Here is a 72,089-nt window from a genome sequence, read left to right on the forward strand (position 1 = left end):
AGGAGAACTTATGTATCAGATGATTCCTGTCTCTTGGATGAACTAGATGGCTCAATGTCTATGTCATACATGTAGGGATAAGAGCAAACATTTTTGTTACAGTATTTCTACTGACCTCACCTTGAAATGGCATTACTGAGAGGGCACTGTCTAAAGAAATCACTCACGTGGAATTCTCACATCCCCAGAAGGGAGTTTGACTCAGAACCAGACTAAGAACAAGATACTCTCAAGCACTGAAAAGATTATTAAAGATTATTGTGCCCCACTCCCATTTGTAACTTAAAAGCAAAACACCTCTAAAGCACAAAATAGGAACTAAGATAAATATCTAACTTTATGATGACTACTAAATGCTTGTTTTGAAATATTTCCCAAAATTTTAAGAATTGCCATTTTATTCTCCTGCCTTCTTGTTGATGCACTAAATGCATCTTAATCTTTTTGTTGGATGGTGCAGCCCAAACCGTTCATGACCCACCAGGAAAAAAAAATCTTTAATTAATCAAAATGGCAATTTCTAGATGTCATTTTATAATATCTTGCTGCTGCTGCTGCTGCTAAGTCACTTCAGTCATGTCCGACTCTTTGCGATCCCATGGACTGCAGCCTACCACGCTCCTCCATCCTTGGGATTTTCCAGGCAAGAGTACTGGAGTGGGTTGCTATTGCCTTCTCCTTATAATACCTTAGGGTTTTACTAATACAATAAAAGGGGCTCTGGCATTCTAAATGCTAATATAATTATTTAAATTAAATATGGATCCAAAATTTATAATACCTAGGACCTAAAACAAAATCCCAATATGGATCTCAGGCTTTAAAATAGTCTATCCATTAAACAAAAATGCTTTTATTTATAATTACTCATGTTTTTATTTTTAAAATCAAAGATATTAACTTCTAATCTGAGCCCCTGAGCAGCCTGAGATAATAAAGAGTTGACATTGTCTGAATAACTGTTTTATGTTGATGTATCGGCAAATACTTTATAAGTTTTTAATCTTATATGTAATACATAATTAAATCCCTAAAATACTACAGGCATTACTATTATACTGATTATAAGGGAAATAAACTTAGGTTTAGAGTGGTGACTTAATTTGATGTAGGTCACACAGCAGAGCAAAAATTTGAATCCAAAGAGTTGATGTCTTAACCATGATACTCTGCCAGTTACCAGTTTTGCCATATTGGTTAGCTATCCCTATAATCAGGTTCAAGGGTTGTCTATGCAGCCCTTGCTTTGCTATTTCTTTTCTTTTTGTTTTCTCTCTCTCTCTCTCTTTTTTTTTTTTTTTGAGAGTAAATTTATGATTTCCAATAGTCTGATGGTTTGAACCAGATCTGTACATCAGAATAACTCAAAAAAAAGAATTTTCAGGTATGTTTTTGACAGGCCCAACTGTAGAGCTTCTGATTTTGTGCACTAAGGCAAGTAGATGCCTGGGGGTAGGTAAAAGCTCCCTATGTAACTCTAACTTGAACTCCTGAGGAAGAACACTGCATCAGGTCTTATTAGACACTGAAAAAAGGGCAGAAATTGCATCATTATCTCCAAGGACTTGTACAAATACAGGAACTCCAAGTGGTGTTAGAAAACTGGTCAACAAAGTATATAACAACTTCAGAAAGATTGTGAATCTAGTCTAGATGGAAAGAAAACTTTACAGCAGAAATGTGGTACCTTGCTTGACACATCACAGCAAACCCCATGAAAGATTTAAAGATGAATCAACCACCTATGATACTTTGCAGCCCCTTTTCCTGAGTTATCACATGCCTTTGCATTCATGAGAAGAAAATTAGGGTGGAGTGGAGCAAAAGAATAAAACTCTAGATGAAAAAAAAAAACAAACCCTCCACTGGAAATACATTGTGGTTAGAGCTAAATAGTCCCAGTCATTTAAAAATGGAGCAACTGCTTCCAGGAAAGAGCAATGGGAAATAACCCCATATATTTTATTCATCTTTAATGCTTTCTGTTCTCCAAACAAGCTCTCAATTCTGCAAAAGGGTTTAGCCGGCTTTAAAAGACATGGTGAGAAGTCATTTCAAAGGATCAGTGTGTTTGACATGCTCAGACTAATTTTGCAGTCTCTCTGCATTATTTCATATGAATTATTTAAAATAATCTACAACCCACCAACACAATGACTTGTGCCTTCTTTCATTCTCTATTTAATGTTCTTGTTGTTGTTAAAGTCAGAAGAAAACTCTTTGGCTTTCTGTTCTATTTATACTTGTGAGAAAGGCCAAGGAATTTTTTTTTAATTGGAGGATAATTTCTTTATAAAGAAAGCTTTAAAAAAAATGTTGATATCTGTTTGTACACAGAGTTGATTTTTTTAAATGTCCTAATTTGGTGTCCTAATTTTGCTTCCTTGTTGTGAGTTTCCATGTGTAAACAACAGACACTAAGTACATCATTAGGACATACTAAATTTTTTCCATAGCCCTGGGGCCATCTTACACTCTGTTTTTTTCATTAGAGCCCCACACATGGTATTTTTAGTTAATTTTCAATTCTTAGGATGTGGTCTTTTTCCATTGAATACAGATTTTTCCCTGATTTGCTTTTAAATTATATAACAGTTGCTAAATAGGCTTAAAAAAAAAAAAACACCACCACTATCTCTCTTGATGTTGAATTAGTATTTAATTTAGCGACCTAGTAGAAATATCAACAGTCACCCATTCAAGTGACAAAATTAAAAATTTTTTTTTCATCAAGTCATGGCTTGGAAAGAATAACTGATTTTACTACTCAGTTGCAGGACTTGACATTGATTTTCCGTTTCTATGACAATGATCCCACAATCAACAAATATCAATTGAATGCCTATAATTCAGAAAGCAAAAGGCTGTGCCAGGGCCTGAGTTGGAGATCCATTAATAACTCTCCACTTATCTTTTTTCCTGTTTTGAAGACAGTGTTGGAAGCTTACTTGGCATCCACACCATTCCCTGCTTCCTCCCTCACACACACACTTCCTCCCAGCAGACAGAATCTGCCATCCAACATGGAGACTGAAAACACCAGGTACGTATTCTCCCAGCCTCCCTTGCGTTTGCAGCGCCAGTCGTGCCCACTGCAAACTGAAGGGAAGTCTGCTGAGACTGGGTAAGAAACAAAGGAAACAGGGCAAGAAAAACACGGCTCTTCTCTCTGATTAAACGGATTTTGAGAAAAGTTGCCCCCTTTCAGTCTTTTTTAAGATACTGTTGTTTTAAAAAATGCTGAGGGATTAAGCAGCCATCTTGCAATCATGAGGGAAAAAGCTAAAGACCAGAAACCAATATCCTGAGAAAAAGACCAAGCACAAAAGAAAGAAAGAGATTGCATTCTCAATGCCACTTTGAGCCATTGCATTAAACCTGGAATTTCCCTGCTCCTGCAATTTGTATTATGTGGAATAATAATTGCATTTCTTATCAAATCTATCTTCATTACATTTCTTACCCAAATCCATCTTTGAGTAATCTGTATTTTGCAACTGAAGCCATCCCAACTAGTATGAAAGAAAAAGTGAAAGAGAAAGTCCCTCAGTCATGTCTGACTCTTTATGACCCATGGACTCCAGCCTGCCAGGCTCCTCTGTCCATGGAATTTCCAGGCCAGAATACTGGAGTTCGTAGGCATTCCCTTTCGATCCCAGGTCTCCTGCATTGCAGGCAGATTCTTTATGGTCTAGGCCACCAGGGAAGCCCCAATTCCTCCCAACTAATATACCTGCTTCAAACTTTAACTGACACATTAATGCTCTATTAAACTTCCCTCAGTAGCATCTCTGACCCACTCCACAGCACCTCCTATCTCCCATCACCATCCATGTGGAACAAAATGACCCTTACTTTCAATTCCCATGTTACCCTGGCATACAAATGCTCATTTTCTTACTTAGGTTTTCAAAGCTCCCTCATTCACTAGCTCTCAAATCCAATGCAACAGGTCTGGCTGATGTAACCACTTGCTCCATCTGTTGGTGGCAGGCAGAATTAAATGTCTTTACTAAGAGAATCTCTGCTCACTCTTGGGAAGGACAATGATAGTAGCTGATAGCTCAGAAGCAGAGGGAATTATTTGTTCCCTTATATTGAAGCCATCAATCGTCTCCTCCTCAAGATGGTAAGCATCTTAAATGAATGGATTATTTCTTTCTCTTCTTTCATCTTAATTCCTCCAGTACTCTGCAGCAAGTTTAGCAGTTTAGCACATCATATCTCCTCAATAACTGTTTGTCAAAATGGGCTGAAAATTATGGAATTTAAATGTTAAAAGCTCAATGACACCTTAGAGATTATTTAATATAACCTCCGAACTTCAGATAGTGTATATAAAAAGACCCTAAACTTAAAGGAGACTCAATAAATGATGGTATTTTTTAAATCATTTTACTCAGTAACTCTTCAACTGAATTCTAGTTGATATCCTATTTGTTTCTTTTAACTGTTGGACCCTTGCCTTGATTTGCCAGCTCTGGGCTTCCCCAGCCCTGACCCCAGCTACCCCGATGACCTCCCATTGCACTCTGTGCTCACCTTTAGCACCTTCTGTTTCAACTTGTCACTTATCTGTCTTCCTTACTAGGTTATAAATTCCTTGAACATGTGAACCCTGATTTATTTGTATCTATCCAGAATACAATGCTTAGAACCTAAAAGTTTCTTACAATATTTGTTGAGCAAATTAAGAACAAATATATTTATGTTGGGAAAAGGGCCTTCCAAGAAAAGTTTTTATAAAAGCCTTTGTGATATATACATTAGGCATTCATCTATTCACTAAACAAAACTTTTGTGAGTTTTGTCTATAAGCAATAGATTCAGAGATTTGTCTATGAGCAATAGATTCAGAGATTACCACTCCTTGGAATACATGGGTACATCCCATGGAAAAAGTAGGTCTTTACTCATCTTGGCTTTTCCCAGCCAGCTAGTTAATCTCTACTATAGGTAGTTACTCATCCAGTTTGACTTGGACTTGCTACTCCAACAGTCCCTTCCATGGAAAGTTGTTAACTTTATGAGGTTCTAAAGAGACTGCAAATGTCTCTCAACACTTTTACACACACCACAGCTCTGCGGAAGGGCTGGCTTTTAGGTAATGCAAAACAACAGAGGGCTGACTGATTTGTCTGCCTCCTCCCTACAAGTGTGGCTTGGAGAGCATGAGTTCAGCTCTAGGCCCACAAGCTGACATGCCAACTGGCAAAGTCATTTCTTTGGAAATGGTTTAGTGCTTTTTTAAAAAATTACCTGTGAACTGAGCAGGGCATTAAAAAATGTCCAAAACGAAACTCCCCATTGAAACGTTGAGGTCTCTCTAAGCAAGAATAACCTACTCCCGACTTTGTGGGTCAAGAAACCATTAGAAAGAAATCATCTCAACTGCCCAAAGATGGTCTCGAGTCCAACCACCAAGGTGCCAAAGCCAACACCATATTGACGCAGATGGGTAGCCAGCCAGAAAAGGTAGCACTCCGATGTTAAGCTCCCTCTGCTTCTCTAGCCTGGGAGTGAAGGGACGGGAAGAAGGGAGGAGAGGAAGGCAGGCCGAAAAATCAACAAGGTGCAACATGTCTCGTAGCCATGTCAGCCGTGGCAGGGTCCTGTGATGCTGTTGACTAGTTTTAGCTTTATGGAGACAGACCCAGCTTCTGTATCAGATGAGTCACTTGTAATCTTCCATCTTGGTACCTACCCACAGGCCTCAAATAATCAAACAAGGAACTGTTCTGGTAACAGTTGAAATAACCTTTTAGAGCTTCCCTGGTAGCTCAGTGGGAAAGAATCTGCCTGCCAGTGCAGGAGACACGGGTTCGATCCCTGATCTGGGAAGATTCCACATGTAGCGGAGCAACTAAGCCGGTGCACCACAGCTATTAAGCCTGTGCTCTAGAGCTGGGGACTCACAACTGCTGAGACCCCATGCCGCAACTTCTGAAGGCAGTGCACCCTAGAGCCTGCACTCTGCAACAAGAGAGCCATCAGAGTGAAGCCTGTCACCACAACTAGAGAGTAGCTCCAACTCTCTGCTGAGAGAAAAGCCTGCACAGCGACGGAGACCCAGCACAGACAAAGATAAATAAATAAAACTATTTTTTTAAAGAAGAAAACACCCTTTAATCTACAGATGCTTACCATCCAACGATGGACAACAGCTTGAATTAAGCAGAAACAGCAAAATATAATGGAGCACAGAAGTTTTGAATCTACAGTTCAAGCTCCTGCTTTAATTTTGAGCCTATTTCTTGCTAACTCTGTCACCTTGGATTGGTCACTGGTCCTCTCTGAGTGCTACTTTCTTATTTTTTCTAATTTTCTAATAGAAATGTTAACTATATTTTAACTTACCTACTTGTCAGTTATTGGTCAAAGGTTAAATGATTAAATGATCTCATGATGCTCTCTTGATTTAAAAAAAACTGTACAAGGTATTGCCTGGTGATCCAGTGGTTAGGACTCTGCCATGACCTTACTGCCAAGGCCTGGGATCAATCCCTACTTGGGGAACTAAGATCGAGCAAGCTGCTGTGTGGCCAAAAATAAACAAACACACAAATAAATAAGTAAGAATTTTTAAAAAGAACTGTAAAATTTTGGATTGTGTCTTATGGGTTATATGATAAAATAAGAGATATGTTTAAAGTGAGTGTGACAATATAGGTACGTGTGTGTGCATGCTCAGCTGTGTCCAACTCTTTGTGACACCATGGACTGTAGCCCACCAGGCTCCTCTGTCCATAGTATTCTCCAGGCAAGAATACTGGAGTGGGTTGCCATTCCCCTCTACAGGGGATCTTCCTGACCCAGGGATGGAACCTGGGTCTCCCACATTGCAGGCAGATTCTTTTATTGTCTGAGCCACCAGGGAAACCACCACCACCACCACCATCACACATCCACTCCTACCCACATCTGGGCCTCCAGTAGCCTTGTTTTTTCTGCCTGGAACCAATTTCCTTCTCATCTCTGTCTCTGAAAGGCCTGCTTATTTCTCAAAACCCTTCACTTTTAGGAAGACTTGCCAGGAGCCAGACCTTCATCAATCCCATTTCAATGTATCCTTCCTATGTACTTAAAATAGAGCCACAACCTAAGAGTTAAGAGTTATGTTTTATTCCGGCTGCATCTTAAGTAGCCTTGAGAGAACTGCTCCAAGGAGGCAAGGGGAGGAGCCAGCTCATACAGAAATTTTGTAACAAAGGGCAGGTAGCCTGAACATCAAGAGATTATTGTTAATGAAAAGAAGCCAGATACCCCAAGTAAAGGAATTTAGCACATTTTTATTTATGGGAAGATGCAAGGGTCTGGGCTCGCTGAAATCATTCCTTTCATATGCATCTCGGTTATCTGGGACCAGTTTCCTGCGTTTTCACACCCTGAGTTCCTTGGGCTCCCAGGAGGGAGTGGCTGCCAGACCTGCAGATAGGCTTCTCCTTCTGTGCGCCCTGGAGGGCTGGAATGGCTGGAGACCCTGACATCCTGGTTTATTAATACGGCAGGAAATACTCCATTTCTCAGCCTAAACTCCTAAGGACTTCACACCATGCTGCTGGGCTTAGTCGCTCAGTCATGTCACTCTTTGTGACCCCATGGACTGCAGCCTGCCAGGCTTCTTTGTCTGTGGGGATTCTCCAGGCAAGAATACTGGAGTGGGTTGCCAGGCCCTCCTCCAGGGGATCTTCCCAACCCAGAGATCGAACCCAGGTCTCCCGCATTGCAGGCAGATTTTTTTTTTAATTTTTTTTATTTATTTGAATTGGATGTTAATTACTTTACAAAATTGTAGTGATTTCTGCCATACTGTCTTTATGCCTTCTGACCTCCTGTGCCACTTCTTTTTTGTAATTTTTTAAAAGCATGTGTAATAGTATAGGCCAAGCTCTGATTAAAGAGACGAGGCGATAAACTCCCAGAAGGCAAGGAAGACACCTGGACATCCACGTTCAGCTGGCTTCCCTCCACCCCTCCCCAATTTGACTGCCATGGATGCTGGGAGGTTTTCTGCTTTAAATATCCAGTTTATACTTTTAAATAGGTGGTAACTGTAGCGTGAACAGTCTTTGAAACTATAAAATCTCTCCATTGAATGGCCTAGACATCCATGTCCACATAGCACCTGTTACAATCATTTTAAAGTAATATATCAGTGAATTTGATGACAGAGGTACTGATGTTTGTGGAAAGCCTACTGCTTGCCAGGCATTGTTCTTACGTATATATCCCTATTTACTACTCAAAACACTCCTAAAAAATAATACTGTTACAGCTTCTCCACTGTATAGATGAAAGAAGTTGAGACCCAGAGAAATGGAAGTGTTAGGGAAAGCACACTGATTGAAACCGCCCACTCTGGCCAGGCACCATAGTAGCTATTTGCATGAGTTGTTTTATGACAGGAGATCCTGATAAGGAATACGGAACTAATAAGCCACCACCAACCAGAAGAGTTCGGGAAAGGTCTAAAGGAGACACCGTGTGTCCGTCCACTTCCCAGAATCCCTCTCGCTAGCATCCATCTTGGCTGAGAGATGCGTGTGCCACCAGGAAAGACTCTGAATTAGAATGATTGGCCAAAGACCACCCGGAAACTAATCCCATCACCATAAAACCTGAGACTGTGAGCCACGTGGCAGAGCAGTTCTCCTGGGTTCCCTTACCCTACTGCTCTCCACCCAGGTGCCCTTTCCCAATAAAATCTCTTGCTTTTTCAGCACATGTATCTCCTCAGACAATTCATTTCCGAGTGTTAGACAAGAGCCCAGTTTCGGGCCCTGGAAGGGGTCCGCCTTCCTGCAACAGAACCATAGCTACACTCTGTTCTATTGCTTTTCATCTAAGATGATTACTTTGGCTACGAAACTGATCTTTATTCTTTGCAGTTCAGGAGACACAGCAGACTCGAGTTTCATCCCTAAGTCAGGAAGATCCCCTGGAGGAGGAAATAGCAACCCACTCCATTATTCTTGCCTGAAAAATCCCATGGACAGAGGAAAAATCCCATGGGCTACAGTCCATGGGGTCACAAAGAGCAGGACATGACTGAACAACTGAGCCCACACACGTGCACACACACACACACACACACACACACACGCACTCACACACCCCTAGACCTTATCTTACTTGAGTTTAAAGGAAAAGCCACAAAAACCCCCTCTTCTACACTTCCCACTGTGCCTGCCCCTTGGGACTTCTGCTTTTGTGTTCCTTTCATCTCCCCAGCATCTAACAACCACTGAAGCAGCAGCAGGGCTTCCTTCAGATGTAAACTGTGGTAAGTACCAGGTTGTTTGGAGCCCAGGGAGCTACTGAATCAGTCACTGTTCCCTGCTCCTGCTAACAAATACCTCTTTGAGCTCCTCCAATGACTCAATCACACAGCCCACACCTGCCAAGCAGAATCAGCTACCCTGAGATGTGAGCTGAGCTGCGAGTACACAGTGTCAGAGGTGAAGCCCATTTATAGACTCGGTCAGGACAGTGATGCACTAGTGAGAAGAAAACAAGCTTCATTTATGTAATATTGAAAATTCAGGATGGGTAACCTAGACGAGAACCCAGGAAACATAAATATTGAAACATGACAAACGGTGAAACAACAATATTATTACTAACCAAGCTACAAACATCTCTTTAAAACGGAGCTGCAAAATGTTTCATCATATTCCAAATCGGTTTCCCTCCTGGAGTCACAGACTATGAACCTTCTGAAACTGAATGCAAAATTCATGTGTTTATACATATTTTTTTTGCCTGGAAGACCCACAGCTCTCATGAATTTGAAAGCCCCAGCCATGAGCCTACTCCTGCCAAGAAGGCTTTCTCCTGTTGCACAGTGAGTGGAGTTGGATCCACTCAGTCATGATCTCTGTTATTGTTGTTTAGTCGCTAGTTCATGTCTGACTCTTTGCAATCTGATAGACTGCAGCACATCAGGCTTCCCTGTCCTTCACCATCACCCTGAGTTATGTCCGTTGAGTCTGTGATGCCATCCAACCATCTCATCCTCTGTCGTCCCCTTCTCCTCCTGCCTTCAACCTTTCCCAGCCTCAGGGTCTTTTCCAATGAGTCATTTCTTCGCATCAGTTGGCCAAAATATTGGAGTTTCAGCTTCAGCATCAGTTCTCCCAATGAATATTCAGGGTTGATTTCCTTTAGCATTGACTGATTTGACCTTTCTCTCCAAGGGACTCTCAAGAGTCTTCTCCAGCATCACAATTCAAAAGCATCAGTTCTTTGGTGCTCAACTTTCTTTGTGGTCCAACTCTCATATCCATACATGACTACTGGAAAAACCACAGCTTTGACTACACAGACCTATGTGGGCAAAGTGATGTCTCTGTGTCTAGGGCCAACCTTTGGTTCCACGGTTAATGCGAGTACCTGTGCCTCACACATAGTTAAGCCAAACAAACTGAAATGTCAGAGTTTGGTACAGAAAAAGGTTTACTGAAGGGCAATGCAAGGAGATAGGTGGCTCAAGCCCTAAAAACCCCTGAGCTCTCTGAAGGGTTTCAGCAAAACACTTTTAAAAGCCAGGTGGCAGGGAAAAAGAGGGGTCTATAGGGGCAGCTGGTGCACAAATCTCTGACTGGCTGATGGTGAGGTAACACTGGTGTCACAGGGGTTAAAGTTATTAGTCCTTAAGCTCCATGAGGGCTGAGGCTACATGTTCATGGTCATCAAGAAGTTAGTATCTTCTATTTAGTTGGGGGTGGGGTGGGATTTCACATCTGCAAAACAACTCATCAAATATTATTATCTGTTACCTAGGTATTTCAGAGAGGAGTTAAAACAGAGGATAAGCGGGGAGGCCTGTCTCTTCCCTGCCCCTCCCGCTGCCCCTTCCCTCCTGGTCTCGCTCAGGCCTCATGGGTCCTTTTGATTTGGAACACCGCAGTTCAAAATCCTTTCTAATGTCCTAATTTACAATAGCAAGTGTGTCTTTGCCTCTACTGGAACTCCTCCCAACAGAAGCAATATGTCTTTTAAGAGAGAGAAAAAAGAAATCGTTAACAGTTAATGTGCTCAGCTGCTTCAGTTGTGTCTGACTCTGCGACTCTATGGATTGTAGCCTACCAGGCTCCTCTGTCCATGGAGTTCTCCAGGCAAGAATACTGGCCTGGGTGGCCATGCCCTTCTCACTAGGATCCAAAAGGTAACCCTGACTGTTCTCAGGTTCTGCTGACTACATAACTCTTATTGACTACCATGTGGTACCTACAGAAATATGAACCTTCAGAGACCATTTCACTTCACATACAGGAGGAGGAGGAGGAACTATAGTGACACAATTTGTACATGGAACGCTTTTTCACTTATACATGTTACCATTCCTCCAGAGTCATATCCTATCCTGTCTCTCCTATTATTGTCTAAGCTAGTCCCAATACACAGCTCTTTCTCTGTCACTGCCTTGTTCTGAATTCCTGTGTGTCTGAAATTTATTGTAGAATATTTTGGCACTGTATGTATATAATGTGTTATATACACATTAGTCATGTTAATCTACCCTCTGCATGTAGGCAGTTGACTTAACCAGGACTCCCACTTAGCAGAAAGTGAATTAGCATTTCAACAGAAGGTCCACATTCCAGGAATTCAGTTCTGTCCATCTTCCAGCAATACCAAAGACTTCTCACTCTACATAATGGTGGTAAAATGGGCTCTCAATGCTGAAATTATGGGTATTTAATCAGGGCTTTGGCTAAAGCATGCATTCTCAGTGGGAGACATATGTTCCGCAAGTGGCAAAATTTATTTGGTGGGGAAGGGTAAAAAAAAAAAAAAAGCCTGAAATATTGCAAGGGATTCATGTTATTCCAAAGCACAACCTCACCTGAAAACATCTTATGCCTTAGTGTTTAATTTCTCTCCTTAAATTAAGTTATATCAACTTAAAAATTTCTCCTTTGGGAATAATAATGAAAAATATGTGGAGAAACATTTGACTAAAATATTTTAACACTCTCTATAGACCTTCATAGGAATACAGAATGTAGCCAATTCTTTGTCCTTTATTTTTAGGATCACTGAGTACCTTAAGCACTGACATTGTCATATGTGACCTTTATTATGCTGAGGTATAGTCCTTCTATGGGGATTCTTAAGTGGCCCAGTGGTAAAGAATCTGCCTGCCAGTGCAGGAAATACAAGAGAGGAGAGTTTGATCCCTGGGTAGGGAAGATCCCCTAGAGAAGGAAATGACATTCCACTCTAGGTTTCTTGCCTGGAAAATCCCATGGACAGAGGAGCCTGGCAGGTTACAGTCTATGGGGTCGCCTAGAGTTGGACATGAATGAAGCAAGAACGCATGCACGTTCCTTCTATACCTAAGATTCCAAGAGTTCTTATTATGAAAGTATATTGAATTTTGTCAAACTTTTTTTCTGCATCTATTGAAATGATCATATAATTTTTATCCCTCTTACTCTGTTTATGCCTTGTATCATATTTATTGACTTGCATATGTTGAGCCATCCTTCCAACCCAGGGATAAATCCCACCTAATCATGTTGGATCCTTATAATGTGCTGTTGAATTTGGTCTGCTAGTATTTTGTTGAGGATTTTTGCATCTGTATTCATCAGGGATATTGGCCAGTAATTTTCTTTTCCTGTAATGTTGTCTGGCTTTGATTTCAGGGTAATGCCAGTCTCATAAAAAGAGTTTCAAAGTGCTCCTTTCGCTTCAAATTTTTGGATGAGTTTGAGAAGGACTAGTATTATTTTTTCTTTAAATATTTGGCAGAATTCACCTGTGAAACCATCTGGCCCTGGGCTGTTATTTGCTGGGAGATTTTTAATTACTGATTTAATCTTCTTCCTGGTAACTGGTCTGTTCAGATTTTCCATTTTCCTAATTTTAGTCTTGATGGGTTGTGTTTCTAAGATTTTTTATTTCTTCAAGTTTGTTCAGTTGTTTGGTATAAATTGTTCATAGTAGCTTTTTATGATCATTTGTATTTCTTCTGTATCAGTTGTTATACTCAAGAGTGAAAGGTTAAGTCTTTCCTCTAAGATCAGAAACAAGACAAGGATGCCCACGCTCATCACTTCTATCCAACTTAGTACCAAAAGTACCACAATTAGTCAACAAACATAAATAAAAGGCATTCAAATTGGAAAGGAAGAAGTATAAAATGATCTTTGCTTGCAGGTGGCATGATATTATATACAGAAAATCCTAAAGACTCCACCAAATAGCTGTTAGAACTAATGAATAAATTCAGTAAAACTGAAGGATACAGAATCAGCACACAAAATCAGGGGCATTTTATATACTAACAATAAACTCTCTGAAACAGAAATTAAGAAGGAAATTGCTTTTACAATAGCATCAAAAACAACAAAATATTTAGAAGTAAAATATTTCAATATCAATGCCCTAAATTTGATCCATGAATTAATCTACCTCTGATGTTAAGAGTATTTGTTTGTCTGATGGAGCCATTGTTGCTACATCTTGTCACTGGCCCCTGCATGGTCTAGCCCTGTCCATCAATCTGGGCACATATGGTTTAAATTTCTCTCTTACTCCCTTGGCTTTAGCCTAGTCACATTTCTCATCTGGGTCACCACACTTGCTCTTTGCTCTACCTGGAAGACTTTGATCCCTCATCCCTGCTCCCAGAATTCACAATGTGCTCATCATCCCATCGTCTGATCAGGAGTTATACATCCTGCTGCTGCTGCTGCTGCTAAGTCGTCTCAGTCATGTACATTCTGAGAAAACTACAATTCAAAGAGACATATGTACTCCAATGATCTCTGCAGCACTATTTACAATAGCCAGGACATGGAAGCACCTCAGACATCCATCAAAAGATGGATGGATAAAGAAGATGTAGTACATATATACAATGGACCATTCTCAGCTATAAAAGGAATGAGTGTGAGTCAATTCCAATGAGATGGGTGAACCTAGAGCTATTATACACAGTGAAGTAAGTCAGAAAGAGAAAAACAACTATCATATATTAATGCATATATATATGGAATCTAGAAAAATGGTGCTGATGAAACTATTTGCAGGGAAGGAATGGTGACACAGACATAGAGAATGGACATGTGGACACAGTGAGGGAGAGGGTAGGACAAATTGAGAAAGTAGCATTGACATATATACTCTAACACGTGTAAGTAAAACCGATAAGTAGTGGGAGGCTGCTGTATAACACAGGGTGCCCAGCCTGGCATCTTGTGATGACCTGGAGGGGGTGGAATGGGAGTGGGCAGGCAGGCTCAAAAAGGAGTGTGTGTATGTGTATATATATATATATATATATATGCTTCCCAGGTAGCACCAGTTGTAAAGAACACGCCTTCCAAGGCAGGTAGACATAAAGAGATGTGGGTTCGATCTTTTGGTCTGGAAGATCCCCTGGAGGAGGGCAAGATCATCCATTCCAGTATTCTTGTTGATGAATCCTATGGACAAAGGAGCCTACAGTCCATGGGGTCGTGAAGAGTCGGACATGACTGAAGTGACTTAGCATGCATATGCATGCTATATATATATATATATATATATATATATATTTATGATTCATGCACCAGCAAATGGTAAAGCAATGATTCCCCAATTAAAAAATAAATAAATAAAAGAAGTTGCTTCTTTAAAGAGCTTTTCCCTAAGAAACTCAGCTAATGTAGCCCCTTTCTAGGCAAGCACCATTATGCTAACTTGTATTATGGACTTCAACCCTCTTATCACTTTCTGAAACTGGCTTATCATATTCAAAGAGTTTATTTCCCAGTTTATTTCATTACTGTCTCTCCCCAACCTGACTGAAAGCTTCAGAAGTGTGGTTAACTATTTCTGTCTATATTGGGGGTACAGCATCTGGTACCCACTAAGTATTAAATACTTTATCACTTGTTTGTTGAATAAATAAATGATAAAGTACTTTATTTGTACTGAAACCTGTTGCATTAATAGTGACCCTTCAGCTGGATATTAAACAACATAATTTCCCTCTTTAGCTTAACAGTCACTTAGAGATATTCCTTTAGGCTAAGGCTTTTCTAGGTAAACTCTCATTTCAGGAAGCAATTTTATCTTGCAGGTTAGTTTCTCTGAAAATTATTACATCAAAATCTTTGTTTATAAAGGTTTGTTTTAGTTAAAGGAGGGGACTTTCCCAGGCAGAAACACCTAACTGACTACTAAGAAAATAGTTCTAAGGATTCTTATCTGTCTTATTTTCATTTGCCAGGTGCAAACAAAATGCACTGGGGTTGGGAGAGGGCAGAATCTTTGAACTAACACTAGAGATGACCAAATTTCTTGAAGGACCTTAGAAGAGGAAACTGTGTAGGTAGGCTATATTCGTCTGATAGGAAGACATCACACGTATTTGTTCAGAAGCCTTCAGGTGAGTGGTTGTTTGGATGTACATCCCTGTGTAATTAGGGAACCCGTTTCGTGGGCCTGAGTAGACACTAGATGGTATCTAAGTTTCAGGAAATCCTGGGTGAAGTAACTGGAAGTATTGGCAGACAGGTATGTCACTTCCTCTAGCTGAAGAAGAACAACAGACACCATGCTTTGGTCTACTGAAATGCCTTTCTCTCTTCCCCCAAATTCCCCACTGAGAGTTACCATGAATTTGGCACCATTCTTGATAATAATTTCAAAGAGAAAATTGTGATGGGTGTCACATGTGCAGAAAGGCTTGACTTATGTTTTTCTCTGTTTAAGAGGGCAGGGTATGCTATGCTATGTAACATAATTCAGCTCATCTATTAAGAACTTTTTCAAAACCTTGTTTATTTTGCTGCACCAGGGCTTAGTTGCAGCATATGAGACCTTTTAGTTTCCGTATGTGAACTTTCAGTGTGGCACGTGGGATCTGGTTCCCTGACCAGGGATCGAACCCAGGGCTCCTGTATTGAGAGCACAGAGACTTAGCCACTGGACCACCAGGGAATTCCCTCTATTAAGAAATTTTATCAAAGAATGTACAAATTTTTCCCCTGCTAGTATCTTGACAACCTCATTCAGTCAGGGAAACCAGAATCTGCAATCAGGTGATGTGTTCAGAAGGAAATACAGACATAAAATGAAACTGCCTGAACTATGGAAGTTATTTTCTTAAATTGAGTAGGAGAAAGAGAATCCCAAAAAGGAGACAAAAAGAAAATTGAGGGTAAGAAAAACTATGACTTTACAGTTCTATATTCATGGCATTTATTGAGCACTCTAGCAAGTACTGCAAAAGTCTAAATTCCCTTGAAAATTAAGCATGAGCTTATATATCCTAAAAGAGGGGAATAGAAATATGCTGCTATGGATTGAATTGTGTTCCCCCTTAAATTCATATCTTGAACTCCTAACCCTCAGGGCAACTCTATTTGAGATAGGGCTTCTAGGAGAGAAACAAGTTTAAACTAGGTCATAAAGGTGGAATCTATAGAACTGCTCACTTCATAAAAATAGGAAAAGAGGCCTCTCTCCCTCCAAACACACACAGAAAAGAGGTCATGCTTCCACACGGCGAGATGCTGATCACCTGAAAGCCAGAAAAAAAGGTCTCTCCATAATCTCAAACTCAATATCAATCTCAATCTCAAACTCACCTCAACCTCAATCTCAAACTTTCAGCCTCCAAAACTGTGAGAAGTAAATGTCTGCTGTTAAAGCCACCCAGTCTATGGTATTTTGATAGGGTAGCCCGAGCTGACTGAGACAAATTCCCCACCTTACACTTCTCTTGGAGGGCTAGCATAAGTTGCTGAGCCCTGAATCATAAATGAGGTAGTTTTCTTTATAGAGCTTGAAACACCAGACTTCCCACTTCAAGTCCTCCCTCCAGTGCTACGTCACATGCGTTACAGAGAGTAGTAGTCACTTATTTTAGGTATTCCTTCTTGCCCCAAACACACACCAAGTGGTGAGATTAATATTAAGAATTTGTTGTTTAGTCGCTCAGTCGTGTCTGACTCTTTTGTGACCCCATGGACTGTAGCCCACCAGGCAGAGTCCCCTGTCCATGGGAGTCTCCAGACAAGAATACTGGAGTGGGTTGCCATACTCTTCTCCAGGGGACCTTCCAGACCGAGGGATCAAACTCACATCTCTTGTGTCTCCTGCAATTGCAGGCAGATTCTTTATCATTAGTGCAACAACAGGATATCTATCCATAAATATGTGTCTTTATATGATCTGAATAACCATATAAACACCATTGATAGTAGAAGCTTCTATAAATGGGCATTGGAGGTCTGAAGCAAAATGAAAATTTACCCTCCATGGTATATGTATTAATACTATTTAAATTTTTACCGTAGGCAGGCATTTTAAAAAGCTTAAATTTAATTAAGTTAATAAAATACTTTTCCATTTATGCTGTGATTTTCTTAATTTAAGAAGGCTTTCTATTGTGCACTATGCTTGGATATGACCCTGAGGTTGGCAGGGTGAAGTTCAGAGAATTTCCACCCCACAGAAGCTATAATGATCATGTCACTCTCACGCTTAAACCCTTCAGTGCTTCCTATCAATGTTTGGAGGAAGAATAGAATCAATTACATTTTGCAGCCTGACCTTTGTCCACTCTCCTTTGCAGCCTCTTCCAGCCCAGGCAACATCTTGCTGTCTGCCATACTGGGCTTCCTCTAGTTCCTGGAAATCACACCTCACTTCCTCTTACCTCAAGGTCTGCTAACACTGTTCTCCCTGTCCAAGGGCGATCTTTTCACTGCTAGTTAACATATCTGAGATGTGGCTTATAATCTCACTGGCCCAATAACTCCTATTGTTATTTCTTCCCATGTACTTACAGATTTGAATATTTACATGTTTGTGTGATTGGTTTATGCCAGCTTTCAACGAAAGGGTTATTTTAGCAAATGACTGACAATGCTGGAATCATACTACTACTGAGTGGGAAACCGTAACCAGCCCTTAATGACTCCTGGTCTAATACTTCCAGATCTTTAAGAAATGGGTGACCTACTGAAGCAGAAAGTGCTACAGCTATATATAACCTTGCCTTTCTGGATGCTATTTTTTTAAACTTTTTATTTTGTATTGGAGTATAACCAATGAACAATGTTAATGACAGTTTCAGGTGGACAGCAGAGGGACTCAGCTACACATATACAGGCATCCATTCTCCCCCAAACTCCTCTCCCCTCCAGGCTGCTACATAACTTTGACCAGAGTTCCCTTGTACACTATTTTTAAAGCAAGTACATATCCATTTTCACACAGAGCCTGTAACACCTTAAAACATTAATGTGCTGTGCTTAACTGCTTCAGTTGTGTCCGACTCTTTGCAACCCTATGGACTGTAGCCCGATGGACTGTAACCAGGCTTCTCTGTCCATGGGATTCTCCAGGCAAGAATACTGGAGTTGATTGCCATGGTTGGGAAGATCCCCTGGAGGAGGGTGTGACAATCCAACCAGTAATAAAACATTAATAGCTAAAATTAATGTTTTGTCTAGAACATTAATAATTAAAATTGTGTTTGTTAATGAAGAAATGGGCAAACATTAATAAAATAAAATCAATAGGCTAACTACCCATTTCTCCTCTTTCTGTTCCATCTCCTATGAAACCAGAAAAAGATTTAGTAACCGTGAAACAACAAGGAATGAGTTCTTGTTCTTCTACTAATAACCTTTCCCATACACAACCTCAGAATTTGTGTTTCCAGTTTCTATATGTGGGAGCTTATGTGTAAGATGTTCTAGGCATTCAATCAGTCTCTAGGGAACCCATCAGTTTGTCTTGTCTCCCAAAGGACCAAATCAATCCCTGTCCTGAGTTTCAGGCATTTCTGTTATAACAATGATTATAAATGGCCTCCTATAGCAGGTGCTTTGCTGTTGTGTTAAAAAAAGGTAAGTATTTTTCTCAAGGGGGTCCCAATATTCAGACACCATTTCTTTAAGCCATACCAGTGGCTGAAATGGAAGCAGGGACAATCAGAAATGTGCGCAATGAAAATGTGTTCAACATGGGACCAAACCCAAAACAGTTCAGGGAAGAGAAGATGATGGCTATCTCATGAGGTGTCACCTACAGTCAGCATCACACATCTCTGGTGATCAGAAAGAGAAGGTTAAATTTACCAGACATTCTGTTTCATGTCACCCTTGGCCCATGCCAATGAAGGATCTGTCATGGGAAGATGGATGTAGTCTGTCTGCCAGGCGAGTGTTCAGACATCGCCCCATGGATTCAGTTCTGAATCCCCGGGTCCCGTCCAATCTAGTCTGAAGATGGACTCCAGCCTCAAAGTGTTCCGGGCCTGCTGCTCACTGTAGTGGGTCCCATGGGAAGAGCCAGGGGGATCGGCCAGACTGCTCCAGGAATATAACAAATGACGTGATTGCAAACTCAGAGTGTCTGTTTCCTGTCAGTGGGTGATTAATAAACAGCCCACAGTCAGGTCCCGAAAGGGGCACAGTCGATACACTGTCTCCTCTGAGACTCTATAAAAATGGGGCCCTGGCTTTTCTCAAGATGACAGCTAATTACACTTCCTTTCCTCCCTCTCCCAACACACACACACACACCAATCACCATCACCACCTCTATTACCATTATTCATCAAATAGTTATAGGGAGGCCAGATGCGGAGCTAAAAGTTTCAAGAAATATCATAAGAAAATCAATGATTCCTGCTCCCAGAAGCTTAGAGTCCAGACTCACCTGGTGCTTGTATAAATGTCCCTAAGAGCACCTCAGATAAGTATAACAATAATAGCTAGACTTAGTGAACACTTACTACATGTTAAACAGTACGATGAGCACTTTACACGTTTTAGCCGATTTAATCCCTGTGAGGGTAGCATGATTTTTATCGTCACTATACCAATAAAGAAATCAAACAGAAATACAAATAGGTTAGTTAAAATCTGCCTGAGGTAATAGAGCCAGAGTGCAGGAGATCTGGGTTTCAAGTCTGACTCTAAAGCCTGGTATCTTATATGTACTCCCTGTGAACAATCATAGCTATAATTTAGTAAACATTTCCTATCCAGGCAATGTGCTAGGTTATCTTATATGCATTTACTTACTGACTGCTCATGGTTAGTGATTAACCTCATTTATGCATTACTAATCTAATTTATGCATTACTTTTCAAAATACTTTCATTTGTTCCATGCCACATTTCTGTAATAACTACTATTTTTAACTGATAGACGAGAGAGTCATAAGCACTTTCCCAGGGTTAAGACTGCAGGATTCAGTCCTTGATCAGTTTTCTCCAGAGTGTGACTCCTACATGTGAGCATTACACGACAGTTCAAGAAAAATGCCTTCAGGCAGTATCCCAGGTAGGCATCACCTCATAAAGACAATAATACTGCCATTTACTTAGTATTTTACAACTAACATTCAAATTTACCTGCGTCCCATGGTCAGTCTAAGTGCTAGTAGCTCAGACTGTGGATGTCAAAGCTGAAGTTCAGAAGCTGAGGGGCAGGGCTGGAGTTAAACCATTTGGTCAGTATGCACCGACCTTTGTTCACTCACTAGTTCACTTAAGAAACCATCATGCTGTGGAGAGAGAAAGCTGAGTAAGACACTCTGTCTTCTGTAATTCACAGTTGGAGTTGAAGAGCTGAACTTGTTCCCTCTAAATATTTTCTACTCTGTCTATGGATCCACTTTGACCTTCTGGTGGAAAGATGTTGGTTTGAAAGCGCAGATACTCTGATCCCTGCTGGTAATGCTTGCTCCTGAGGGCCACTTTTTATTGCATGGGATAGTTTGAGAGTGAGAGAATCACCTTCATCTCCCTCTCCATGAACTCTGGAGAAAAGCAGAAACTGACCTTCTCAGGAGAGGAGAACTGAGCACGTGGCCCTCATGGGGAGGCTGGCTTTGCAGTGATTTTTCTTTTTTTTTTTTTCCCCAGCTTCTGTAAGTGAAGAGCTCTGGTGGCAGCCTAAAAACAAATCAGCAAACTGCAGGACCTCAGAAGGGGTCTACTCTTTAGAAGTCATGGGGTCCAACTCTCACAAAAGCAGCTGGTGGGAGTGGATGGGGGAGCCAAGAATCCTTTAGGCAGAGCCAACCTTCCACCAAAAGTTTGGGGGCAACGGAAAGACCTGGAAGAGGCAACTTCAGAAGTTCAGTAGGTACCAAAAACCTTTGGATGATGATGGTGTTGATAAAGACGATCAGTTCAGTTCAGTATAGTGGCAAATCCTACGGTGGTGTTTTTTCTGCCCTAGGCAAGAAGTTTGTCCTCTGCTGATTCTCTCTGGCTGAAACTACCCCAGGCAATAAAAAGTGAGTGGGAAAAGGCATCGGCTTTCGAACCAGACATAAGTTAGAGAAGTTTCTTCTCCATCTGTGCAACCTTGGAGATTAATGACTGCAAACTCCAAGAAGAGCCTCTGAGCGCAGCTCGTGAATGAGAATACTTGTTATTGGGGATCTCAGAACCCCTGAGAAGCGGGTCAGACGAGAGTGGGGTGTAGTGTCTGGGGCGCACTGCAGGCTGCGCCGAGATCTTGGCTGGATCCTACGCTCAGGGTGGAGGAGCCCAGCAAAGCGACTGCCCAGCGTGCGCCCAGTCCTCCCACCACTGGTCGCGGCTGCCAGGAGGCCGGCCGCTGGCGGGAAGGGGCCAGGAAACCTCAGAGCCGCACGGAGACAGCAGCTGCCTTGTTCTGCAGCTTTTTTTTTTTTTCGCCTCCCAGGGGCCAGACATCCCCGCCCCACCCCCTACTCCCACCGCTCGTGCCACTTCTTTCCGCCCTGGCGCTGAAAGTGTTAACCCTGGAGCGTTTCGCACCTCCCCTCCCGTCCCCCCCACCCCCAACTCCCCGCCCGACTCCCGCCCAAGGTTCCTAAAAAAGAAAGGTGCAAAGTTTGGTCCAGATAGGGAATGAATGATCAAAGCCAAGCCGATACTTCCTGTTGCCGGGACACTATATATAAAGTGATGAGTGCACGGGCAGCCGAGACGCACCGTAGCGCTCGCCCCGCAGCCACCGCCTCTGAGCGCCTGAGGTTTCCTGGGGACCACAATGAACAAGTTGCTGTGCTGCGCGCTCGTGGTAAGTTCCTGGCCCGGGACGCCGGCAGCGGTGCTCTGGGCGCCCGCGGAGGCTCCTCGCCTTCTGGTCTCCCGACCTGGCCGCCTGTTGATGGGGAGAAAGCTCAACTTGCTCCCTTTCCCAGGAGAGATCTGGGGTCAGGTTGGAACAGGAGACCTCTTTCAAGCTGATTCTGCTTCTCCTAGGGTGTCCCTTTACTCTGGAAAGTTCCTGCTGAGTTTATGAAGAAGAGCTCTGGACCATCTTTATTGGAATGATTTTTTATCCATTTTATTTATTGGCTTTCTTCATCTCAGATGGCTCCATACCATCTTTGCTTAACTTGGGCATCCTTATTATTAATTATTATTAGTGGTAATAATAGTATCAAAGTAATTTGGGAGATTATTCTTAATGCTAAGAATAATAATTCTTAAAACTACTGTAATTAGAATAAAGTTTGGATGCAGTGAATATGACATCATTAGGCTTATTTGCCACTTAAGCAAATATTATAGGAAATTTTGAATAATTGGCACCAGAGAAAAGATCATACATACACACATATTTCTTATTGTGCAATTTAACATTTTAATCATATTTTATTATTAAAATGGGACATTTCAATCTAATGTGGAAAATACTGGTGAGATAACGTTAATTAGGTTATAAAATAGATTTAAATAATTGAGGTTCTGCACTCAATAGAGCTAAAAGTTATTTTAAATTTGGAAAAAGAAAGGAAATTTGGAAAAGAAAGGAATGTCTGTAATTTTTAGATTCTTTTACTTAAATTTACATTTTGAACAATCAAGTTAATAAGATTTCTATGTAGATTATTCTATGACCAATGATTTATTTCCTTTATGTCAGTAAAATGTAGACTGCATTGAGATATGAATCAGACATTCATGAAAGGACAGGAAAATCCATATTTAAGCCGCATATGTGTTTTGAAAGTTGTTGCAGTAACTGCTTGCATGTGAAGGTCCAACCCACTGAGAGTGAATGGAAGCCTAGGAAGTCCTCCAATTAGATCTTGGGATACACACACATAAATAAGTAAATAAACAGCAGTCACTAAAGGAAAGGTAGGTTGATAAGAGGTCACACTTCAGCAAGCTCATCTTCTGTATAGGTACTGTGTGTACATATATGTGTATATATGTATTTGTATTTATGTGGGTATATATTATATATATAACTTCACTAATATGGAGAACTTTTAAAAAAGTGAACCCTTCTTTAAAAAGGACACATATAAAGAACTGCACAAATCATAAGAACCTAATTAAGTTTCCCAAAGTGAATACTGGTAAGCCAGCACCCAGCTCAGACACCATCACATTACCAGGACCCCAGAAACTTCCTGGCCTTTGTCCCTATCACCATGACAGTCGCGGCCAGAGGAATCAACATTCTGACTTATAATGCCATCCATGAGTAAATGAACTTTATGTACTTTTTTTGTGTCTAGCTGCTATCACTTAAGGTTCTACTGTGAGATCATCACCAGTATTGGATGTACAAATGCCCATCCATTTTCAGTGCTGTATAATATTCCATTGCATGGCTACACCACAAGTGATTTAATCATTATAGGTTTTGGCTAGTATAAATAATTCTGCTATAATATAGGGACACTTTTATTCTTCCTAGCCTTTTGTATGCTGTCAAAGATTTGATTAATAATAAACATATTATCAGTAACTTTTAAATTTCAGAATTTCCAATAAATAATATGTATACCTAATAATGGGCTTCCCTGGTGGCTCAGATGGTAAAGAATCTGCGTGCAATGCAGGAGACCTGGTTTTGATCCCTGGGTCAGGAAGATCCCCTGGAGAAGGGAATGCCTACCCCCTCACTCCAGTATTCTAAGTGTTCTAAAATAATAAGTAGACAAATGTTTTGATATTTGGTCTGTATAAGGATGTAGATATGTATGTAGATAATACTAACTGCAGATGTTACAGCATTATCAAAAAAGATACCTTTTATTGTGTCTTGAACCTAGTAAATACTTCAAATAGGAATGTGCTCCCTTTCCCTTCTGTAGCTTCTGAGATTGATTTTATTTTATAAATAAGTGATAAAAGATACTTTGCAGTTACATATGAAGAGTCCAGATGCCCTTTCATAAACACCAAGAGGTAGTGCTAAGAACTGGAAGCATTACAGCTATTTAGTCCTTTGTACCAGGCAGGCCACTGGATACTAGACATAGGATGGAAAACATGGGCACCATTTCTGTCCTCATGGACCGCACGGCAAAATTGAGAAAGCAGGTATTGGAATGTCTAAATGAGAATAACAAAAGGGGAAGTACGAGGTGACTTGGGAATATAAAAGATCCTGCCTTCCAAGACCTTATAAAGGCAGCTGCTGTGCAGTGGTTATGAGTTTGGTTATTTGGGGTCGAAATTCAAAATTCAAATACCAGTATTTTACTTGATAAAAGATGGTGGGCAATTTATATCTCTCTTGTGTTTTAGTTTTCTATAAAATAGAGATAATAATATGCACACATGCAAGATAGCCACACAAAATATAGAGTTCCTATTCCACTAACACTAGCTTCTAGTCAACATTCTAGACCCAAGTGAATTATGTAAACAAAGTGCTGATGATGCTCAGAGATGGGGGAGAGATGGCCACCAACTATTACTTTGCAGGAGCAATAGAATGTTTATTATTCTCATTATACACTCCAAATGTTTCATGTTTAGAGATAAAATCAAGGCATCCTGAATTTAAGAAGTGGAAGAAGATAAAATTGTGAGGCAAACTAGAATTCTAGATTCTTTTTGTGACAGCAGAGGATATGCTGGTAGACAAGCACTGAGAGGGTGTGGTCATGAGGACTAATGCCATAGTCATGGGCTTTCTGAAATGCTCACTCATGTAGTTAGAGACCTGCTCTGCAAGGTGAAGTGGTTATATCACCACGTCATTTCTTTCATGGTTGCTCAAGGAACCTCCTGATGCTTTGGGAACATCCTAGTCGAGTCTTAGATTTTCACTGGTGGCTGGAACTTCCCATCAGGGAGCTCCAGAACTAGCCACTGGCCTTCTCAAAGCTAAGGTCTAAATTAATGTTAAGATACTAGGACTTGGGGTGGGGGATGGGGTGAAGCATTTGGAGGTAGTGAAATGTTTTTTTTTTTTCAGGACAACTGCCTGATACATTGGTCCTCCTTATGTTTATTTTTGTTTCCTTGCCCTCCCCCAGTGGTTGAGTGTATCTGTCTAGCCTTCTTGTTTGTTTGTTTAAGAGAATGATAACTCTAAAGTTTCTAGGAGAATCTAACATACACTCCGCAGCAGTCCTGTACTTCTGTCTCCAGCAACCTCTCTGGCCTCTATCACCCATGAACTCTCAGCACAATTCCTAATTTCTATCTGGCCTTTAACTGTACTTCTTATTCCTAATTTCAATCTGGCCTTTAATTTTATTTCTTAGGTTAAAACCACAGTTGTCAGATACCATTGGTCAGGGAAGAAGGCGTTCTGTGACAGATGTTTTATCTACATAGTTTAGAAGGAGAGGTATTGCAGAGTCTCTCAAAGGGGCGCTAAACATACTCAGATATTCTTGTCCTCCTATCCACTCACTTGCCAGCTGGGTCTTGCTCTAAGCAACCCTCAGCCTCCCTGCCTGCATGTTCCCTTTCCATGAAGGCTTTTTGTGAGAAGCATTACCTTCAGTATCTCATTGACCAGAAGTACTTCATTCAACCTGAGTCTTTTCTTTGAAGCCCAAGAGAAAAAGGATGGTGAACTATATTGCAGAGAAAGAGTACTTTTATTAAAAAAAAATTATGTTTACATTCTTCAAAGTCTTGCCTAATGATGCCTGGCTGCCCCTGATGTTGTTACTATGGAGCAGAGATGCCAACATTATCGGTGTACCTGTGTATCTTACCTTGTGGAGCAGTAGTTCTCCATCAGATCAGACTTCTTCCATGCGTTATTAAATAAATCCTTTGTAACAACTCCCTCGGAGAAGGCAATGACGCCCCACTCCAGTACTCTTGCATGGAAAATCCCATGGATGGAGGAGCCTCGTAGGCTGCAGTCCATGGGGTCGTGAAGAGTCAGACACGACTGAGCAACTTCACTTTCACTTTGCACTTTCATGCATTGGAGAAGGAAATGGCAACCCACTCCAGTGTTCTTGCCTGGAGGATCCCAGGGACAGAGGAGCTTGGTGGGCTGCCGTCTCTGGGGTCGCACAGAGTCGGACACGACTGAAGTAACTTAGCAGCAGCAGCAACAACTCCCTGGCTCTCCTGAAATGAATTTGAGAGTGCTTATATTTTTACCTACATACAGAATTTTTTTCAAGTAAATATACTGGCATAACTATACCATGAAGGAGAAATAAAAAGAAAATGATTTATAATGAAATAAGCTTCACTAGAAGATTTAATGAAGTAATGATATATTAGCATCTTTATGTAGAACTGTCATGAACAGGCCATGAGAAACAGACAAGAGCACATGGGGTTCAAAACCATGATTGGTGTTGGCTTTGGGCTGCGATTTTTTGAAGTGGTGAACAAATCTCACTAAAGTTTTAAACAAAATACAACCCTCTTTCAGGCTTCCCAGATAGCACTAGTGGTAAAGAACCCGCCTGCCAATGCAGGAGACTAAGAGACGCAGGTTCGATCCCTGGGTTGGGAAGATCCCCTGGAGGAGGGCATGGCAACCCACTCTAGTATTCTTACCTGGAGAATCCCCATGGATAGAGGAGCCTGGCAAAGTACAGTCCATAGGGTGGCAAAGAGTCGTACATGACTGAAGTGACTTAGCATGCATGCATGCACAACCCCTCTATCAAATTTTATGTTGTTAAATTCCTTGAAAATCAATAGGCATAAAAATCTTACAACACACACATAGGTCTGTCTACATATGTGTGTGTGTGTGTATATATATACATATATATATGTGTGTGTGTGTGTGTGTGTGTGCTCAGTTGCTCAGTTGTGTGTGACCTCTTGGACTTTAGCCCACCAGGCTCCTCTGTCCATGGAATTTTCCAGGCAAGAGTACTGGAATGGGTTGCCATTTCATACTTCAGAGGATCTTCTTGACCCAGGGATCAAATCCACTCTTCTTGCTTCTCCTGCATGGACAGGTGGACTCTTTACCACTGTCCCACCTGGGAAGCCCATATGTGTGCAAACACACACACACACACACACATATCTATATATATACATGTGTGTTCATATTATATACACAAATGTGTATATATACATGTGTTTGTGTGTGTGTGTATATATAATGATAAATATATATTTTTTAAGCTTAGATCACTTATACCATCATCAGTAGGACATTTGAAAGTGTGTGTGGGATTTCCCTGGTGGTCTGGTGGTGAAGACTCTGTGCTTCTAACACAGGGGTTGAAAGTTCAGTCCCTGATCGGGGAACTAAGATCCCATATGCCAAATGGCACGGCCAAGAAAAAGAAAGTGTGTGAAACATGGGATTATTCTTGGTCAGTGGGTCATCTAGCAGCACACAGAAACTGTGACAAGAGAAAATCCCACACAAATTTCCAGAACTTCTAGGGGATGGCACGACCCCTGTGGTAAACAAAATATGAACTCTTTGCAAACAGATTTTTTTCCAATTCATATTTATAGCCTCCAGGTCTCCACAGTGCCTGACACTAAATGTGTGTTTGCTGAGTCAAAGGAGCTACGACGAGATTTGCTGGGATGTTTGTATAATGTACCAGCAGTTTCCATGGATATTCCAACAAAATGTAGCTTACTGTCAGAGATTTCACATTCTCATGTCAGCTTTGATCTCTTTCAAAATATAAATATAACACCCTACCCACCTGACCAGTATTTTTCCTACTTATTTTTGTCCATTTCTACTGTGAAGGTACAATACCTTCATGGAGGTCCATTCTTAAGAGACCAACAACAATGAACCGACCCTAATATACCTAATATACTGTCCCTTGCAGGTGCTACCTAACCTTAGCTGAATCCCCTTTCTGACCTTCCCATCAATGTTCATTTTTTGGTTTGATAAATGTGATACATTCTTAAAATATCCCAATGGAGATGTCAAATAGGCATTTGGATTCAAAAAGTTCAGAGAAGCCTGGACTGGAGATCAGAAAATCTGGGTCATGAGCAGAGAATGGGTTTTGAAAGCCATAGGAAAGGAGGATTTCACAGGGCAAGAGAGGAGGGCAGGAGACAGCCCCAGAGTGCATTTCTGATACTGATAGGTTAAAAAAAAATGCACATATGAACAGTACTAGCAGCCATGTTTAGAAAAGAAAACAAAAATCAAAATAAAACTTCACAACCCACAAGAGCAGGAACTAGTCAATCGGAAATCCTAGCAACATCTGTAAACTATCCATGCAAGAAGAAGGAGTGAGGTATAGCCAACTTGAAATACACATGGTATTTTTATGTGACATGTAATTAGTTTTAGGAACTCACTACCACAGAATATTTATTTTGGGGTAACTAGCATAGAAAGTCTAAAAAAAGAATTCTTTTAGACAGTTGTAAGGGATAAGAATAGTGTTACAACACATTAGGTAAGAAGCTGTGGGGTACCCACTCCCTCTCACATTTACCTGGCCTTGCTAAATGAATGTTCCAAAGGCCAGAACAGTCTACAGACACACTAAAATGGTTTCTTTCAACTACAAGGTGACATAACTTCCCAGGTGCTTGTGTAGTTTTTTTCAACCCCAGTTTCTCAGAAGCACCTGAATCAGCCAGACCATAAATGGATAGAGGATACAGGAGGAAATGCAATGTCATTTCTGGAGCCCTTCTAAAAAAGTAATGTGCTCCCAAAAGTTCTGATTTATTACTTTCCTATTGAGATTTTTTTTTAAATCCTCCTCTTTTTATCATAGTTTTAATACGGTGAAAAACATTAATTTCCTCGAAGCATCTTCTATAAAATTAAAAAGAGAAGCCTTAGGATTCTTCACCTCCATTTAGTCTGTACCTTGGAAGCATTTTCTATAACAGCGTCTTAAATAATCAACTGTAAAACAGAAAAATCAGTGTCAAGATGAATATAGATTTAAAAGACAGTAATTCATCTAAGCTTTGTGACTGCCTTTGGTAAATTCAATCTTCTTCTCTGGTCTTTGATCCCTAAACCTCTATTGCCATGTAATATTACTTTCTTGTTAAAAATGTATTTTATTCTTAGAAAATATGGATATCAAGGTCCTATTCTTAAATTCCCTCTGGCATCCATACCACCATCATCACCACCAACAAAAGTAATTTAGGAAGTCATCTGTGAGGTGTAATGATAGTAAGACCTCCACAACAGCAGTCAAGAAGCAAGAGATCTTATTCCTCAGTTTTGCCTTAGACTCTGAGGTCCAGCCTGTGACTTCATTTCTCTGGGTCTTACTTTGCTCACCTTTAAAATAGATGTGTTGTACCAGATGATATCTGGAAGGGCTGCTATAATTTTACGCTTTTGGCTTATCCCCCTGGGCCTCTTCATAGTGTCCCATGCCAGAGCAAACCCGGCCTGAACCATTGCCTGGCCTCTACCAGTAGGCTGCAGACACTGAAGCGGGTTGCACAGTAGAGAAAAAAAAAAAAAAATTTACACTTTTGTCATTAAAAATAAATTAAAATGTAATAAAATGTAAAAAAATGTAATAAAAATGTAATAAAATAAATTTATTACATATTGATACTATTTAATATGCCAGACATACAAAAAGCAAAAGGACTTAGTTATCTATGAAAAAAAGCATACTGAAGAAAATTTTTAAAAATCTACTTTGTTGCAATTGTCAAAGTTCCTCAACTGGTTTCATTGATAAGAAATTCTGTTTAAGTCAAGGAGATCAAAAGAGGAAGCAGCTTTTTGAAATGTCACCTACTTTTAAGAAGTAAGACTTCTGTGTTTTAGGTTCAGATTATTCTTTTAAGCTAAAAACTATTTTTAAAGAAAAAAATTGGAAACCAGACCTTTTTGTCTTTAGCTAGCACAGAAGCCGTTAATGTGCATATTTTCATATCCTACTTAGAAGCCCTATTCCCTCAGGACTTACTAAAGAGATGTAATTATGGTCACTAGCAATCTCTTTAGCCTCTTTGAGCAGTTTTTTTTTGAATTTGTATTCACAAGGAAGCATTTCACCTTCTGGTGAAATAAGCGTGTTAATGGGTAGGTTGGCATGACCATTAATACTGTGGTGGAATACTACTATATTGGGCTTCCCTGATGGCTAGATGGTAAAGAATCTACCTGGAATGGGGGAGTCCTGGGTTCGATTCCTGGGTCAGGAAGATGCCCTGGAGAATGAAAACTACATGGGCTGAGAGACAGAATCCTCTGTTCCCACACTCTATTTCCTATCTCTTCATAGCAGTAAGTGAAAGTGAAGTCGCTCAGTCGTGTCCGACTCTTTGCAACCCCATGGACTGTAGCCTATCAGGCTCCTCCGTCCAAGGGATTTTCCAGGCAAGGGTGCTGGAGTGGATTGCCATTTCCTTCTCCAGGGAATCTTCCTGACCCAGGAATCAAACCCGGGTCTCCCACATTGCAGACAGACACTTTACCGTGGGAGCTGTCAGGGAAGCCCAACTAATATCTAGTAAAAGGGGAAAAAATCAATGAGATTGTGCTAAAATAATGGGTCAACTAGAAAGTATGAGTGATGTTTACTGAACAATGATGTAGCTATTCCTGCTGTTTGTAAGCCTTCTCCGTGGTCCTGCCTTCCAGAAACACGGTAAGATTGTACCTTCCAGCTTTCTCTGGTGAGGAAGGAGGTGGATATGATCATTCTGGCAGATTTGTGAGTCTAAATAATACAAGTCAGTTCTACATTAGAGCACCTCATTGCCTGTATATGACTCCCAACATTTTCTTTCCCAGCAAACCAACCTTGTTCCAGATATTAATTTTTATAAGATCCTAGGTCCTGGACAGAGGACAATGCTAACAGCCTTCATTTTCACAAAAACCTTCTGATGCAGAGACTGGAATCTGTTTTACAGGCAAGGAAACCAAGGTTCAGAGAAGTGAAGTAATTTTCCCTAAGGTGATCTAGCTGAGGATTTTTTTTTTTTTTCTGTCTAATAGGAGCTGAAATCTAGCAGTGGAGTCCAGTGAAAAATACCCGTAAAGCAGAAGAAAACCTCTGAGTTCCTTCAACCAGAGTTCTTTTCTCTGCTGGAGATATAAATGTCCTGGGATGGGACTCAGAGTCATATCCTTGGGCAAAGTGATCCCAATGGATTTTTTAAATGCTTTTTTCACCTCCTCCTTCAGCTAGAGGAGGCCTATGAATAATAATAGCATAGTATATTATAATATCATATACTAGCTCTGTGACCTTTTGTGTTTTTTTTCTTTCCTGATGAAATTAAATATCCCAGCTTCCTTACTGGACTTGAGTTCTAAGTCCAGACCGTTTAGGATAGAGAACATGAAGCAAACACTTTATAGTTTAGCTCCTTATTAGAAAGAGCAATCCTAGGGAAGCAGGGGTTAGCAAAAGAGTAAGCAAAAAAGGAAGACAAATTTAAGGGGGTGCATGACTGACTGAGAAGCTGCTGTTTTGTGTAAAGTGCAACTGACTGCTCAGTCTCACAGGACCATCTTCTAGAGAAGTTGTGTGAACTACTGCATTTCAGGACAGAAGAGCGAGGAATTTATTCACCAGGATAAATGATGTAAATGATAGATAGATAGATGCATAAATATAGGATGAGGCATGGATGGCTGTATGGACAGATGGACAAAATATAGATCTTCCAGAATTTTACTTGGTGTCATAGGTGATCACTTAAATGCCTGCCTCCTTCCTAACACTGCAGGTCCCTAGTGAGAAGAGTCAATTGTTAAAGGCTTAGGTTCAGACAGGATTAGATTTGAATCCTATCTTGAATGTATACTAGCTCTGTGACTTTTGAGCAATCACTCAACTTCTCTGAGGCTGTTTCTTTATCTACAAAATGGGGATAATACTGTCACTTCAGAGATGACTGGAGTGGTGGATGACAAGTGAAGTATACAGCTTACTATGTAATGATATTATAATATACTATGCTATTATTATTCATATCATCTAGTACTTCCAAGAGGATATTTCACATTGTTGTAGGCACATGATAAACATCTACATGTTTGAGTCACATCCTGTTTTATTCTACTTCCATTTCTAGTTTCTATTTCATTTCCTAACCACCATGGCTGTTCTTTTCTAAATTTCTCTCTCCAGATGCCCTTAACCATATATTGATAGGGCTTCAATCTAAATCATCACCAACCAGATTAATTCATAAGATGATGTGAACAAGGTATTATCTTCAAGGAAAAGTAGAAATGAAATGGGAAGTAATAATTGATGTTCAAAAATATCAACATACTAAAATGTATTGCCAATTCTGAGTCCAAAGTGCCAGGGACTTTGTAGCTGGAAAATTCTGAACTAGGGATGTCGCCCTTGTGCTTATCTGGTGGGCTTGAATGGATATAATTATAAGGAAAATTGTGGCCAGCTCTGTTGTTGAGTTGAAATTTTCAAAATGGATGTTATATCCCAAATCTGGTGATTATGGCCCAGCAGGCAAAGAATTCGCCTGCAATGCAGGAGACACAGGAGACATGAATTCGATCTCTGGGTCAGGAAGATCCTGTGGAGAATTAAATGGCAACCCACTCCAGTATTCTTGCCTGAAAAATCCCATGGACAGAGGAGCCTGATGGGCTACAGTCCAGGAGATTGCAAAGAGTTGGACACAGTTGAGTGAACGACTAAACAAATAAGCAAAGAGAAGAAACATTAAGATCTGAGATTCAAAATGCGGGAGATGTCCACACATCTGCCTTGGAAAGTTTGACGTGTTTACTTGCATCACAAGTTCTTAGAGATTTTTCTCATTTATTTGTTAATCTAGCAAATGTTAATTATCTGTAAAACTCTGAAGCAGCAAAAGCATCAGAAGCAAATCTTTTCTGACAATTCTGGTAGATTCCAGACATAAACAAGGTACTGCTAATTAATTCTAAAAGCCTCCAAACAAACAACTAAAGGGAAAGTTCTTGAAAGGAACAACAACAAAACGCATTTAAAGTTAAGTTGTACCTAGAGACAGTTCTTCAGCCTCAAGGGAAGCAAAGAGTGTAAAATCTGGCCCAGCGATTCATCTAATAAATCATAATTGTTCCTGTTTCCTTTCTCCTGCTTATGTAGCAAAAGCTGTTGGCAGCACATAAGTTCCTAATAGATGGATAGATTTAATGCATTTGCTCTGCATCCTTACCTAGAGACCTCATCCTGGCTGTTCTGGAAATGATTAAGCAGTGGCAGACCCTCAGGTAGAGAAATGGCAGCAGCAGATAAACCTCTCAAATGAGCCACCTGTTTTTCCCACATTTACCTTCAAAATAGAAGCTAAATACAAGCAGAACGATCCATGCAAAATGCCAAGCAAAATGAAAGATGCTTAGGAAAAAAAAACAAAAAACTTCCTTTAGGCAAATTTTGTTATCACTATCATTTTACAGATGAGAAAGTTACAGATTTTGTGCTTGTCCTTGAAAATGCATCCTTTACCTGGAGGCTCTGTATCTGTCTATAGAATCACCAGCAATCCTAATTATACATAGTCAGTATTCAATATCTTCTGGATTGAATAAAATATATATTGAATACTTGCTGTATAAGACACCATGAAAAAAGCAGTGAAAGTGTCAGTCACTCAATCATGTCCAACTCTTTGTGATTCCATGGACTGTAGCCTGCCAGGCTCCTCTGTCCATGGGATTCTCCAGACAAGAATACTGGAGTGGGTAGCCATTCCCTTCTCTAGGGTACTTTCTGATCCAGGGATTGAATCCAGGTCTACTGCATTACAGACTGATTCTTTACCCTCTGAGCTACCAGGGAAGCCCTAAGACACTATGCATGCTGCTTGCTAAGTCACTTCAGTCGTGTCTGGCTCTTTCCAACTGTAACCCACAGGCTTCTCTGTCCATGGGGTTCTCTAGGCAAGAATAATGGAGTGGTGGCCATGCCCTCCTCTAGGGGATCTTCCCGACCCAGGGGTTGAGCCCACATCTCTTACAACTCCTGCATTGGCGGGCAGGTTCTTTACCACTGGCGCCACCTGGGAAGCCTGCAAGATACCATGCTAAACATTTAAGGTATATGGAAACAAATCCTTTTCTATCTGGGCCCTTTAAGCAAATCTGTGGAACTGCCTTTCGACCAAATCAGTGATACAATTTGGGAAGATACTTGAACTGATTTTAAAAACGAGTCAGAGATGCTTTTTCTGGAGACAACTTAAGAATAGGATAAATAACTGACTGTGGCACATTTTAGCTTTGTGACTTCCTACTGAACAAGAGACTTCCAAATGTCTCCAAAAATGAATCTGATTCAAAATGTTCCCTATTTCCCACCTCCTGTGTAATTAGCATATGTAGTCATGACTCATTCTTGTCTGGAATCTTATTCTTTACCAAGTTTATTTGTGTCCCTTTACTCAATTGAAAACAATTGTATAGGAATAGATGAAATAAGAATTATCTCTTTTTAGAGCTAAGATAATGGCCAAGGGTTATTAAGCTGGTGGTTGAACTGAATTTGGAACTCTAATTTGCAGGTTCCCAGCAAAGAGATCTGGTTAGTTCATATCAATCTAATGGATCTAAACGCTGTACATTTTTCATATCTTATTATTCATCATCCATTTAGCATTTTTCTTGAAACTTTCCATAATATCCCTACAGTTTTTTCCCTTCTTTTTTTCCATCTTATCTTGCAAATGTTTGTAAAGTCCCAAGGTTATATTTTAATATTTTTTTGTTTATGTATAAAATCTTGGGTAATGCCATCCTACTTTTCTGTTTCTGGAACCATTTATGTGCTCATAACCTTGTGCTAAGTCACTTCAGTCGTGTCCAACTCTTTGCAATCCTATGGATTGTAGCCCACCAGGCTCCTCTGCCCATGGGATTCTCTAGGCAAGAATACTGGAGAGGGTTGTCATGCCCTCCTCCAGGGGATCTTCCTGACCCAGGGATTGAACTTTCATCTCTTTAAACCTGTGTCTTTAGCTGCATTTCTATCCTGAATACTGGATAAATATTTAAGTGTCTACTCGACATCACCACTTGAGTCTCATTGTTGGAAGACCCAGAACCAAATTCATTGTCTTCCTCCATAACTGCTTCTCTCTTCTGCTGTCAGTAATTAACAGAAACACCACATACCTAAGAGTCATAATTCACGGGCATGTCCTCCTTTACTCTTTCTAGTACTTCCCTCCATGGGCAATCAGCTAACATATAATATTTATCTTTTCTCTCCTCCTTACTGCTACCTAATTTCAGCTTCTCATTTCTGATCTGTTTCTCTATTGAGTCTTTTCTTGATCCTTTTTTTCCTCTGTTTTCCCTCTCATTGTTTTGCAGTGATTTGTGACTTTTTACACCAACAGAGGCTTTTGGATGAATTCTCCTAGGAAACAGAAACATTAACTTACTCGGCTCTATTGCTTAGCAATATTTCCTGAGCATAGTAATTGGTTCAATAAGTGTTTGCTGAATGAATGAATAAATAAATAATTTAAGGATTGGAGGAAATAGGGAAGAGGCCACTATACCATGTGTATGCTTAATAGTTCAGTCGTGTCCGACTCTGCTATCCCATGGACTGCGGCCCTCCAGGCTTTTCTGTTCATGGGATTCTCCAGGCAAGAATACTAGAGTGGGCTGCCATGCCCTCCCCCAGGGGATCTTCCCAGCCCAGGGATTGAACCCAGATCTCCCACATCGTAGGTGAATTCTTTACTGTCTGAGCCTCCAGGGAAGCCCCATTATACCATAAGACTATAGAAAGTTAAATAAGCTAACCTTCATAGCAAAAGAGGTTTTTTTTTTTTTTAATAAGCTTTGTAGTTTATACTACAAGAGATCTTTAGGAAACTCACTGTGGTATATATCCTGAATGTTTCTTTTCTTGGCTACGATGAACTGTAAAATATCATGGTTTCCAAATTGACCAGAATTTTAGCTAACTCTGGTAGTCCTCAAATAGTTCTTTGTGGCAAAGATCATGACGAGGGATCACAAAAGGAACTCCCAAACCAAGTAGTTATTTCAAGCTTTGTGTGGGCTCCTTTTAATGAATTTTCCATAAACGGAAACCCACTGGGTCACTCGTGGTTCTTCATACCAGAGAGCAAGCGCAGTAGCAGGGGATTGACTGCATTGCATCATGCAAAAATAAACTTGATGGAGGAAGTATATTCCTATATCCTTTAAGAAGAAGCAGATACCGGTAGTCAGCTATACTGAAATCACGTGTCACCTAAGAAATTTCCATATCAGTTACCTTGAACAGGTGCTAGTCTTAGCACAAAGAAAGAAATATCATCCGTTCATCTGGACTTCAGGAAGGCATTGGGTGATCTCACTTCTGTGATCTCCTAACATTATGCTCTTGAGTCTGAATGAAAAACTAGCATGTTAGGGCTATGTAATGTTTTGGATTTGGTCGAAATATACTATTCTATGGCACATGCTCTGGGTTTTAATTCTGCTTCCACTAATTACTGTGACCTGGGATGGTTCCTCATTTACTTTTGTACTTTTGTAGCTGGTGGACAGATATAGAATGGAAAGAGGAAGCAAGAAAAAATGGAGAGAAAATTCCATTTTAATGTTTCTTTATCATTATCACATGTAACATAGACAGCCAGTGGAAATTTGCTGTATGACACAGAGAGCTCAACCCAGTGCTCTGTGACAACATAGAGGGGTGGGATGGGGAGGGCGATGGGAGGGAGGTTCAGGAGGGAGGGGTCATATGTATATCTGTGGCTGATTCATGTTGATGAACAGCAGAAAAAAACACAATATTGTAAATCAATTATCCTCTAATTTAAAAAAAAAGTTAAGCATGAAAAAGCAGCTTCTTTTATAGGAAACTATAATATAGGACACTCTTATACAGGACACTTCAGGCTTCTGCAGAGTCACCTATGCACGAGTCCTAGCTTTTGTAGATATTTATCAGTGTTTATGCACTTCACACAGAAATTACTTTTGTACTCTTCTTAGACTTTAAATGCTATCAGCTGGCAAAGGACACAGAGCCAGTGTTAAGATGGACTGTCCTCCTTTTCATTGCTTTTCCAGAAAATGCAGAAGAAAGTGAGAGAGGGGATTGAGATGAAGAGGTTTATTAATTTTGCCAATCCTCTGTCAAGAATTGGTTCCAGAAATTCCATGCGGGGATTGAGGCTAACCAGAGATGGAGAGCTAAGCATCCAGTTTTGGCCACACAGAATTCTGTCTCTTTACCAAAGTGGAAAATTTTCAAATAAATCACAGAGGCCCCATAGAATTTGCTGAAAACAAGTCTGCAGTTCCTTAAGGCTTTCCGATTTTTAAAAATATATATGATAATTCCATGCGGTAGCCTAGGGGAAATGATTTTCACTATTATAATTGCTCTCTAATCCTTAAGTCAACCTAATTTATTATTATTTTTTCTCTGTGGATTCATTTCACCTCAGCTTCGCTGTATTTTGAAGAAATGGCAACTAATTTCTTAAGCATGGTTTCAGAAAACCAACAGCGTCATGTCCAATTGCCTAGAAAAATACAAATTGCATCAGTATTCTTGGTCAGATCTTGTATTTGTGTGGCTGCTTCTAGTGAGGAACACATGCACCATCTGTGGGGTTTTCCCATTTCATCCTCATCACTTCTTGGTAAGAGAGAAAAGAGTCAGCTAATGGGTAAATGAGCTGCGCTGTCATGGGAAGGGCAGGCTGATGGGAAATCAGGCAAGGTTAAGTTTCAGGACTGCCAGCCCTACCAGGATGGGGCTCACTCAGCCGCAGTAAGCAAGACAAATATGTCCCTCTGGACCTCTGAGCTGGCCCTCTTGAGAAAACAGAACCCTCAAAAGTGGCTTTTCAGGAAATTGAAAGTGAACATCAAGACAGAGAAAAAAATAAAAACATTTCTCATTGCTTTCATGCATCTTTGCAAGTTGCATCAGGAATACTTCATTCCCTGGTGTTGAAGACATTAGAAATATTTGAGCTAAACCCACACAAAGGGCCTTTAAAAAATATAGTACAATATTATTAGAATGACCAAGTAGCAACAAAGTTAGTTCATCTTGCTTCATTTCCTTCAAAAGATTGATCATTGTCTTCTCGCTAGACTGTGAGCAGTCTGAAGAGCATCCTTGTTTTGTGGGTCACCATATGCTAAGACTTTCTAGAATACTTGGTACACAGTGGGTGGTCAAGAGACATATGTTAAATGAATAGATTTCTGAAAGATACAGACCAAAACAGAGCTTTCACTCATTACTAGTCCATTTCTTTCTCCTACTGTTGACCCACTTTATCTGAGCCAATAAAAAGCCCCAGGGGAATTCAAGAATATCCTTTTCCCCAAAACCATTGGGTCATGAGAGTGTCTTGAAAATATCACGGCAGCCCCAATTTTCCACTGTAGTCTATCTTTTGTAGGTTAGGGGTCCTTTACATTATAGCACTCTGAAAACTGCTCTCAGTTAAAAGGTCTGTGGCCCTAGGTAAGATATTTATTCTTCAGTTCTGGTTTATCAGCTCATATTAGGTCCAAATAGCCTTGTTGCTAGTCGTACCCCAATAAGAAATGAGGGCATGTGTTTATGCATGCTCAGTTGTGTCCCACTCTTTACAACCCCAGGCTCCTCTGTCCATGGAATTTTCCAGGCAAGAATAGTCGAATGGCTTGCCATTTCCTTCTCCAGGGGATCTTTCCAACCCAGGGATCGAACCCACATCTCTTGCATCTCCTGTATTGGCAGGTGGATTCTATTGCTTATTAAAATGCCCAAATGCTTATAAAAAAGGCCTGTCTTTAAGAAATCTATTCATTTAACATATGTCTCTTGACCACCCACCTCTGTCATTCCTCATTCAAAAAGGACTGCTGTTTTCCTACTTGGCACACTTTCCCCCAGGTCAAAGGGTTTCTGTGAGATTTGCTGAGTTCTGCAAAGAAGAGAGCTTAGAAAACATTATTGTGTTTGGCCTGTCACTTCCCAAAAGCCTGAAAATAGTCAGTGTTGATCCCTGTACCAAAAACAAACAATAAAAGCCAAACAAACAACTCCTACACAGAAACAACACTTTTTCTTTTAATTAGTGTGAAGAACTACTTCAGTGTTCCCTTGAAGACCTTTTGAGATCTAGAATACAAGATAGAATACTCATTCGGAGCCACCTTCCAAGCAGGATTCTGGCCCACCAAACTGTCTCTCTACTATGCACACATCTCTTCGGCCATAATGGATAGAAACTTTTGAAACCCTGCCTGCTCCCTCAAGTTTTCCCCAATTATCCTTAAGAGAGGTGATCATTTCATTTTCTGGACATCACTCACCTATAAGATTCAAGATTGCACTGATATTCTGGAGGAAAAATCAGCCTTAAAATTTTAATACTTTTCCAGCATATTACCAGCTGCACAAAGATTACATCTTCTCATCAGCATATTTCTGGTAAGCATGCAGTACATATCTGCTGCATGAGTGAATGAATGACCAGAGTGAGTATAATCACCAACTGTTTACATACCTGTGAAATCATTACATCTTAGAACAGGAAAACTAAAAGAAAAATATCTGGTCTTAAATATACTACTGTGACCACCACCCAATATAAAGATTGTAATTTCTCCACCTTCCCCTCCATATTTCCAATCTTTTACTTGCTCACTTTTTTACAACAGTCATCTTCTAACACATAATTTATGTAGAATTTGTTATTAAAATAAAGTCCATAAGCAGAGTTTGTTGACTATTTTATTCACTGCTGTATCCCAGATACCCAGAACAGAGCCTGGTACATAACTATCAACAAGTGAATAAGTGAAATAATATTTATTGTGTATGGGTTCTACAGATGGGAATCATTGCAGGACATTTTAAAATCCTCAGTCCCAACTTCACATCTGTAGAATCAGAATTTTTAGGAATATAAATTCCAGGAATCTACATTTTTATCAAGGAGTCTAGGGATCCTGGTAGAGCTATCCTGAGAATCTAGTTCATCCAACTCACTAGTTCACCCAACTCACTAATCTAATAATTATCCTAAAACCCAGGGAGATAAAGTATTACTCAAGGCACACAGGCTATTTAGCTGTGCACCTAAGTGTAATAATTTCTACTCTGATGAGCTTTCCACTGCAGCTATCTATGAGCTATGTTTTCCTAATATACTTTGCTGGTACTGCCATCATGGTCTTGGAGATTAATCTACTTAGAGGCAAGAGTTATGGCTTCTGAACATGTTTTCTGTGGCCCTAGCTCTGTAGGCAGGAAGAGCACGAGGTTCCAGGTAGCAAAGGACTCTGAGGTTAATGATGCTTTTGCACAGAATCACTCCATTTCCATGCTAACATACCACTATTTCCCTTTCTTCTTCTAGTTCCTAGACATCTCCATTAAATGGACTACCCAGGAAACCTTTCCTCCAAAGTACCTTCATTATGACCCCGAGAGCTCTCGTCAGCTGATGTGTGACAAATGTCCTCCTGGCACCTTCCTGAAACAGCCCTGCACGGCAAGGCGGAAGACTGTGTGTGCCCCTTGTCCCGACCACTACTACACGGACACCTGGCACACCAGTGACGAGTGTCTGTACTGCAGCCCAGTGTGCAAGGAACTGCAGTACGTCAAGCAGGAGTGCAGTCGCACCCATAACCGCGTGTGTGAGTGTGAGGAGGGGCGCTATCTGGAGCTGGAGTTCTGCTTGAAGCACAGGAGCTGTCCCCCTGGGTTTGGAGTGCTACACCCGGGTATGTACCAGCCAAGTTCATTAACATCGCACAGAGTCAGGTAGTGGGGGAAGTTTAAGGGAACAAGTTGGTCCTGATGACATTACAGAATAGCAAATTACAAAGGTAATGGAATCTGCTAGGTATGTACTATGTGTCTGGATGGCTGCCAAAGAACCATTCCTCAGAGGAGCACTTTGCCACGATGGGCCAATTTAGTGACAAATCTCAAATGCAGCAAATCACTCTCTAATGAGATGCATGATGGATTGCTCTTTCTTAAAGGGACACACTCTTCATTGCACCATTCATAGCTGATCTATATGTCTGTGTTTCACTTTGGCATGGACAGCCTCAGAGTGCAGTGCTTTTGGACAAACGTCAGAAATGTTAATTGATATCAAGAGAGTAATTATGCTAATATTAATGAGGCTCTGGCGTGCAAACAGTGAGTAGTTATAATTAATTATATAAAAAGTGAGAATGGCTAGGGGAACTGCAGCTCATTATTAAAAATGAAGCTAGTTCTTCCTTTGGCAGGGGAGTTGAGTGTCTGGGAGGATAACAGCCATAGCAGCATCTCTTCTGTGAAGCTGATTCTTTATCTTAGACAAAACAGACTGGCAAGCCAAGAGTAAGTACTTGTCTACAAACAAAGTACTTTCTCTTTTTGCATTTTGAAGAACAGAGATTAAGGCCAGTTTGCACTGAATTTTTTAAAGCTGCAACCCACCTTTTTTTTTTTTTGCTACATTCATGAAGTTTCAGTATAGTCTGCATGTTCTTCTGGCCTGGAAAAATTAAGAGTATTCACTCACTTTTCTGGAGAAAGCAGTATGGGTATAGATTCCAATTATTCAATTTGAAGCAGTGTTTCTCAGTCTCAGCACTACTAACTTTGGGGGCTGAATAATTCTTTTTGTGGGCAGCAGTCCTGTGCATTGTACCATGTTCAGCAGCAGCCCTGGTCTTTAGCCACTAAAATAGTACTCTTTCCACTAAAGTGTCCCCTGGATGGCCAAATCACCCCTAGTTGACAACCGTGGGTTTAGAGGATGTGAATTACTTATAACTATTTTGACTTTCAGAAGTTGCAATATAGAGTCTGAATTATTATCAACATTTTAGGTTTCTGGAGAAGGAAATGGCAACCCACTCCAGTATTCTTGCCTGGAAAATCCCATGGACCGAAGAGCCTGGTAGGCTACAGTCCATGGGGTCACAAAGAGTCGGACACGAATTAAATATATTCAAAAACTGAACTATTAAGTGTCCTAAGTTGTGAATTTTATAAAACTAGTCATAGAAGGTGCAAATTGCATGACAGTTCTTTAAAATGCTTCTAGTATAAGTCTTTGAGGGAGAAATTGGTTACACCTCCTAATTTTTACTGGATGACAATTTGGGACTCCAAAGCTAACCCAAGTTGTAGAGGGAGAAGCCCATCCAACAGAAACAAATGCATTTAATTCAATTCAGTAATTTATATATGTAGGAAAATTCATTAAGCAGGGCATTGCAGTTTGGAAACTAGAAAGTTTTGAAAAATAATGGAAATAGTAAGAATTTTACTCATATAGCATGAAAATCTGTTTGTAGAATGAAGTAAGCAGGCAACAGAAGTCTTAGCACAAAGGTACACAGAGGTTTATTTATTTTCTCACCTCTCTCTCCCTAAAATATAAAAGGTTTCCAGACCAAAGGGAAGGCAAGATTCTTCAATTTTAGTCTAAAGAGTATTTAATATTCATTCTCTGTTGTTTTGAAGTCAGATTGCCTCCTCTTCAGATTTTACAGCTAACCCTTGAACAACATGACATAGGTTTGAACCTCGCAGGTCTACTTCTATGCAAACTTTTTCCAATAATACTACAGTAATACCTGATCCCAGTTGCATGAATCTGTGAACGCAGAACTCTGGCTATAGAAGGCTGACTATAAAGTTATAATGGGATTTTCCAGTGCAAGGAGGTTGGGTCCTCTAACCCACCATTGTTCAAGGATCAACTGTAGTTAGTTCTATTAGCTGTATAATTCTTATATAATTGTTTATGCTTAGCATGGTGAATTCTCAACTGAAAAGCAAAATTCCTCTTGCCATTCTGTTTCATGTTTTGCCTGCCAGATTATATTTTGGGTGTTTCTCTTGACATTAATAAGGCAAAATCATTTACTTAGATGCATACATCCTTTTATAAGAAGTTCTATCAATCATGAGAGAGGGAAGTCATTTTCAGAAAGGTCATTACATAAAGCCTCCACATATATTAAGAAACTTTACTTCTATAATTCTTGGATTCCTCTTGGTAAGGAACTTTAAAGGCTAAATTACCTGGAAGAATGTCCTGTGCCTATGACCTTCTCATTGGAATGCAGAAGAACACCCAAGCCATCAACACGTATGTGAAGAATGACAAGATTCTTCTTTGTGCAGTTGACAAAGGGAGATTTGGGTCCAGATGTCTAAGACCATTTATTCCCAGAATATTCACAATAAAATAATACCATGCAGTCCATGCCCAAATACCTCTGCTTATGATACTGTAGAATTTGGTATGGGGTTGGATCCCCTTTAAGGAGAGGAGTGTAGAAAGAAAGTACTAAAAAAAAAAAGAGAAACCTCTTTGTAAGGTGGTTCCTAAGATGATGTCACTGCAACCCTCTTATTAACATGTTAAAATTTCATGCTTGTCTCCCCTTTTCTTTTTTTCTGCCATCCTTTTGTCATTTTTACTGGTCAATGCATCATCAAACCCTTTAGAAAAGAAAGAAGCCAGAGGTGAAAATAAAACCAAATTCACTGTGCTCTTTTTCCCTTTTTTGGTAGAGATGGGAGGTTAAAAGTTTTAATAAATGAAGTTTATTAACTTTCTTTAACTTTTGTTTGTCTCTCTAGTATTTGGTGTCTTGTGTCAGCCAGAATTGCCCTGTAAAAGCTACATTTGAACACTAGAGTCTAAATCTGTTCAACTAGCTTACACTAGATGGAGGTATTTTCATATGCAAATACACTATAATGTATGATCTACTCAGGCATAGAGTCAAGGGTTTTAAAGATGTTTATTTTTAATAGCATCTTGGGTTGTTGACTGGTTCAAGTTTTCCTGCCAATGATTTCCCCAAATTTATCAAGTATCTTTCCACCATGAAAGAAAATGCCCTTTCAGTCACCCTTGCCTGAACTTTTAACGACTGTGCCCTTTTTAAACTCAACCGTTTAAGCAAATGGTATATCATCTTCCATTTATTATGTAACTGCAGGCTTACGCTTGAGTCCACAGTTAACTTTATTGCCACCTTCAAAAGCTTATTATAATGTTGTAAATTTTTACTTCTTGGGGTTAGCACACTTACGAATTGCTTCACAATTAGGATTCAGGAATGAAAGAAATTCCGTAGGAAGCGATTGGGATTTAACGATGTGGCATACCACGGGTACTGATTTCAAAGAATGATATTACAGCGGTTACACAGCAGTTATCTTCATGATTTTCCAGGGATAATTGTGTGGAGAATATGGCTGACAACACGATCTTCCTGACAACTTCAGCACAAGCAGGACTAATTGAACATCCTACCCTTCTTTTCTTTCCTCTCCCATTATGTGCTTTGTAGGTAACAATAGAAGACATTTGTGTTTGTATTACAAGGAGGAAAGAATGCCTAAGGGGTTCACTGTAAAAGTTTTGTTCTGTCTAATGAAGTGAAAAACGAAAATGCCTGAAGTTTCCTGCAACATAATAGTAGCAGTAAAAACCAAGTGAAAAGTCTTACCCCAACTCTGTTAAGATGGTTTCTGCTGCGAGAGTACTTGAGAAGAATGTGCTAAACGGCTTGATATTTTTGTAGGAACCCCGGAGCGAAATACAGTTTGCAAAAGATGTCCAGATGGGTTCTTCTCGAATGAGACATCATCCAAAGCGCCCTGTAGAAAACACACGAATTGCAGTGCATTTGGGCTCCTTCTAACTCAAAAAGGAAATGCAACGCATGACAATATATGTTCTGGTAGCAGCGAATCATCGACTCACAAATGTGGAATAGGTAATTATGTTTCAAAATATCAATCTTCGTACCACCTCTGGGATGAATACAAGACCCTCTGGTCCTTCTTAGTTAAACTTATATTTCCCCTTTCTTGAATTTTAACCAACTAAGACTATTCTCTGTGCATCATTGCTAAAGCCACAACTCAAAAATCTTTCAAAAAGTCTCCATCTTCCTATTATAGCGCTTCAAACCCTGACTTTCACACTTGAATCACATTATCCACAGAAAAGGGGTGGAGTAAGATTACGTTGAAGGTCACATTATCAGAGTCCGAGTTGCAGAATGTTTTTAAGCTATGCATTTTTTATCACTTTTAAACACATCTGTATTATTAGCCAAAGTATAAATTGGCAACTAAGAAGCCAAGTACTTGAGAGTACTTGGATTGGATTGTGTTAGTTGCTCAGTTGTGTCCAGTTCTTTGCGATGCCATGGACCATCCCAGCCCTCCAGGCTCCTCTGTCCATGGGATTTTCCAGGCAAGAATCCTGGAGTGGGTTGCCATTTCCTTCTCCAGGGGATCTTCCTGACCCAGGGATGAAACCCAGGTCTCCCTCATTGCAGGCGGAGTCTTTACCATCTGAACCACGGTGATATAAATAGATGAATTAGAAAGGCAATACTGGCTTTGTTACCTGTGGTATTGCTGCATCTGTTGCACAGAAGTACTGAGTTCCTGTATACGTCTTAAACTCTATTCAGGAAGGGTCACTAACTCCAAGTTCAAGGTATCTGAGTGTACCCCATGTCGGTGATGACGCTAATCAGGTTGATGTCCTCATCTTGTCACTCCTGCCACCACACTAATCACAGACCTCCTACCAAGGACTCATCACACCGAGGATAACTGACCTTTTAGTATTTAATCAGCTTGACTCTCTTCAAACATCTTTTTGTGCAACATAGATGTATATAAACACCCCACTCCAGTACTCTTGCCTGGAAAATCCCATGGATGGAGGAGCCTGGTGGGCTGCAGTCCATGGGGTCGCTAAGAGTCGGACACAACTGAGCGACTTCACTTTCACTTTTCACTTTCATGCATTGGAGAAGGAAATGGCAACCCACTCCAGTGTTCTTGCCTGGAGAATCCCAGGGATGGGGGGAGCCTGGTGGGCTGCCAGCTAAGGGGTCGCACAGAGTCAGACACGACTGAAGCGACTTAGCAGCAGCAGCAGCAGCAGCAGCAGCAGATGTACATAGAACATAGCAACGTGGATTGGGAGATTTAAGATTTAAGCCTGGTTCCAACATTTTTTCTGTTTTATAAAAATCTTAGCTAAGTCATTCATCCTGTCTGCTTTCTTATTAAATGATGGAATGTGGGGAGGGATGGTAAAAGGAGTGACCTCTAACTTTAACATTCTCTTTAATCCATTTATAATTTTATTTCTATCACTCCCTGAACACTTACTATTTGCCAGACACTTTTGCTATATGGGTTTTAATCTTTACAAAAACACTGTGAAGTTTGTTCAAGTTACTATATGACTTGAATGGCAGAGTAAGGATTCAAACCCAGACCTAATGAATCCAAAGACAGACTCTTAATCCCTAGGACAGACTAATGCTACCCAGACACTCAGCTTATTGGACCTTTTTTCTAAATGACAAGTTTTTGTGTTTGATTATTTTCCCACTTAATGTATGTTTATGCTTCTGTATCCATCCTAGTTCCCAAAGGTACTATGTGTATGTGTGTGTGCAGAAAATAATATGCTATTTCAGGTTACTTTTCAGGCTTTCTTAAAGACAATGATTTGACATTGGTCTTGAAGTAACTTTTAGATACCGGGTAAACCTGTAATAGAATGTTTAATAGTTACATTAAGATATGTTAATATTAGACTAAGTAATAGAATTTTTGCTGTAATTTTTTATAGCAATACTATATTCTTATTAGATATTTAGTAAACTCTTCCCCTCGAACATATTCTAAAAGAATATTTCATTGGACCGAGCTGGATTGGCAATCTGCCATTCAGTTCAGTTCAGTTCAGTTCAGTCACTCAGTCGTGTCCGACTCTTTGCAACCCCATGAATCGCAGCACGCCAGGCCTCCTTGTCCATCACCAACTCCCGGAGTTCACTCAGACTCACGTCCATCGAGTCAGTGATGCCATCCAGCCATCTCATCCTCTGTCATCCCCTTCTCCTCCTGCCCCCAATCCCTTCCAGCATCAGAGTCTTTTCCAATGAGTCAACTCTTCGCATGAGGTAGCCAAAGTACTGGAGTTTCAGCTTCAGCACCATTCCCTCCAAAGAAATCCCAGGGCTGATCTCCTTCAGAATGGACTGGTTGGATCTCCTTGCAGTCCAAGGGACTCCCAAGAGTCTTCTCTAACACCACAATTCAAAAGCATCAGTTCTTAGGTGCTCAGTTTTCTTCGCAGTCCAACTCTCACATCCATACATGACCACTGGAAAAACCATAACCTTGACTAGACGGACCTTTGTTGGCAAAGTAATGTCTCTGCTTTTGAATATGCTATCTATGTTGGTCATAACTTTCCTTCCAAGGAGTAAGCATCTTTTAATTTCATGGCTGCAATCACCATCTGCAGTGATTTTGGAGCCCAAGAAAATAAAGTCTGACACTGTTTCCACTGTTTCCCCATCTATTTCCCATGAAGTGATGGGACCAGATGCCATGATCTTCGTTTTCTGAATGTTGAGCTTTAACCCAACTTTTTCACTCTCCTCTTCACTTTCTGCCATAAGGGTGGTGTCATCTGCATATCTGAGGTTATTGATATTTCTCCTGGCAATCTTGATTCCAGCTTGTGCTTCTTCCAGCCCAGCATTTTTCAGGATGTACTCTGCATGTAAGTTAAATAAGCAGGGTGACAATATACAGCCTTGACGTACTCCTTTTCCTATTTGGAACCAATCTGCCACTAACACCAGGCAATAGAAGGTTGATTTTATTCAAACTTTTTTATTTTAACATGCAATATTCTGGAAAACACAACCTTGTTGGTTTTTGTCCTTTTTTTCTCTATCTCCCTCTCCCTTCTTCTTGTTATTATTAGTATCCATTAGATATCCAAGAATCCAATTGTTGAGTGAAAGTGAAAGTGTGAGTCACTTAAGCATGTCCCACTCTTTGTGATCCCATGGACTGTAGACCAACAGGCTCTTCTGTCCCTGGGATTTTCCCAGGCAAGAATAATGTAGTAGGTTGCCATTCCCTTCTCCAGGGGATCTTCCCTACTGAGGGACTGAACCCAGGCTTCCTGCATTGCAGGCAGATTCTTTACCATCTGAGCTACCAGGGAAGCCCAAATTATTGAGTAAATCTTCTTAATCTTCCCACCTTCCTTTTAGACATGACCCTGTGTGAGGAGGCGTTCTTCAGGTTTGCTGTTCCTACAAAGCTTACCCCGAACTGGCTCAGTGTCCTAGCAGACAATCTGCCTGGCTCCAAAGTAAATGCAGAGAGTGTAGAGAGGATAAAACAGCGACACAACTCACGAGAACAGACTTTCCAGCTGCTGAAGTTATGGAAGCATCAAAACAAAGATCAAGATATGGTCAAGAAGATCATCCAAGGTATGGTAGCCTGAACTAAACAACTCAAACAGAAATCAGAACACCTGCTCATCATACAACAGAAATGAGACTATGTACCTGTTGGTTTAGTTGTGTGGATGCTTTTTCCCTTTGGGAATTATTGTTGGACTGAAATAGTTTTCAAATGATAGAGGAGAAGCTGTTCCTAGATCAGTCATGCAAGGTTTTATTTTCACCTTCTCTACTCTCCAATTTTTCAATTGTCTCTCTGGAAGGAGAGAAAATACATTTCAAATGTAGGAATAAACCTCAGGAAATCTGACTCTGGATCCCTTAGCAGCTATACGAGCATCCTGTCTGATATATCTAGAAGTTCTTTAACTATTTTAGATCTTACCTCGCAATTCTACCAAGAAACTATGTAGTATTTATCTGGTAATTCTCTCCAGAGAGCCTCTAAGTGTCTAGGTATCCTCTCATTAATCCTCACAATACAGTCTATTTTAAAATTACCATTTTAATAGCACATGTCATGAGGATTAATGAGATAAGTTCTTTAAAGTGTTTGAGCTTCTTGGAGAAAAGTGCTATTTAAATCCAAGTACTCTCATGTTTTAGTTTTGTAAAGAATCTCCTTTCGAAACTGTGTGTGTGTGTTATGATGGGAATGAACAAATACAGAAGGGAAAAGGAAGTAAGTTCATCCAGAGTGTACTATAAGCTTTGGGATACACAGAAGAGAAAGTTCTGACTTGAATAAGCATTGGGAGGACATTCTGGAAAAAAATGGTTGTGGGGGGCCTCTCATGATGCAATGTTAATGAGAAATCCATTCTGCTCTTCATGTGTAGTTAAATGATTGAGGAATCCTACACAACTCCCAAGCCTCAAACATCTGAAACTGAGGCAACAGATTTTAGGAGACTAACATCTTTGACAGTTGAATGCTTTCACTTGTGCAGAGTAAACTTGTCTTCTGTTTTTGGCAAACAAAATATACTCTTTGAAAGTATAATTAGCCCTGGGGCAGAAAGAAAGGGAAGTAGAGAAACAGAGACAGTTAGAATTGGACGGGACTGAATTCCCTGTTTTATAAATGAAGACATTTTAGCCCAGAAAGATGAAGGGACTTGCCTTAGGTCTTATAGATACTAAATGACTCATGCCATCAACAGAAACATTACTTACTCCGTCTATGTTTACATCCTAGCTCATTACCAAAATATTCTCTAGGTCATGTGTATCCTACTGTTCTTTGGCCTTATATTATTGGATTTTCAGATCTCCTGTGTGCTGATAATCCTCTGGTGCTATTTATTAAAGACTATTTGAAGCAACTAATTTTTCAAATAGCACATATATCAGTATCAATTAATGAAAGTTTATATTACAAAATAGCTAACTGTATTTTTTTCTAAAATGTTACGCTTTTCATTGCTTCAGATTTTCTTAGAAAACTGAGAGCTATGTGTTTCTAGTTTCTTACTGTTATTTTCCAAATGTGGGCTTTTCACAAAGCTGTGTTGGATGCTGAGAATACAGAAAGCATATTATTCTTTTGTAACACAAAATAATATTGAACTCAGTTCTCAGAAATAACTAGCGTGACTTGAGCCCTCCTTCAAAGGAAAGGAGGAGGTCAGCCTTTAAATTATGAAATGCTGCGGAACTCCCTTTTGCCTCGGGGTAGTTCTATAGCGGCTTTAGATAGACTATGTGAATGAATGTCTCTGTGTTTTCGCTTCATTCAGATATCGACCTCTGTGAAAACAGCGTGAGGAGGCATATTGGACATATGAACCTCACCTTTGAGCAGCTTCTAAAGTTGATGGAAAGCTTGCCGGGGAAGAAAGTGACGACAGAAGACGTTGAGAAAACAGTGAAGACATGCAAATCAAGTGAGCAACTCCTGAAGCTGCTCAGCCTGTGGAGGATAAAAAATGGCGACCAGGACACCCGCAAGGGCCTGCTGCACGCCCTAAAGCACTTGAAGACGCACCACTTCCCCAAGACTGTCATTCAGAGTCTGAAGAAGACCATCCGGTTCCTTCACAGCTTCACCATGTACAGGTTATATCAGAAGCTATTTTTAGAAATGATAGGAAACCAGGTCCAGTCATTAAAGATAAGCTGCTTATAACCGGAAATGGTCACGGAGCTGTTTCCTCACCATGGACCAGATCTAATAAATGAGTAGACTGTTTCTCAGGCTCTTGAGGAGGGAACAATGATTTCTTTCTCATCACCAAGACTGGCTTTGACCCCAGGGCCCAAAAAGAAACTATGGTATGGAGAGAGAACGCTTATCTCTCCCCCAAAGTATAATAAACCCCAAATTGTTTATCCAGCTGATACACCTGGTCCAGTATCTACTGACTCTATTTTCTCTTGTTACTGCTTGCAGTAATTCAACTGGAAATAAGAAATGAGACTCCACTGTGTCTTACTAAATATCAGAATGTCTAATTTAAATAGCTTTGAGATTTCAGCTGTACTAGAGGCTTTTATTTAAAAGCCTCTTTTTTCTGTAAAAGTTACTAATATATCTGTAACACTATTATAGTATTCGCTATTTATATTCATTCAGATTTAAGGTTTGTACATATTACCATCCTGAAGGAAAACTGTGTAAGACTTAATTTGAGAAAGAAAAATATATATATTCTGTTTATTATTATGATACACGAAAGAGATAAAAATATATATTTTTAACAGAATGTTTGTAGCATTTCCTAAAAGGTACTGCCATTCTTCCTGTGTAGAGTATTTTTGTAATATACTTTTACCTGTATAAGCTGTAATACCATTTTTTAGAAAATGCATTATGTAGTCAATTGTTTAATGTTGGAAAGTGTATGAAATATAAGTTATCTGAATATTAGATGCTCTGAGAAATTGAATGTACCTTATTTAAAAGATTTTATGTTTTTACTATATGAACAACATCATTAATTAAAGTTTTCAAATTATTTTTCATCGCTTCTCCTCTTGCTTTTATTTGAATGGGACATGAATGGATCTGAGGTTTCACAATTTTCCCTTTATCATCAGGACCATTTGGGAACACTGTTAAAAATGCAGATTCCTGGGCCAATTTTTTGAGAAACTCTAGGGAGGAGGGCAGAAATCTGCATTTTAAAGATGCTCCAATGTAGTTTTTACTACACGTAAGTTGAAGAATTTCTGAAGTCAAGTTTAGTAACAGATAACACAAGCCACTTATAACTGCTGCCACTAGCATCAAGAGATCAGACTACATAAGTTCTTTTGGTTCCCAGTAATAAAACTTTTGGGCTTCCCAGGTGGCTCAGTGGGTAAAGAAGCTGCCTGCCAATGCAGGAGACACAGGAGATGTGGGTTTGATCCCTGGGCCAGGAGGATCCCCCGGAGGAGGGCATGGCAACCCGTTCCAGTATTCTTAACCTAGAGAATCCCATGAACAAAGGAGCCTTGTGGGCTACAGTCCCACAGGACCACAAAAAGTCCGATGTGACTGAAGTAACTGAGAAAGCAGGCATGCACTAGAAACTGGCACTATTTAATTTAAGAAAACATTAAATGGAAGGGAGATGTATTTGGTTGAATGGTACCCCCTGCCCAAACTATGTGTATACCATATTCTCCAGAATCTGTCAATGCGCTTTAGAAAAATCATCTGTCTTTGTACATGTGATTAAGTCGTCTTGAGATGAGAAAATCATCCTTGATTATCCCAGTGGGGCCTACATGCAGTGGCAAATGCCTTCAGAAGAGACCCAGAGCAGAAAGAAAGAAAGGCAACGTGCAGTCAGAGGCAGGGATGGGAGTGATGTGGTTTCCAGCCAAAAAGCCATAAGCTAGCGAAGAGAGGAACACTTCCTCCCTGAGAGCCTCTGTAGGGAGGACGCCCTGCTGACATCCTGAGTTTGGACTTCTGGCCTCCAGGACTATGAGAGAAGTCACATCTGTTGTTTTAAGTCATCCAGTTTGTGGTAATTTGCCACAACAGCCATACGTACTATTAACAGGTTGTATCTAAGCCTCAGAAACAGTAGAATTAAGAAATCTCTGGGCCCCTGGGTGGCAGAAGTTCCTACACTTTCTCTTAGTCTTATATTTCTGTATCTTTTAGTTCAAATTTCTAATTCCTAGCAGAGAGACTCTGGTTGTTCAAACAGGGACTGGTGTAAATACATGGCCAGTGAGGGTCTGTCTTCATCAGCTTCAGTTCCCAAGAAGGGGATATCACTGTGAATGGGGTCCACACCTCATCCTTTCACAGTGTGCGTATCTCTTTCTGGCACTTGACTAAGATTTAGAATGCAACACCTACATTATAGGTGAAACCTTAATGTAGGTCAACCTTACCTTTGTGAAATCAGATCATTACAGCTGCTTTGACAGAAGGGTTATTGTTGTTTAGTCACTAAGTTGCGTTGAACTTTTTTGTGATCCCACGGACTGTAACCCATCAGGCTCCTCTGTTCATGGGATTTCCCAGGCAAGAATGTTGGAGTGGGTTGCCGTTTCCTTCTCCAGGGGATCTTCCCAACCCAGGGACTGAACACACATCTCCTGCACTGGCAGATGGATTCTTTACCACTGAGCCACCAGGGAAGCCCTTGACAGAAGGGTAGATCCTGGTAAATGTCACACAAGCTAATAAATCTGGGGAAATAAATGGCAGAGGTAAAGTCAAGAGGCTCAAGCCTGGAGAATTAGAGTTCCAAGCTGCAATCCTGGGAGTGGAAAATGTGGAATTTAAGTGCTGAAGGCATAAGTAGGAGGACAGGGGTTAACTAACAGCCAGCATGTTGCCTTCAGAAGCTCCAGTTCTTCCACTAAAGTTCTTGTACACAGAAAATGAAATGGCCTCATACACATCAGTTAAGTTTAAGAAATGTCTGGAAGTTTAATGGCATCAAGTATAAATCCTTTAAGTGCTAATTTGATTGGATTCCCTGCCTGCTCCTTTGGGTTGAGTCTGCCTCAAGCTTTTCCTCCAAGGGAAATATAATATGTAAATTCATGTCAGTTTCTCTCTTTTTTTAACTTTTAATTTTGAAATAATTTTAGACTTACAGAATCATTGAAAATATTTTATAAAATATCCCCAGTAAGCTATTTTGTAAAATACACCTCAATTTCAGTCTGTCTGTTTTCTCATGAACAGATGATATTATGGATTTGGGGGAAGAATATCACATAGGTAATTGTCCTTCTTACATCATACCAGGGATATCAGCATGACTACTGTTGATATGAACCTTGATAAAAGTGAATTTTTATATAAAATGTGACACATGTATTGAAGTCCTTTTTTTTTTCAGATATATGATCATTCACTTGTTCCTATAGGATCTGTTGAAAAGACTAGCATTTCTTTATTTAATTGCCTTTGTGTCTTTGTTACAAATCAGTTGATTATATTTATGTGGGTATATTGCTGGACTCCATTCTATTCCATTTATCTATCAGTCTGTCTTTTCACTAATACCACACAGTCTTTATTTTCTTCTAGTTTTGTTGAAATATAACCAACATACAACACTATATATAAGTTTAGGGTGTACAGCATAATGATTTGACTTATACACCATGAAATGATTATCACAAGTGTAGTGAACACACATAATCTCACATAGATACAAAATAAAAGGGGAAAAATATTTTTTCTTGTGATGAGAACTCCTAGGATTTACGCTCTCAACAACTTTCATATACAGTATACAGTAGTGTTAATTATTTAATCATATTGTGCATTGCATTCCCAGTTCTGTCTGTGCTTAGTCACTCAGTCATGTCCGACTCTTTGCAACCCCACAGACTATAGCCTGTCAATCTCCTCTTTCCATGGGGATTCTTCAGGCAAGAATACTGGAGTGGGTTGCCATGCCCTCCTCCAGGGGATCTTCCCAATCCAGGGATCCAACCCAGGTCTCCCGCATTGCAGGCTGATTCTTTACCCTCTGAGCCACCAGGGAAGCCCAAGAATACTGGAGTGGGTAGCCTATCCCTTCTCCAGGGGATCTTCCTGATCCAGCAATTGAACAGGGAGCTCCTGCATTGCAGGTGGATTCTTTACCAACTGAGATATCAGGTTAGACCTACATTCCTAATACTTATTTATAATTGGAAGTTTCTATCTTTTGACCATTTTCAACCAATTCCCCATCCCCCCACCTCTTACCCCATGCTTCTGGTAGCCACAAATCTGATCTCTTTTCCTATGAATTTCTGTGTTTCTTTTTGAATTACAGTTAACTTACAACATGATATTAATTCTGGTATACAACATAGAAATTGGATATTTCTGCAAATTACAAAATGATCACCATGATAAGTCTAGTTATCATCTATCACCATACAAAGATATCACATTATTAATATTGTATACTTCGTCCCTGTGACTCATTTGTTTGGTAACTGGAAATTTGACCTCTTAACCTCCCTCACCTGTTTTATTCATCCCCACACTTCTCCCTCTGGCAACCACTTGTTAGTTCTCTGTGTCTATGACTCTGCTTCTGTTTTTTTTGTTTGTTCATTTATTTTGTATATTAGATGACATGTGTAAGTGAAATCATATGACATTTGTCTTTCTCTGTTTTAATTCACTTAGAATATTATCCTCTAGGCTCATCCATGTTGTCACAAATGGTATGATTCCATTCTTCTTTATGGCTGAATAATATTTAATTGCATATATACACCACATCTTCTTTATCCATTCATCTATGGACAGCACTTAGGTTGCTTCTATAGATTGGCTATTTTAAACTATGCTGTGATAAGCATATGGTGTGTGTATCTTTTCATATTGCTGTTTTTGTTTTCTTCAGAAAACTATCCAGAAGTGAGATTGATGAATTGTATTGTAGTTCTATTTTTAATCTTTTGCATACTTCTTTGCATAGTGGCTGCACCAATTTACATTCTCACCAATAGTACACAAGGGTTCCCTTTCCTCCACATCCTCAAAACTTGTTATCTGTTCTCTCGACGATAGCTATTCTGACTGGCTATCAAAACTCTTTGAAGTTTTGATTTTCATTTCCCTGATGATTATTAACGTTGAGCATCTTTCTTTTCATGTGTATATTGGCCATCTGTATGTCTTTTTTGGAAAAACGTCTATCCCGGTTCTCTGTCCATTTTTTAACTGATTGTTTTTTTAGATGTTGACTTGTATAAGTTCTTGGTGCGCTTTTAAAATTAACCTCTCCAGTTCCGCTGTCATGGGCACTGTTTTCCTTCTGCTAAAATTGTAAAGGAAGCCTTTCCATTAATCCAGCTAGTAACTGTGCTAGTTTTGTGATTTGTTGTTGTTGTTGCTAGGTTACACGCTATGAATCACAGATTTCAAATCTCTATAGACACCTGTTTCTAAGGTGGCTGATGTACATCAAAGCAATGGCTGTAGGATCCTGAGTTTCTGGTGTTCCCTTTAGCTTGTGCCTCAAACTGGTTTTCTGTGCACATTCTTATTCCTCTAACAACCCTTGCCCAGAAGTATTTTTGCTGTTGTTATCTGAAGTTTCGTAGTTTCACAGTGCAGGGTGGGAGGTACAATTGCCGTGTTCTTTTCTTTTTTTCCCCTTCTTTTTATTTATTTATTTTTGGCTGCCCTGGGTCTGGGCTGCTGTGCTTTCTCTAGGTGCAGTGAGCAGGGGCTGCTCTTCATTGCAATGTGCAGGCTTCTCATTGCAGTGGCCTCTCTTGTTGCAGAGCATGGGCGCTAGGGTTTCAGTAGCGGTGGCGCACAGGCTTAGCTGTCCCATGGTTATGTGGGATCTTCCTGGACTAGGGATTGAACCCATGTGCCCTGCATTGGCATGCAGATTCTTAACCATGGACCACCGGGGAAGCCCACAGCTGGTGGTGTTCTCATTAAGGCCCGTAAACATTGTGTCCCTGGGGTGTATGGCCTTCTCAGTTTTCTTGCCGCTCCCCTGGCTACAGTTCTGGGTTCAGTACTTAATTCTGTGCTTTGTCCCAAGAATAGACTTTTCCCTTCTCCTGTTCCCTTTCTTTAGCTATCAGGACACATCATTATCCCCCAAAGTCTATAGTTTGCCTTAGAGTTCACTCTTGGCATTGTACATCCAAAGTTTTTTTTTTTTTTTAAGTCTGAGATTTGAATTTAGTTTGGTTCCTTTTCATCCTAAGTTTGAGAATGTCACTCACTCCAGCTCTCTACATCCTTCAGCTCTACACATTCTTCCCAGGAGGAAGTCAAAACTTGGTCAATTTTGTTGTTTAAAGACTTGATGTGAAAGACTAGACGGGAGTTAAAACTATCCTTGTGAGTGCAGTCCCACTATCTCCTCTTGTCCATCTAGAAACTTACACAAGTTGTGATGCAGTTTTAATGAATTAGTATAATGGGGGAAAAAAGATTCAGGCCAAGGAACAATTTTGAAATCCTTACTCTACATGTGTCATGAAAAATTTCCTTGAAGTTTTAATCTACAAAACCATGTTTTTCTATCCTATTTTATTAAGAATCTAATTCAATAGGCTACCTTCAGTATTTTATTCATATGATGAAAATCTAATGTGTTAACTTATTGAAAAAACATTTGAGTTCCAAATTAGAGTACTCAACACAATATACTTTATACCCAGGTTTACACAAGTTGCCAGCCATCACTACTCTCAAGAGTATAGACTTAGGTTGTTTTAATTTGCTAGTTTTGAAACTGTCCCTGTCAAACAGAGAGGTATTTACATTCAGGTATAGAGATGAGTGTGAAAAAAAGGACTTTAAAGACAGAGAACTCTACACTCTTCTTTACCAGTGCAGAAATAGCCCTGGAAGTGTGGGCGTGCTCAGTCACGTCCAGCTCTTTGCAACCCCATGGACTGTACCTCGTCAAGGCCCTCTGCCCATGGAATTTTCCAGGCAAGACTATTGGAGCAGGTTGCCATTTCCTACTCTGGGAGATCTTCCCAACTCAGGGATGGAACCAAATCCCCTGGATCTGCTGCATTGGCAGGCATATTCTTTACCACAGAGACACATGGGAAGCCCAGCCCTGGAACTAGCTCCTCTCAAAATACTGAGAACATTTGAAGATGTTTCATAAGTTAGTGAAAGATGTTCAGTCGTGTCCGACTCTTTGTGATCCCATGGACTATACAGTCCATGAAGTTCTCCAGGCCAGAATACTGGAGTGGATAGCCTTTCCTAAATTGGTACCCAAACTCACTGAGGAATAAATTTCTACCATGCTCTTTCCTTGATCAAATTTCATAACAGTGTGTATTATCAGTTCAATTAATATAAGTTGTTGATACTGAAAGCAACTGTATTCTCATTCTTTGACTTTCTTGCTGTTGTTTAACAAATTCCTCTCTCGTCACATCTAGGAAACCGTGAAGTAGGGATTTATCAGTAATAATAGCCAGCAGTAATCATCTCTGTAACTGAGTTTAAATATATCTGTTCTGAGGATGGTTATAATCTATTAGGGAAGACAGGATATATACATGAAAGGGTAACTGTTAATACCAGACAGGATACATTAAGTGCCAACTAATTATATAAACATGGCATAGTCATCACATGTCACCTTTGAAGCCCAAAGAAAGCCAAGAAGAAACAGTAACTTCAGTTAGGTCACGTAGCCACATCTAAGCAGAGAGAAAAGGTAGGATATTTGAGATATAAGAAATTGTACTGCGAAAGTCATAGAGACCAAAAGGTACATAACATGTTGAAGAAACATTGTCTATACTTACGTCATTTTATATAAAAAATCAAAGAGAAGCATTAAATATGTTCATAGAAGTTTATTTTAACCCTCAATGTGCTAGCAATAGAAAAAATTGCTTGATTTACCCCCAAATCTTCATTTTAGTCTGATAAGCACCTCCTTCTTTTAAGGAACTGCCCTCTCCCACCCTACCCCAAACTCATCATGTAGTTCCAATGGGGGTTGATAATAATTCCTTCTCTTTCAACCTCTACACTTTCCCATTGCTATCCCAAGGTATTCAAAATGATATATCTTCTTCAGGATTTGTAATTTGAAATGACTTGAATATTTTTTCTCTCCAGTGAAATAACTATAAAAATGTAAACCTAAAGCCACTAGAGGTCACAGAGAAAGGGAGTGTCAACTACAAATTAGCATTTGCATGAGCATTTGCCATCTATCTCTACAAGGATTAAATCAAGTGCTGCTGCAGATGCTGACTTTCAACACCCCCTTGAAAGGAGTTCAGGCTGGAGAGAAGAAATAAGGCACTCTGTGCTCTGGAAAAAACTGGCAGAACAAGTCTTCAGATAGTTAGATATTTTCAAGAGATGATTTTATGAGTCCAGTTCTCATATCTCCTCATGTCTAGAAAAGCAGTAAAATCCTTCATGGTGTTGTCTGCTCCTGGTGACTAGCAGTAACCTTTATGAGACTAGAAGTCTTTGGTAAAAAATATGTGCTTGATTGTATATACTCCCCCTTCACCAAAACCACATATATGCTGACCTCCCCACTACCTCTTTGGAACAGTTTCTCAGAGATATCTAAGAAGCTGTCTCCCAGACTATAATCCTCCTTTTGCCCCAAATAAAACTTAACTTGAAACTCTCATGTTGTACCCTTCTTAAGTTGGCAGAAGCTAACAGAGAACTAAGGAGAAAAGATAGGCAGAGAATCCTAATGATGTTTAAGTCCCTGGTTCTAGCTACATTTTTTCTTCCTGATATTTAGTTTTGTGAACCATTGACTTTTCCTTCTCCCTCAAGCCAGTTTCTGTCATTCATTAGCAGGAGTCCTTATTTAGGTCCCTAAACACCGGACAAAGTTGCTTGGATTTGAGGAGCTAACAGTAATGACTAGGAGTACTTATCCATCTGAGAATCTTTCAGTTCAGTTCAGTTTAGCCGCTCAGTCGTATCCGACTCTTTGCGAGAATCTTTAGTTTTATAATATTTACACATAAACACAATAGGAGCCATTGAGGTTTTAAGAAAGGTATTGATGTTTGCAAGGTAGCATTACAAGATTATTCTGGCAGGAGCGTAGAGAATGGATTGGAGCAGAAATAGGCTAGAGACAATGAAAGCAGAAGAGTTGACTATTAGAACAGTTTCTGCCGTGAAGTAAATAGACAACACAGACGAGGGCTGGGAGCCTAGGATAGAAGAGGAGGTCACATTACAGCATCTTCCATCTTTCCAAGAGTCATCAGAGGAACAGCTCCATCACTGGACACTTGGTTATGACTAATAGATTGAGATTCTTGGCTTTTTCCAAGTATTTAATACAAAATAAATCTCCCATTTCCTTGGGTTCTCTTGAGTCTTTTTCCAGGGAAATTCTACCTCATCTTTTGAGACACAAAATCTTAAGTCATATTTCCACAAAAATCCTTCTAACTAACACAAAGACGTCTTCCAAATTGACATTTCTGTAGCAATTTTGGTTTTTCGTGACTCACTGATTTCAGACAAGAGAGGGTAAACAGGACAGGTCATGCATGAAACCTGTGTCATCCTTGTGGAATCATAGGTTTCTAAGAGACAACACAAGGTCATCTGTTCACTTCTCATGTCATGGTCCAGTCATTTCTAAACCATCCTAGGGAATGATGACCTCAAATTTAATCATTTGAAAAGTAATCTTATTGCTTAGTGACTTCCCTACAACATATACACATGGACCCACCCTGCCAACAGAACACAATTCCAGGACTTAAGAGCTTTCACTCTGAAATTGAAACTGGGAAAAAAAGGTTTCCTTAATAGAAACTCTTACTTAGAATTTTAGAGCAGGTGGGCCCTTCTAGATTGTTCTAACCCAGTGTTTATCAGAAATAATCTAATCATAAGCATCACGTGAGATGTTTATTCAAAATACACATTCCCAGCACACTTTCAGTATGACTTTGACTCCATGGGTTAGGAGTTGATGCTAGAATTCTTATTGGGCAATTTTGGAAATGAGTGTATTCTAACTGTTAAGGATCCCAATCAAATTGCACAGCTGGAAGAACTCAGAGCTCCTAAGACTCAGAACTCCACTACAATGCTCCTTTAACTTTGTGCTTCTCTGATGACATGGGAAACAACTAGCTTTCCCTCTCTGAGTGCATTTAATCACTGTGTAGGTATCTATCATTTCACTTATCGAAGGACAGTTCAACTACCTCTTGATACTGATGTTAATGGTAATAATAACAACAGCAATAGTAATAATAATCTCTATCATTTGTGACATGCTTTCCTGTTACCCCAAGATTTGTGTCCATTTAGATTCTTAGAAAACAATGTTATGTAAGTGGAGTAAATCAGAAAGAGAAAAACAAATATCATATACTATCCCTTATATGTGGAACCTAGAAAAATGGAACAGATGAACTTATTTGCAAAGCAGAAACAGAGTCACAAATGTAGAGAAAAAACGTACAGTTACTAAGTCGGGGGAAGGAGAGTGGGATGCATTGGGAGATAGGGATTGATATATAGACACTATTATGCATAAAACAGATAACTAATGAGAACCTACTGTATAGCGCTGGGAACTCTACCCAATGCTCTGTGGTGACCTGAATGCAAAGAAAATATAAAAAAGAGTGGATACATATAAACATATAACTTATTCACTTTACTGTACAGCAGATAGTAACACAACACTGTAAAGCAGCTATACTTCAATCAAAAATAATTAAAAACTGAGATGAGAAAAGGATGTTCTATAAAGCCAAAAGCCAGGAAATCCTTGATCTATCCTCGATTTGCTATTGTTTCTACACTGACCTTAGAACTCACAGGAAATGCCCTTTAAGAACTTGCTAGGAACACAGCCCTAAGCTTAAGCTCATAGCAGACATCATCTCATTAAATCTCAACAACCTAATTCATTAACTCTCCCCAATCCACTTGTTATATCATTTTACTAAGTCCTCGCAGTCCTAGCAGCTGACCTCCGCTGACATCCACCATTGTTAAAATGGAAACCCCTATTATAACCTGTTAGATGGACTAGGTGTCTCACAGCCACCCCAAGTCCTCTACTTCCTACCACTGATCTGTCTCGATTACACCTTTGGATTTTAGCTCAAGATGCGAAACGTCACTCCTGAAACAGGATGACAGTAAGAGTCCAAAGTCATACTTTTGAAAAACAAAATTCACTAGCCAGCAATCCAAGACTAATAGTTTTGTATGGAAAATTCCATCTGTTTTTTTGTGGCACCTCAATCAGATTTTTCCCTTCTGCCAGGAGAATATGCCACTCAAAAAACTCTGCCTTGGATGATGACATGATGTATTCTGCCATTAAGCACTTGTGGTGAGGAAAGCATCCAGGATTTGCTTACTAAGAGGAGATGGCAAGAGAAGCAGCTTTGCTAAAGCCTCCAGAATAAATTTCTGTTTAAACCCAAACTATGAAGTTGAAACTGGGTATTAAAAAAACCTAAAGCCTGCACACTCACACTTGGGTATAACTGGTACTACATCTTTTCTTGATTATTGAGAATAGCCTCTGTTGACTAAGCCACATTTAGAGAATAAAGAATTTCATAATAAAGTTTCTATAAAAAATAAAACTTGATGGAATCTGAGAATAAATATAAGAGATGACTCCACTTCAAAATAAGTAGCCAGCTTTTTCAGAAGCAGGCCCACGTGAGTTAATAAACCTTCAGTAAAGGGAAGGGGCTTTAAAGTAAGACACATCTGATTTTAAATATTTTAATATTCAACGTGTATATATAATATTTTAGGAATTATATCCAACAGTTTAATATATGTATGATGACTGTATTTACTTCAATGGAATTATTCATTTTGTCTTAGTGATTCTTGTTCAGTTTAGCAACTAAACTCAGTTGCTAACTTGCAACTTCAACTCTTTGCAACCCTATGGACTGCAGCACACCAGGCTTCCCTGTCCTTCGCTGTCTCTTGGAGTTTGCTCCAGCTCAGGTCCATGAAGTCGGTGATGCCATCCAACCATCTCATTCTCTGTCACCCCTTTCTCCTCTTGCCCTCAATCTTGTTTTAGTTAGTGCACACTAATTTTGTACCATCTGTCATCTTCTGTTCTTACTTTTAGTTCATTTCTTGATTAACTGAAGGATGTTTGAATAGGTGTAGCAGAATGCATGAAGTGTTGTATATTAAAAGGTTGTTTTCCCTTGTGTGATTGTGTTTAAAGAAAAAAAGATCTTATAGGTTCGGCAGCTTGTTTTCAGTTTGAGGCTATTAGAATAAAGCTTCTACGAATATTTGTGTAAAAAATAAATAAATCCTGTCTCTTCTCTTAAGCAGTGTGATTGTTTTAGGGCTCAACCTCTCTGTCTGCATAATCCATAGACTAAAACCTTAGAAACTTATCTGGATATCCCATGTAAATTTTTAACACAGTACATGGCAGAGCAAACAAGTGTTTTTTAAAACTTCACATAAAGGATGGGTCCCAATCATTCTGTGTGATCATTTTGATCAGGGAAATGAAATCATTTGACCAGGGAAATGAGAGAGGATCATTCTTCCAGAAAACTATGCTGATGATTTGGTTCAGAGTTGTAACCACTTCACCCCCAAAATGGAAGAGAGGCCGGTCAGGAGAAGGTGGTTAAGGAGACACATACGTATCCATAGGCCTGGCTTTTATTTTGAGCCCTAGGCTTTCTGGGCTTCACTGAAGTTTTGGACTGCTTATGACAGCGCTGCCGTGCAGAGTACGGACACAGAACACCTGCAACTCAGATGGTTTGTGAGAAATGCCATACACGCCACTGCAGGCACCATGGAGGGAGCAGACGCAAATACCCTGGAGATGTTCTCTGTTCACGTGCTCAGCAGAGATGGTGGACAATTATGGGAAGATCCTCTAAGACAAAATTCTACCCAGTCACTGACATCTGACAGGCTGAGTTAGCCTATTGCCACAAAGTCAGACAGGTCTTTGAGTGTTCAGGGAAGCCACATCAATCACTCTGACTTCCTTTTGATGAATCTGGATAAAAGAAAATCTCTCTCAAAGAACGATTCCAATTGGAAATAATCTTAAAGGACAGAAGAAAATAGCAATCACTGGGCATCTGTCATTTGCCAAGATCTTATCTTTTTATGTTCATTCCCTTAACGGCTTTACAAATTAGCCCTTAATATTCCCATTTGAAAGATAAAGGGCCAGGGCCAAAAGAGAATACGTTATATGCCCACTATTTCATAGCAAGGGAGTAGTGGAGATAGATTTTAAGCTCCATTTTGTCTTTCAAACTCTTCATATTTCATTTTATCATTCTGATCCAAAGAGATTTGGGGAAGTCAGAGAGCAGTCAGTTAAGAATCAAGAAGTGGGCATTTAAAAGCTGTACTTAGTATTTCCTGCATTTTCTTGCCCTAGTGTGGAGGGCAAACTGGTCTCATGCAATTTTGAGTTTGGCTACAGACATTTATGTCGTGTTTGTGTCTACTTATTCTGTTTCCAACCCAAGTGGGTGAACAGAAATTCTTTTTCGATTGATTGATTTCCGGCTGCACTGGGTCTTTGGTGCTTGGGCTTTCTCTTTAGTTGCAGCAAGCGTGGGCTACTCTCTAGTTGTGGTGTGCAGGCTTCTCATTGCAGTGGCTTCTCTTATTACAGAGTATGGGCTTTAGGCGGGCAGGCTTCAGGAGTTGTGGCACATGGGCTTAGTTGCTCTGCAGTATGTGAGTCTTCTTGGACCAGGGATCAAACACATGTCTCCTGCATTGGCAGGTAGATTCTTAACCACTGGACCACCAAGGAAGTCTTGAAATTCAGTTCTGATGTTAACTAGCCAGAGGTAGCACAGACCTCATAGATTACGGGGAAAGGTCCTCCACAAGACTGACCTGGCTTCAGAGGCATCCACTAGCCACACGTTTTAGGGAGTCCCCAGGCCACTCACACTTCTCACTGGCTATGAAGAATGGGTTCCTACAACCTCCTCAGGCTTGATAATTTGCCAGAATAACTTACAGAACTCAGGAAAGCACTATACTTATGATCATAGTTTATCATAAAGAATATTCCTAGGGGCAAGATCTATGAGGGTCCTGGGAGGACCATGCCTTCTCCGTGTGGAATCAGATGCGTCACCCTCTCAGCACATGAATAAGGTGTTTACAAACTAGGCAGCTCTACTGTCCAGAGTTTTTATCGGGGTTTCATTACATGAGCAGGATTGACTGAACTCAGTTTCCAGCCTTCTTCCACGTCCCAGAGGTCAAGATAGCTCAAAGTCAAACACTAATCAACATGGTTGGTTGATCTTACATCCAGCCTCTATGCTAAAATTATCTAGGAGCCTAACATTTGTAATTATATTGGGTTGGCCAAAAAGTTCATTGGGTTTTTGGTAAGATGCTATGGAAAAACTCAAATGAACTTCTGGGGCAACCCATTATAAGCATAAAAATGATACTCTTCATCAGTTAGGATAGTACAAAGATTTAGTCTCCTGGGACAAAGGCCGTAAAATTCTTTATTATATACCCTACCTTACCTGACCCTACTCTTCAAACTTGTTTTCTTTCCTAGCATCTCAATTCTGTCATGGGCACCACCAACCACCCTTTAAGCCTGCCACACCTAAAAACCTGAAGTTGTCTTTGACTCTGTCTTTCCTTTGTCCTTCTCAGGTAGGTTAATTTCCCTTGAGCTGGTTTTCTTTTCCAGGTTTCCTGGGTTCATCCTCTCCTCTCCATTTCTACTACCAGCATTGCCACTCAGAATTCAGACCCAAAGAAGCCTAAGTTGTCCAACTTCCTGAATGATCTGCCTAGTAACCGCTTCACTGACTTCAATCCTTCTTTCCCAAAACTATCAGATCAATCTCTGCTAAACACTCCAGTAACTAGCAGTAATTTGAGTCACCTGTGGGCTTCCCTTGTGCTTCAGCTGGTAAAGAATCTGCCTGCAATGCGGGAGACCTGGGTTGAATCCCTGGGCTGGGAAGATCCCCTGGAGAAGGGAAAGGCTACCCACTCCAGTATTCTGACCTGAAGAATTCCATGGACAGAATAGTCCATGGGGTCACAAAGAGTCTGACATGACTGAGTGACTTTCACTTCACTTCACTTGAGTCACTTGTGATACTTTAAAAACTATTGATGTCTGGATCCCATTCTTAAGAGACATGGATTAAGTTGGTCCAGGTGTTAACCTGAGCAAAGGATTCTTTTTTGCTTTTTTTCCACAAAGCTCCTCCAATGGCTCTAATAAGGCAGCCAAGATTGGGAATTACTGCTGCAGTGAACTTAAAAATAAGACAGCAGTCAAACTCAAGTTTTTTGGCTCCACTTCTAACTAGTGGTCAGCTCTTGAGCTATTTAAGCAATCACCTGGTATCTATATGTTTCTTTATTTGGAAACTGGGAAGAATAATAATGCCTTACAGGGCTGTTAAGAACATTGAATGATATAATGCACGAAAAGTGTCTAGTATAGCACATGACTCAGAGTGTATTCCCAACCAATACTAGCTCTAAGAGTGATTCACCTTATCTCAGAAACTACAAGCTACAGGGTTTGCCTGGGCATGACCAGCCCCTCTTTTTGTGGTCCTCAAAAAAAACACTTGTTATTTGATGGATAGGAAACAAGCAAGTGTGGCCAAACCACATGATTGCAGCTCTTCGAGCCATAAATCTTATTTTATTTTTAGTATAGCTTTGTCATATCTTCGCTTTCCAAGTATCTTTAACCAGGGTAATCTGGATGCATGTTAGAATCATTTTGGAAGCTTTTTAAAAATACCAGGCCCAGGGCCTACCCCCCTAGAGATGCAAACTCAACTGGGACCCAGGCATCAGTGTTTTCTAGTTTTCCAGGTAATAGCAATACACAGCAAGGGATGAGAATCTAGAACCTGGACTAAGAGTCTACGGTTGTGCTCTGGGTATAGTCACATATCAGTAGCCACAGGAGATTGCTTCCAGGAACCCCACAGATGTCAAAATCCAAGGCTCTTCAAATCCCTTATAAACATAATATGGCATAGCACATTTACCCTTTGGTATCTGTGGGTCTGTATCTATGAATTCAACCAACAGTGCAGTGGATTCAGCCAAACACAGATTAAAATCATACCTGGGGGACTTCTCTGGTGATCCAGTGGTTAGGACTTTGCCTTCTAATGCAAGGGGTGTGAATTTTATCCCTGGTTGGGGAGCTAGTTCAGTTCAGTTCAGTTCAGTTGCTCAGTCGTGTCTGACTCTTTGCAACCCCATGAATCTCAGCACGCCAGGCCTCCCTGTCCATCACCAACTCCCGGAGTTCACCCAGACTCACGTCCATCAAGTCAGTGATGCCATCCAGCCATCTCATCCTCTGTCGTCCCCTTTTCCTCCTGTTCCCAATCCCTCCCAGCATCAGAGTTTTTCCAATGAGTCAACTCTTCGCATGAGGTGGCCAAAGTATTGCAGTTTCAGCTTTAGCATCATTCCTTCCAAAGAACACCCAGGGCTGATCTCCTTTAGAATGGACTGTTTGGAAATACCCACAAACCTCGTGGCCAAAAAAAACAAAACATAAAACAGAAGCAACATTGTAACACATTCAATAAAGACTTTAAAAATGGTCCACATCACAAAAAATAAAATCTTAAAAAAATCGCAGTTGGTTGAATTAGTGGATGCAGAACCCTCCGCAGGGCACTGACTGTACTTCTAATGCAAGTAGTAACATATACCTAAGAACACCATAGTGAGTCTATTGATTGGGAGACAATGTAGTACAGGGAGAATAAAAGAGAGAAGGGATTAAAAAAAGAAGAAGAAACAAGAAATAGGTAAAGTAAGGAAAAGAAGATAGTCAACTACACCTATAACTATCTCTGGATTATTTATTTATTGGCACTTACTGGCTTCCCTGGCGGCTCAGTGGTAAAGAATTTGCTTCCCAATGCAGGAGATGTGGGTTCCTTTCCTGAGTTGGGAAGATCCCCTGGAGAAGGAAATGGCAACCCACTCCAGGATTCTTGCCTGGGAAACTCCATGGACAGAGGAGCCTGGCAGGCTACAGTTCATGGGGTCACAAAACAGTCAGATACAACTTCGAAACTAAGCAACAACAAAACAACAATAAGTGTCATGTAGTAACTATGATCTTCCACCTTAATTAGGTCCTTAAGGAGAGATGAGTATCTCATTAAGGAGAATCTCATTAGAGGAGTGGAGACTCTGTGCTTCCCAGAAAATATACTCAAAATACATATCAGCAAGCCCGAATCTGGCTTCTGCACAGATTTGTTCTGTGGCTACTCAGGTAGGTAGTATTGGAAGACGTGTTAAACAAAGACTAAGTTGAAAGTTTGGGGCTAGTCCTTAAACAACCATAGAGAGGAAATTCCTTGCTCACCCCAGGTGGTACACTGTCACTATGGGGACTGCAAGGAATGTGAGTCAGAGGAAACAATTACTCAAGGAAGTTACTCAATCTCCTAACATCCGGTGGCAAAGAGAGGTGCTAAGTAACCTCAAGGTGACACCCAGGCATGAAGCAGTCAATATCATCAGTCAGGTGGCCTTGGCACAGAGAATTTTCCTACATGCTGCAAAGGGATCTATAGCAAAAATCACATCATAAATTAAATTTTTATATCTTTTATAATTTTAAAATTCTTTCCCATTTATGAGTTCGTTTGATTCCCCCCCCACCCCACCCAGGGGAAAAAATACAAAAAAAAACTGTAAAACACATAGGTCAAATAATTACCCCCATACTTGAGATAGAGAGACAAGTATCAGGTAGTAAGTGACTGAGTTTTGCAGATAAAGGCTTCTGATCTTACCTCCTTTCTGAATGTGACCCTTTTTAAAGAAAAGGATAATCAGTCATGCCGTAGATGATTCCAAAATAAACTATAAATATTTTAAAATGAATTATCACTTTGTCATACAGAGTGAGGTAAGTCAGAAAGAGAAAAACAAATATCATATATTAATGCATATATGTGTGATCTAGAAAAATGGTATAGATGATCTTACTTGCAAGGCAGAAATAGAGACACAGATGTAAAGAACAAAAATATGGACACATTTGGGGGAAAAGGGGTCAGAGGAATTAGGACTGACATATATGCACTATTGATACTGTGTATAAAATATAACTAATGAGAACCTACTATATAGTACAGGGAATTCTACTCAGTGATCTGTGGTGACCTAAACGGGAGGAAATCAAGAAAAGACAGGATAAATGTACACATATGGCTGATTCACTTTGTTATACAGTAGAAACTAACACAACATTGTAAACAACTATACTCCAATAAAAGTTAATTAAAAAATGAAATATCCAGGTTCCGAAAAAAAAAAAAATGCATCAGTAGGGCACCAATAGACTCCATCTAAGACAACTTCCTAGGAAATGTGAATTTGGAGAGGTATTTTGATACTGAATAATAGCAGTACTACCTTTCTGGGAAATGTAATTTCATATAAACAGCATTTTGCAAGCAGAAGGAAGTCACATATATATAGAAAACATACCACCATATACACACCTCTGGAGTGAAAATGAAATCTCATTTGCCAAATGTCACTATGTTAAAAGACACTTTCTTCATCGTAGCTGCTGATCGTTAAATATCTGAACGGCAGCACAATATGACTCTCGACACACATTAACCATCTAAACCTAACAACTCTCCTGTGAGATGGGTAATTATTACAAGAATGTTCTCAGTTCACAACGAGGAGACTGAGGTGCCCCCAGTCAGAGCCCGGCAGCCGGTGGACCGCAGAGCCATGATTCAGACCCAGGTCTTCCTGACTCCCAGCTCATGCTTTTTCCGCTGTTCTATGCCATCTCCTCAAAGCCCATAATTAAGCAAAATAATATGCTCTTCACAAATGAAAAGATCTCAAGCATAAGAGTGATGAGACAACATTCGGTTGATGGGCTTCCAAATGTGCGGCGGATCCTTTTTCTGGAAACCGCATTTGGCTTCAGGGCCCTCAAGTCCAGACAGTTTTGGTGACGTAACTCAAGGTCTCCGTGGCTGTTGGCCTTGAGTCTGAAATAGCTCTGAGCCCTCCTGTCCCGGGCGTCTCCCCTGAACCACCCCCTCCCCCGCACCCCCCTCCCCCTAACTCCCACCAAGCTCAGACCGGCCGCAGGACTTGCGAGTGGCTGAGGAGACAAGTTCCTGGGGTTGGAGACAAGGTACATTGTGATCTCCTTCCTCAGGCCAGTAACTGTTTCCAATGCTCTCACTCTCTCCAGAGCTTATTCTCAGCTCTGTAGGGCTTCATGTTTGTTTGTTTTGCTTTTAGCTCTAAAAAGGACTCTTACCAGCAGTTGAAGACTTTAACAAAATTATTTGTCACTTAGAGCAATCCAGAGGGTGACTGAAAAGGAATGATGGGACACTCTGCAAGGCGATGCTAGAGACCGGATTTTAAGTGTAAACTGCTGTGGTATCTCCCACTCTCATTCCTATCCACTTTGAGTCAAAGAGCGGCTTCCCTCAGGCCTGAAAGCCAGTCAGCAAACAGTACACCCAGGGCTCTCATCACACGCAACTCAGTCTTACCTTCGAGTCCTCGTAATTCCGCAGGTGTGGTTTCTCTGCGTGTTGCCATCTCCCCTTCCTGGGTCCAGGTCTTGTCTTCCTGGGGACCTTATCCTTTTCCTACCAAGGTTTGGTTTCTGTTAAAAGGAAGCAATAAAAAGTAGTGAAAGGGGGCAATGGAATTAAAGTCCAAAGAACTCAGGCTTTGTTTACTTCCCTTTTCCCTCACATAGATGGGGTGGCTATGGACTCTTTTTCTCATATTATAAAGCAGAGATCATGCAATACTTGCCCTACGTATCTCACTTGCCCTACGTATCTCTGACCTTCAGAGGATCAGAGAAAAAAGTAGATGAAAAAGAACTCAATAAATTAAAGGTAAATTCACTGACCACTAATGTGATTAGAGATTGTGCTTTAATAGAGCTCCCTTTAAAAGAGGGAGGCAGAACTGGAAGTGAAGTATTGTATGACGTGAGGTGGTGAAGAAATGTACAGACTGTCATTGGGGCCTGGAAGAGGGAACCTGGTTGATGTCTGGGGACATGGGTGCCAGGTTCTAGAAAGAATCCAGAGAGGAAGTCAGATTTAAGCTTGGCCATGAAGGTTGAATGCTCTTTTCTGAGAAAGCAAAGGAGCAGAGGGCATTTCAGAAGACCAGCACATACAAAGAGCCTCATGTGTTAATATATATTTTGTATCCTAAGTGCCAGGGATGGGAGTGCACAACAATACTTTGAAGCAGAAAGTGAAATAAGAAGACCTTTTTTACTTTTTTAAGGGTAAAACATATGGTATTTTACTTAATTTTTTGACTCTCTATATATTTTGACTTTACATTTTGTTAGAGTAACATATTGTGAAACATTTAAATTCAAATAACTAGTGTCCTTTTCCCCATTTTGTCTTTTTTTTAAACTGGGGTATAGTTTGCTTTCTAATACTGTATTAGGCCAAGAGGCATATGAAAAGATGCTCAAATCACTAATTACTAATATTGTGCTTTGCTCAGTTGCTCAGTCGTGTCCAACTCTTTATGATGCCAACTCTTTACTGTAGCCCATTGTGCTCCTCTGTCCGTGGAATTTTCCAGGCAAGACTACTAGAGTGGGTTGCCATTTCCTACTCTGGTTATTAATATTTAGTGAAATGCAAATCAAAACCACACTGAGGTATCACTTCACACTGGTCAGAATGGCAATCGTCAAAAAAATCTATAAACAATAAATGCTAGAGAGGATGTGGAGAAAAGAGAACCCTGCTACACTGTTCGTGCGAATGTGAATTGATAAAAACACTATGAAGAACAGTATAGAGGCTCCTTAAAAAAAAAGAAAAAAAAAAGAAAAATATTTTAAAAATATTTCAGGGGCAGAAGGGTGAGGGAAACATGAGAAAATTTAACTGCTATTGTTGTTATTATGAGCGATTATCACCACACGAACCTTAATAGAGACTGAATAGTGACTGGTCCAGGGTTGGCTTATCCACCACACAAAGGAAAGAAAGTGAATCCTGGAGCAAGACCGGGAAGGGAAAGAGACCTTGGTCCTCATTTCAAGGTAAGGTGATACTCCTGAGTAGGAAAAAGCTTCCCTTCTAAGGAGTAGAAAAGAAAATGAACCCAAGAATGCAAAATTGACCTCTGAGTCTGAACTCAAAGGAGTCTAGATAGGCTCAAGGACACTCTTCTGAATGTGCAGGGAGAATCTTCTGACCCAGAAAGACGGTCACCAGTAGGAATGCAAGGAGGCACTTGGAAGGGACCGCAGAAGAAGAATGCACTTGGTTGTATTATCTCTGGGACTTTGTATTAAATAGCAGTTGTACTTTCCCAGATTTTAATCCCCTTCAGTTATCCCTGAGACATCAGCCATGTCATGGAAACCTTATCAACTGGTCTCAGCTGTGCTGGGGTGAAATAAAAATGAAGCTCGTCCAAACTGGTATCATAACAATACAGAGAGAAGTGGTGAGAATAATGGTGAGCATTTATTGAGAATTTTCTATGCTCCAGGAATGAAGTGTTGGGAGCTTAAGGGGATTACCTTATTTTCTCAAAATCTTGAGATTATAGAAATCTAGTTATTCTCATTTTACAGGGAAGAAATTTAAGGTTTAGAGTGGTTAAATAACTTGCCCAAATCACACATCTGAGATGTGGGGTTTTGTCTCTAGAGACAATTGTCT

General features: G+C 40.2%; 1 protein-coding gene and 1 non-coding gene across 2 annotated transcripts; both read left to right on the top strand.

Annotated features, from left to right (window-relative positions):
* Nucleotides 1–21,797: 21,797 nt before the first annotated feature.
* TNFRSF11B (TNF receptor superfamily member 11b) lies at nt 21,798–51,395 on the top strand. The gene is made up of 5 exons (XM_040262013.1): nt 21,798–22,037; nt 40,508–40,877; nt 44,706–44,900; nt 48,234–48,458; nt 50,171–51,395. Exons 1-5 carry the CDS (start codon nt 22,008–22,010, stop codon nt 50,557–50,559), a joined length of 1,209 nt encoding a protein of 402 aa, XP_040117947.1. The 5' UTR covers nt 21,798–22,007; the 3' UTR covers nt 50,560–51,395.
* On the top strand, nt 29,485–29,623 carry LOC120879172. Its single transcript, XR_005724736.1, has one exon. It is a non-coding gene; the product is annotated as a small nucleolar RNA SNORA42/SNORA80 family (small nucleolar RNA).
* Nucleotides 51,396–72,089: the final 20,694 nt, after the last annotated feature.

This window comes from Oryx dammah, unplaced genomic scaffold, assembly GCF_014754425.2.
Source record: "Oryx dammah isolate SB20612 unplaced genomic scaffold, SCBI_Odam_1.1 HiC_scaffold_19, whole genome shotgun sequence".
NCBI classification, from domain to species: domain Eukaryota; kingdom Metazoa; phylum Chordata; class Mammalia; order Artiodactyla; family Bovidae; genus Oryx; species Oryx dammah.

Coding starts and splice junctions, on each gene's coding strand:
- TNFRSF11B (XM_040262013.1), top strand. CDS start 22,008: ATGAACAAGTTGCTGTGCTGCGCGCTCGTG. Junction 22,038..40,507: donor TGCTGTGCTGCGCGCTCGTG/GTAAGTTCCTGG, acceptor TTCTTCTTCTAG/TTCCTAGACATCTCCATTAA. Junction 48,459..50,170: donor GGTCAAGAAGATCATCCAAG/GTATGGTAGCCT, acceptor CGCTTCATTCAG/ATATCGACCTCTGTGAAAAC.